The 61,673-nt window shown below is 37.0% G+C and overlaps 3 non-coding genes across 3 annotated transcripts; 1 reads left to right on the top strand and 2 right to left on the bottom strand.

Annotated features, from left to right (window-relative positions):
• Positions 1-32,601: 32,601 nt before the first annotated feature.
• Trnan-guu lies at positions 32,602-32,674 on the bottom strand. Its single transcript has one exon. It is a non-coding gene; the product is annotated as a tRNA-Asn (tRNA).
• A 262-nt stretch (positions 32,675-32,936) lies between these two features.
• Positions 32,937-33,009, bottom strand: Trnan-guu. The gene has a single exon. It is a non-coding gene; the product is annotated as a tRNA-Asn (tRNA).
• A 19,803-nt stretch (positions 33,010-52,812) lies between these two features.
• On the top strand, positions 52,813-52,885 carry Trnan-guu. The gene has a single exon. It is a non-coding gene; the product is annotated as a tRNA-Asn (tRNA).
• The last annotated feature ends 8,788 nt before the right edge of the window (positions 52,886-61,673 follow it).

Genomic DNA, 61,673 nt, shown 5'->3' with positions numbered 1-61,673 from the left:
TTTAGATTAAAAGATATCACGATTTTCCGACGCCAGGACGTGATATCTTTCAAAATCGATAAAAAGCGAAATTACTCTGAAATGGTTGAGAATCGGACCATGGACAATATGAACTTTTTTGTTCATTTTAGGGTGAAGAATCTACTGGAGAAGTTTGTAGCACGCGTAGCAATTCACCCTGTATATATCCCTTTAAGCAAAGTTATAGAACTAGCTTGTAATATGTTTATTCTGATAAATACAAAAATTACAAATAATTAAGACTAAATATACATAAAATATGATGAATTAATACCAAACTATAGCAGAATTTAATTGGATAATTTATTTGACCTCTTATTTCTACACAACGAAAAAATTTTCCATTGTGTAAATTGATTTATAATCCCTACCATCACACAATTCAGGCTAATTGGTGTACGCAACTTTTAAACAATTTTTAATATTTGTTTGAAGTTTATACATATTTGTACATGATGTCAATGTAATCACGTGCGGGTTTTTTGCACACGTTCACAGCACTAACACTAATGCCAGCGCCGCATCCGGTAGACATGCCATGAGAAGCAAGATGATGCTGGCACTGTTTCCAGGGGAAGGAATGTATAGACAAGGCTCGAGCCGTAGTGTTAGAACGGATCTAGGAGGTTGGTGTGAAATTTTTTGAATCGGGAAATGATCAGTTATTTGACAAAAGTTATGTTGAGGTCGTTGATAGTGAAGTTAGTGTCATAGCAAGTACCTTAGACGAATGTGGACTTTTGATTTGAAGGATTCTTAGTTAAATTGTATGAGCACAATCATGTAATCATGTAATAAATGGTTAGTTAAATTCAATTGTTTCAAATAAAGTTATTCCTGTGTTTTGATAAATTTTCTGCCTAATCATCATAATGAAATAATTTTTAAAAAAACGTATGAATTTTTGATCTCGTTTAATTTGCTTTATATTAAAATAAGCATCTGGTAATGAATACAACGAAAAACATACATATACATTGTTTGAAATTGAAAAAAAAAAAAAACCGCTTCTGATGCTACTCGACGAAAATGGTGTAATTTTATGAGCGAAACCATGAAATAAGTTGTTATTTAAATATTATGATAAACCCTTGCAATAAATTGTTAGTTAAAATTTATGAGCACAACCATGTAATAAATTGTTAGTTAAATTTAATTGTTTCAAATAAAGTTATTCGAGTGTTTTGATAAATTTTCTTCCTAACCATCATAATTAAATAATTTTTATAAAAACTTATTAATTTTGAATACCGTTTAATTTGGTTTACATTAAAATAAGCATGTTTGTAATGAATAATAACGACACTAAACGATAATTACATATACATAGTTCCAAATAAATTACAAAAATATGAGGTCCACTCCTGACGCTACTCGACGAAATTTTATGAGCAAAACCAGGTAATAAATCGTTAGTTAAATTTTATGAGCAATACCATGTAATAAATTGTTAGTTAAATTTTATGAACGAAACCATGTAATAAATTGTTAATTAAATTTTATGAACAAAATCATGTCATAAATTGTTAGTTAAATTTTATGAGCAAAACAATTTTATAAAGTGTTAGTTGAATTTTATGAGCAAAACCATATAATAAATTGTTAGTTAAATTTTATGAGCAATACCATGTAATAAATTGTTAATTGAATTTTATGAACAAAATCATGTCATAAATGGTTAGTTAAATTTTATGAGCAAAACAATTTTATAAAGTGTTAGTTGAATTTTATGAGCAAAACCATGTAATAAATTGTTAGTTAAATTTTATGAGCACAACCATGTAATAAGTTGTTTGTCAAACTTAATTATTTTAAAGAAAGTTATTCCGGTGTTTTGATAAAATTTCTTCCTATCACAATTAAATAATTTTGATCAAAACTTATGAATTTTTGATCTTGGTTAATTTTGTTTATATTAAAATAAGTATGATGTAATTAATATAACGACAATAATATATATAGTTTGATATAAAAATATGAGTGTCCGGTTCTTTTGTCTTTGACTGTACTCGACGCTACTCGACGAAATTCTGGACAGTGGGGATGGCAACGGAAGAGCAGGGTTGCGTTGCGTGGCATCGGGCAGATGTGCACGGGGTAATACACTCTTATGCAAAATTGTACTTTAGATTTGCGTCAGGTAGCATCGGGTAGCGTAGCATAGTGTTGCATCCGGATATGCGGCTGTCTGTCACTATCACGTTTTTGTTCACTTCCTCAACATCCTGCTGTGCGAGCCATTAAAGGGCCTTCAGGATTACAACAAGCAAATTGATTGCCAGCGTAGGCTGGTTTACTGTAACAAGTGGCCTCCAAATGCTGTGCGGGCCATGTCACTATTATATATTGATAAGTGCAAATTATCATTAAAAAAGAATATTACTGAAAAATGCGGTCTCGTGCTTGAAATCGATTGAAACTTTTCATGGAATTGACAGCTAGCTGAAGAGGAAGAAAAGGGGCATGAAAAATGCGCCGTCGAGTGAAGGGGAAAAGGACAAAAATAAATAGCTTTGCTTTGACTCCCTATTCAATGTAATTTCTAGACGGTGAAGTAAAATAAAGAAAAATAAGCTTTTAATATATTATCACTATAATATTTGTTACTTCTTCTAGACGTTAAATTAGACTATTATTTAATAAAATATTAAAAGGAACGACGGTTAAGACGAGAAAGAGGTAAATAGTCGATGAAAGCAATGTTATCGGTGTAAATCGTTCTGATGTTTCTTTCATTGAATGGTCGGAAAATCGAGGGCAGATATCGGGAGAAATGTACCGTTCTATTTTATGTATTCTTTTAACAGGCGGAGATACTGTTATAAATATCCCAGCTTATTTTCTGAGACATGCGATTCAATTTCCGGTATTAAAACTGTATTTTGGCCTGAACAATTTTAATAAAGATCATTCACTGTTTTATTATATTACGAGGTATAACAATTGCAATAAAAGAGATGGCGGAAGGAGGAATGCTATAGATATGAGATCCGATCTTAGGCGCCATGGTCTGATTTTGAGATAAATCAGGGGTCGTTTACAGTATGTAGTTGTTTTTTTTATAAATATTTTTTTTATAGATTGGCTTTCTGCCTTTCTCGTCCAATTAAAAATATTAAATTTATAATTTTAGATGTGAACAGTGAGAAGGCCGATGGAGGAATCGATCCAGCCCCATTTTGTTTAGCTTGTGTAAATCGAGAGCGGAATATGATCTCTATATAGTGTTGATGGTTGAACATAATTAAAACGTGTTATATTTTGGCTCCTTATAAAGAGCCAGTAAAAACGAAATCCATTGTAAGAACTTGAGTACATACAGCGAGTCTCAAAATTCCCCGTTCAGATTTTAGAGGAAACAACGTCAAAGGTATGTTTTTATATATAATAATCGCAAATATCTTTTCTGTTAAACGTATTGTGAGAATGTGTTTATTACGTTGAATCTGTAGTGTGAGAGGGAATAAGGAAGAATATTAAGTTCTCTTCATTATTTGTACCTTTATGTAAGGTATTGATTGAAATGAAAAAGTTAATGTCACGAGCGGGATTCGAACCCACGACCTTCGGCTCAATACGCCGCTGCTCTACCACTTGAACTATCGTGACTTCGACCCACTCGGACACCAACTCCCATCTCAACCTACCTTTTGAATTTTTCCTCCTTTTTGCCATTTTAAAATTAATTAATTGAAACAAGTTATTTGGTCAATCGGACCACGAAATATAATGGAAGTATATCTTCACTAAAGTTCTCCGTGGCCATTTCATTTGACGACGAGAATCGAATCCTGATTATATGAGATTTGAACCCGGCAAAAAGGAGGGAAAATTCGAGCGGTGTGTTGAGATGAGCATTCCGTTCCCGAGAATTCATCGTCAACAAGATAAGAGGATCTTTAGCGTCCGCACCTGGCCTTTTCGGCCTTATCGGACGTTTTGATTCTCAAGATGAGAGCTGACGCACCTCCGCATACGACAGGAATAGTGTTACCTTCGCAGCATTGGTGTAGAGGCGCCCCAGCCCCTAAGGGCTGAGACAACCTCGCTCTCCCCTTGTCCACTCCGAATGGTCGGGCCCGCATTGTGCATCGGGTCGTATGCGGCACGCAAAGGGCTAATGGGCCGAAATACATCAGCCCGTCCCCTCCCGCGTACTCCCTATGTAGAGAAGGCCACTATTTCTCTGAGTATAGAGGCTCCACTAGCGTAGAAACTCCCGGGAACGCCCCGGCAGCGGTTTAGTTTAAAGTGGAATTGCTAACCACACCCTAGATGAGTACCGCCTACGGTAAAGTCTCTTATCGAGCTCAGCCTACACCTGCCACGCGCAGTCGAGGGACGGCATAGGCTCAGTCTAGGTGGTCCGATCCTTCGCTTCCCCAAGGGTACCACGCCGGTCATACGCACAACAATGCAAAGCATACTCGAGTCAGAGACACCGATTCACTACCCGTTTCCGTTTGCTTACTCACGCATTCGAGGGACTATTCAGCATGGTCGTCTCGTCCTCAACGCTTACACGCTGTCGTCCGGTCGCAACGTCTCCCGTGAGGCCGGGGGGGGGGGTTACGTTGGCCATACGCAAGCTTCACGAAGGTCACAGATTGAAGACAGCCTGTGTCTAAGTTCCCACCAATGGCGTCACCACGCGCCCCCACGAAACCTTTCCCAATGTAACTTTGGGCTGATTTTGAAACATTTAAGTTACCCATCTATGCAGACAGGATCTGGTGCACTGGCCCTCGTGTGACTCTGCTAAGGTACCCGCCGCCCTAGCCGACCCTAGGCCGACACGAGTACAGCTTGTGCTTTAGAGAGGTTGCCACGCCCTCTGGGCTGCACCTTTATTTTGTGCCTGGATACCCCCCCTTGCAACCAAGGGTTGGGAGCGGTCACAGGATAGAATGAAGGAACTCGGATTGAGAAAAAGGGCCGTGGATGAGAACACGAGATGAGCCGTTTCGGGGTCTCGAGTCTCACACCATACTACACCATCCGTCGTTGAGATGGACAGCTGGTGTCCGAGTGGATCGAAGTCACGATGGCTCAAGTGCTAGATCAGCGGCGTATTGAGCTGAAGGTCGTGACATTAACTTTTTCATTTCAACCAATATCTTACTTAAAGATTCATTAATTGAAAAAAGTTATTTGGTCAATCGGACCACGAAATACAATGGAATATTTGTACCGTGCATATGTGGTGCCTGCATGAAGCTTACAGTTAGGATTTAATTTATAGGACAAAATTGCGGAATCATCCAAGAGGATGATGATACTAGGGTGTGCAGGTAAATCAACACTAGATATTATATAGAATCGGACTAAGAACGCTCCCTTGTGAGACGTCCGCCTGATATCCGAGAACTCGTTGCCGCATCTCACTCTGAAGCACCACAAAAAAATCTGAAAATAATTCTAGTAAAAGCTCCAGAGGGGTTTATAATGCAAAAACCGGAAACACATCTAACGGATCAAAATAACAAGAATATATAGACCAAAAAGCACTATGCTACACGTTTCTATCAAGTGGATGATGTCAAGAACAAATCTCACACCAAACTTAGAAAAAAAGTTAGGCCAGTAAGTGGTCTATTTTGAGTTTCTAGTTTACCCACCTTGACAGTGACAGTGGGACAGATAGTAGATATGCTGTCCCAATGGATTTGAAATGCTATAAGCATTCAGTGTTTTTTCTTATAGTCGACTTCACTCTCCCTGCTTACACTCTGACCAAACAAACTCACCACTGAGGTTGAAATGCACCGCATTCAAAACAGCTAGAGAACAATGTAAACATTATTTAACTATTAGCAAAATAGAATGGATGAACTCGAACGACTTTAACTTAATTGGCAGAAAAAATGGAAATTAATTATAGTATCGTAAAAAGTTGATAAAAATCAACAATTTCTAAAGGTTTTTTTAATTAACATGTGTGCTTTGCATGTTGATATAAAAACTCCACTTTATTTTTCAACTTTCCGACCAAACGAACGTTCCGTAAATTAAACTTCACCCAATTCAAGGATTTCAAATCTGTTGAGTCGTAAAACCAGTTTATTACTTCACTTGGCCGTGACCAAAAAGCCAAAAACAGCCTTAAACAAAAAGGGAAAGAATGTTAGAGAGGAAAAAGGCTAAATGAGATTGACTCAGGATTAGAAAGGAAATACTCGTTCTTTGGTGTTACTCTTCATTCTGGCCATGTTTACACAGCGATGTTGTTCTTTCCCGAAATATTTGATTAACAAAAGGTTTTCACGGGTATTCAAAGGCCTCAAATTGCTACATTATCAGATTAAGGTGCAACTGTCGAACAAAGAGTTCATTGAAAATGTTAGGCGATTGATGGATTGTTTTATAACCGGATTTAGTTAGGTTATGTAAAAACAGGATGTCTAAGGCAAAGTGGTTTGTTTGATCTACAATTCTACATTAACAATGATTGAGAATAGTCTAACTTAGCGGTTATACACAATACCCATTGTTTTCAAAGAAATAAAATCCCGATTAAAACACTAACACTACGGCCAGTATTGCACCCGGAGGACAAGTCTTATGACCAAGCCAGAATGCTGACACTTAGTTTGTTGTTATAGTTTGAGGCGATGTGGAGGGTTCTTGGGATGGGAGCTGACCAATTCTTTGAATGGAATGTTAACATCATAGCGGATAGTGAGATAGGAGAGAGAGTAAAGACTGGAATATTCTTTTGAGGACTATCGAAAGAAAAGTATCGAATAGTGCTCATATCGATCGGTATCGGACAACCCTAGCGTGGGAGTATTGTCTTGGTGCATTTCTTGACGTGACGCCAGCTTTAAAACGAGTCTTGAACCCAGTGCTTTTCTTCAACTTAAAGGCTCTTCTCCCCTCAACTTATTACCTGGTACTAAACCTGTCCGATAGGAATTATCAAGTCAGACCTCTTTCTTTCTAATCGGGGCTGGAGTACCAAATACTCGGTCGTCCTTAAAAGGACAAAGAGGATCTTTAACGACCGTACCTGGCTCATGGCCTTACCGGACATTTTGATTCTCAAGATGAGAGATGACGCACCTCCGCTCACGACTAAATGTGTGTTAGCCGCAAGCGTTGGTGTAGAAGCTGTCCCAACCCCGAGGGCCCAAGACGAACCTCACGCTTCGCTTGCCCGGAGTGTTCGGGTCTTAAACATCAGAACGTATGCCGCGAGTAAAGGCCAAGGCGGCTGAAATGCATCAATTTGATCTCCCACGCACTCCCTAGATGAGAAGGCAACTCCAGCTCTCAGAGTATTGGGGCTCCTACAGCGTAAAAACTTCCGGATCCGCTCCGGCCGCGGTTTTGTTTGAAGTCGGACTGCCCTCGGAAGGAAACCGCAAACGGTACCACTCAAGCAACAGGTTCACACTAAGTTCTCGCCAGGAGCATCGCCACCAAGCTTCTACGAGTCCATTCTCATGTAGCTGGGTTATCCTTGGAACATTTCTGCTACCCCGTAGTACTAATGGTTATGCACCCTCCCTTGTCTATCCAGACAGAATCTGGTAGCATAACCCTCGTGTTCCTCTGATATAGAACTCGCTGTCCGCTGCCGACCCGGAGGCTGACACGAATCCAGCATAATCTTTAGCGAGGTTGCCACGCTCCCAAGGCTACACCATTATGTTGTGCCTGGATAACTCCCTTGCATCCAATGGGGAGGTCTCATGGAAGAATGTCGACGGACTGGATTGAAAAAGGGAAGTGAACGAGGACACGAGGCTCGCCTTTTCAGGCTTCATCCCCCGTCTTGTCCAACTATACCACCCATTGTCACCGTAGTTCATTAAATGGCCTGGATGGATAGAAGAGATAAGATGGCCGTTCAAGCGGCGAACTGAAGACTGTGACGGCCCGACCCACATCTCCGATTAAAGCTCTTCATTCTCGGTTCCATTCTCCACATTGACGCATTCATGGGAGGGGCTGGAGTACCGCAAGGAAAAATCCTAGGTCCTCTACTATGTACAATATACACTGCCGATATCCATCTAAATCCTAACACATTCCTTGCTATTTGCAGAAGATACCCTTCTCTTTCCTCAAATCAAACCAAAGCCTGCCTCCAACATCCAAGCCCATCTAAATAATACCCATCAATGGACCAAAAGATTGAGAAAATAATTAATCAAAATAAATGCATCCACTCAACCTTTACTCTCCACCGTGCAACATTTGAGACGTCCTCCTAGCTCGAGCCACAAATCTCTGGAATTCTCTTTCTTTATAGAAATGATAAATGATGGAGTGAGTGTGGTGTTCAATACTTTTTAAAAGGATAGTTCCTACTCACAGTAAGTTGTTTTGCAACGATCCTCAAACTGTCCATAATAAACAACCTAATAGAAATAGACATATATAGAAAAACCCACATCTACAGACACTATGATACCAGCGGATTCTTCCCACCCATGGTCCCAAAAGGCTGCTGGTTTCATTTGGCTCATAGACCGGATGTTAAAACTAACACCTGATAACTATAAAAAAGAATTAAAAACTATTAAAACCTTAGCAAAAAACAACGGGTATCAAGAAATATTTATTGATAGGTTGCTAGTTAAAAGTATAAAAAAATTAACTTTGAACGAATCAACAATAGGACTCAGTCACCCCACCACAAATGAATCATTAGGTTTCCGCTGTTTGCCACACATTGGTGAATTATCGGAAAACGTTAGTAAAATTTTTAAACAAGAAGGTTTTAGAATAGCTTAGAAGTACGGGTTCACTTAAAAACATCCTCTCAAAACCTAAAGACAAAGTAGACAACTTGGCAAAAAGTGGGGTTTATCAACTCCATTGTAATGATTGTGATATTAAATGTATAGGACAAAGCGGTAGAGAAATAAAAACAAGAGTAAAAGAACACTTGCCTAAATCGAGCAAATTTTCGGAATTTAAGGACCATCTAAAAGAAACAAAACATAATTTCAATTCAAATTTAAATACAAGAGTGTTACATAGTTTCAACAAAGGGAAAGAACTAGATTGGTTTGAGAAATTTGAAATTAAAAAATGTAAAATTGAACATGGTGATAAATGCATTAATAATATAACAGTTTTTGATCTACCTCCCATTTTAAATATGTACATAAATAATATCAAACATCCAAATAATTAATCTAATCATTTAAATGTTATTATTTTTATAGTAATTTATAGTAATATTAAGTATTTATTATTCTAGTATTTATTTGTGCTATAATTTCCGCGTTTCGCACGTTCAAATTGAGCGCCATTAAAAAAATCAGCTGATAATTGGAACGTCGCGTTGGCGGAGGTATCAGCGGGTTCACTTTGGCAATTCATGTCGAGAGACGTGGTTGTAGAAGTCCTTCAACCTGATGATGAGCTAAAAGGCTCGAAATCGGATCGTTGCAAAAGAACTTACTGTGAGTAGGAACTATCCTTTTAAAAAGTATTCTCTTTCTTTGTCTATTCACAAAGCAGCCTCCGTTACCACTTTTAAATTCCGCCTGTACAAAACCTCATTTCCCTCCAAACAGAGACAACATAGTACACAATATTATTAGGTACTTTTGCTAAATTGAAAAACTTGTTACCTTCCTTTTTTCAATTTTTATCACAGTATGTGATTATGTTCGCAAAAGACAAAAAATTCTTTATTATTTCTGTTTCCTTTATTTCTATTTTTTATATTTTGTATTATATAATTCTGTGATTTTTTTAGATTTTTAGTTCAATTCAAAACAAAAGTAAATAGGAGGAGTCAAAAATTAACCTTACTATATATGAGCACAAGTGTTAAAGTAAATGTGGAATTAACCTATTAATCAAAACGCATAAAAATTCCAAAACCACGCTAAAGACAACAAACACACCTGGACTACTATTGAAACAAAATAATGATTAAAACTGCTACATAAAAAGAACCAAAATTGGGTATACTCTATAACCTAATGGTATAAAAAAAAACACATCGAAATAAAAAAAAAAATCATAAACTCCAACAACAGCCATAACAACCGTCGACTAATCGACTGGAACAAACCTCCCACGTAATAAATGAACATTATAAACAATTTTATTTCAATAATTTCAGACCCGGGACGGATAAGAAAACAGACCAGGTAAAACATAGCAAACAAACAAACGTATAAAGTGGCGGAAGTTTGTCTCCTAGGAAGTGGTTGTCGCATGAAAATATTTTGAAATGAGTGGTAACGGGCTTTGGTCGAACAGCGATAGACTAATGTAGCGAAGGAGGTTTGGATGAGAGCCAAAGTGGGATTTACTATTCGATTCGTGTCCAACTGTTTCCAGGCCGAGTAACCTCTGGGTTTTTCAATTAAAATATAATACCATCGAGGATTAAAACTTTGGCCGAGTTATTTGATCATAACAAATATGTTGTTGGATGTTTGAATTACGTAGTGACCAAATTTTAATTACAGTTCTGAAAATGTTTAAAGTTTTAATAAAATATTTCAGGTATAAGGAGGATTATTTTCAATTTTTTTATATAAACACGGTGATAAGTCTGTTACATACGAGTGGTCAGACGTATTTCTGCATTTCCCCATCTTCTGTACCCCCTCAACAAGCAAGGTTGAAGTAACCATTTAGTTTCACTCCACCATCAATTTGGCGTCCGTTTACATCATACCGACAGATCATCTCTTCCAGCCTTGAGCGTGGATAGGGTTGTCAGATATTGACAAAGTATTAATATCGAAATATCAATACCACACAAATGTCGGATCAAAAGTATCGATACTTCTGAGTACCCTATTACAGTATACGATCATGTATAGGTCATCAATAAATTTAAATAAAAAAAAAATCATTAAAGTAAACAATTTAAAATACTAATTAACTCACTGGACAAATTCGATCTGGAAAGAATGAAATTGAATAGATTTTCTTTATTTTTAAACTAAATAGTCTTAGAGGATTAGTAACACTCTATAAAGGTAAATAACATGTAATTAATGTGGTTTTAAGTCAACTATTATCATTATACCTATTTTTTCCTGACTTTCTGTCTTCTTATTGTATACAAAAACATAATAATGTCCAAGTTTTACTACAATAGTTTAGGAGTCATTTTATCAAGTAAAAGTAACAGAGCTGAAGTTAATAACTTGGTCTGTCAGACGAGCCTTCATGCATAATCGCAGAAGTATTCCTTCAGAACTTTGAGAAACAAATACTGCTTCAAAGTTTTGTCACATTTAACATCTTTATGTGTCTAAACAGACACGTTAGATTAACATCAGTGTTGGCATGAACAACATATTCAAGTAACTGCACAAAACTTAACAATAGATTAAGAAACCGAGCAGAAGAGAAGTATATACATAGTTAAATTAATTGTTACAAAAAGTGACATCAAATATATAAATTTTTATAAGATAATCTGCATCCATGAGGTAAAAATGAAAAGTCAAAAAACACAACTTTTCAGATTTGGGGTCATAAAGTTTAGACAACAGTACAAATTCAATGTTTTGTTTTCTTATTCCATCAAGTTCAATGTTGTTGTTCTAGTACATATGTTTATGAGTTATTCGAGTTTACAAATAGGCAAGAAAATATTAAATAAACTGACAGTTTTTTTTAATATATACATTTTTTTAGCTCGTTTAATTATCTATAATATAATTACTAGTTTTCGTGGTCCGCTTGACCAATCAATATCTTTCAGTTAATCAAGGTTTTTACTTGAGATAAAAATGACAAAAAGGAGGGAAAATTCAAAAGGTGGGGTGGAGATAGGAAGTTGGTGTACGTGTAGATCGAGGTCACGTTAGCTCAAGTGTTAGAGCAGCGGCGTATCTAGCCGGTCTTGGGTTCGAATCCCGCTCGTGACACGGACTTTTTTATCTCAACTAAAAACCTTGATTAATTGAAAGATTAAAATTAATTATATACAATATAATGTATGTTGCCTTGTATGTTCTGGATATTGCTTGTTGTATACGTTTACATTGTTTCAATTGGTTTAAAAATGATATGATCATAGGTGTGGGATGTTATTAATGGTTAAATTTTTCTATTTTTATTTTTTATTATGATTTATACAACTGCGATTTTTATTGGGAACAAGCAAATGAGATAACAGACGGTGTCAATTTACCAAGTTGCACATGATAGAAGTCACCCACCAGTGAGACTCCTTTGTATTGAGTCAATCAATCTCTCAAGAGATATCTCAGTCACAGCTTCAAATGTGCGCGATTTCAAGAAAGCTGTTTGAGAAGTGAAATGGGGTGAAAGTTTAAATTTTTCTGGTAATTTTTTTTTTTTTTTTTTTTAATCGGGATCTAATAATCTCATGATGAGATCTGGAGGTCAATGTACCGGTTAGCTTTCTGTCTTTTGAGTTATATACGGTGGCTTCTACGTGCTTTCATTTCCCATACTGAGCCCTCTTCACTAATTCCCACCCTGATAACCTGCCACGTCGCATCAACCGACGGTGACCTCCGTGACTCGATGATGTGTTCCACCGATGCAGTGCTGGCATTAGTGCTAGTGTGTGATACATTAATACATTACGTTACAACAGTGGGTTCGAGAAAGGGGATTCATTTTCCTTGAATTTAATTTATCCTAAGCTAATACATGACCTGGAAGTGGAATGCTGAAAGAAATGCTTTATGTGCCATGCGTGCACATCGAAACCGTAAAAGATGTCCATTTATGGGGTACAACTTCGTATTAATCAAGTCAGGATAATGCTCGATTGCAAATAGCTCGAGTTGTCACCATTACTTGGAGAATGTAGGGATTGCCAAAATGAATTGGCCAGCACGTTCTCCTGACATAAATCATAGGGAACCTTCATGGGATATGATAGAGGCAGGCTAGACATAGTTCTTCGCCATTATGTTCGATCAGAAGAAGTCGCCTCTTGCCTGATAGATTTATGGCAACGCCGCTGGGAAACCTCGCCCAAAGGAATCATCTGTTCGACAACATAGCTTGAGCATGTCTTTCATGAAATCGGACCATTACATGTCCCAGTTGTTGTCGGGGCATGCGGACTTCTCAGCCAAGCTCCTTGGATTTGAACTGAAAGACAGTCCATTGTGCGAGTGCGGCATGCTGGAAACGGTCGAATATGTGGCCTTAATATGAGAAAAGTACACAGTGATCCGAGATGGATGTATGATTCCCATGTTGATGAGGCTAGCACGAACTCCTTATGCGGGAAACACACCCGACGCTATGCTAGGTAGGCCAGGCTTTGGTGGGGTACATCTATACGACTTCAAGCGCACGCCACGTAGTTACACAGCGTCACAAATCAGTATCGCAATCGCAACGCCTCATTTGTTCTTAATGCATGATTTTGAGCAAAACCATGTAATAAATTGTTAGTTAAATTTTATGAGTACAACCATGTAATAAATTGTTTGTCAAACTTAATTATTTTAAAGAAAGTTATTCCGGTGTTTTGATAAATTTTCATCCTAACTATCATAATTAAATACTTTTTATCAAAACTTATGAATTTTTGATCTCGTTTAATTTGGTTTACATTAAAATAGGAATGTTGTAATTAGTATAAAGACAATATTACATAGTTTGAAATAAACTACAAAAAATATGAGAGCCCTATTCTTCGCTCCTCGACGAAAATGGTATAATTGTATGAGCAAAACCCTATAATAAATTGTTTGTTAAATTCATTATATCAAAAATGGTATTCCGGTGTTTTGATCAATTCTCTACCAAACCATTAAAATTTATATTTTTGAAATAAAACTCATGAACTTTTGATCAAAGTTAATTTGGTTTATATTAAAATAAGTTTGTTGTAATTAGTATAACGACAATAATACATGTAGTTTGAATAAAAATATGAGTGTCCGGTTCTTTTGTCTTCGACTGTACTCAATGCTACCAGACGAAAATCTGGAAAGTGGAGACCGCGTAGCGAAGAGTAGGGTAGCGTTGCGTGGCATCGGGCAGATGTGCACGGGGGGTAATACACTCTTATGGAAAATTGTACTTTAGATTTGCGTCAGGTAGCATCGGGTAGCGTAGCATAGTGTTGCATCGGGTAAGTTTGTTCCCGGCTTTAATGGAGCCTAAAGTAATCCACGGTATTTTTATAAGGGTGCAATTAATCTTAGGTGACAACGGATTCGCATTAGGTAGTTAAAGAAAATTAATGCTTTACGCCGTGTCATATCCAGCCGTGCTGGGTACTTGGCTACCGTAAAAATGTGAAAAGCCATCATGAAGCAAAAAGGATGGCCAGCCTAAAGCCAGGAACACACTTACCCGATGCTACCCGACGCAAACCCAAACTCCGATTTTCCATAAGGTTGCATTACCCCCGTGCACATCTGCCCGATGCTATGCCACGCTAACCTACCCGACGCTCTGCGATCCCCACTGTACAGATTTTCGTCGGGTCGCATCGAGTACAGTCGAAGACAAAAGAACCGGACACTCATATTTTTATTCAAACTAATGTATTATTGTCGTTATATTAATTACAACATACTTATTTTAATATAAACCAAATTAACTGTGATTAAAAATTAATTAGTTTTTATTTTTTTAAAAATTAATAATTTGGTAGAAAATTAATCAAAACACCGAAATACGATTTTTTGATATAATGAATTTTACTAACAATTTATTGTACTTGCTCCGGCGGTACATATACTAAAATTGGAACAATTTATTACACGGTTTTGCTCATAAAATTTAATTAACAATTTATTTTATTGTTTTGCTCGTAAAATTACACCATTTTTGTCGGGTACCATCAGAACAGAACACTCACATTTTTTGTAGTTTATTTCAAACTAAGTACATGTAATTTTGTCGTTATATTAATTACATCATGTTATTTTAATGTAAACCAAATTCATAAGTATTTATAAACATTGTTTAATTATGATGGTTAGGAGTAACTTTATTTAAAACAATTAAGTTTAACAAACAATTTATTTTAGATGGTTGTGCTTATAAAATTTAACTAACAATTTATTACAAAGTTTTGCTCAAAATAGTGCATTAAGAATAAAAGATGCGTTGCGATTGTGATAGTGATTCTTGTGATAAACGCTGTGGACTGTACGCGACGTGTGCTTGCGTCGGATAGATGTGCACACCCCACCAAAACGTGGCAGGGCGTCGGGTAGCATCGCATGGAGTAGCATCGTGTAAGTTTGTTCCCGGCTTTACGTAAGCCATCATAGGCCCAATCCTGGACACAGTGACATATTGTGACTAAGAACTCACCAGGAGGAGTGAGATGTTACATGAAACAACATAGCTTTCGTCTATAAAACAAAAAGCTTTATAGAAATGCAAGCCAAGAAGCTATGGCTTAGCTGCGGCAAAAAACAAAAGCGCAGACGGTCCTCAGCCATCAACAAGAGTTGAACACCTTTAAAAAACCGTTCTTTTTAAAGTATGGGATTCTGTTTCACAAGACGAAATCTGATCGCTTATTTACTCGATACTTAGGATTCTTAAGGCCATCTTCGAGGCCAGAGGAGGTAATGTGCGTTAATTGAGGCAAAACTAGGTAATAATAGTTAAATATTAATCTATCACTAAATAATTCTCAGGTATTTCGCTTGATTTTTATTCAAAGCTCATGAATTTCTGATCTCGTTTCATTTGGTTTACATTAAAGTAAGTAGGCTGTAATTAATAGGCCACTCTCAACATGACATACAAGAATGACACAATTACGCGGAAAACAAACATTTTGAGCCCTGAAGATGATCTCAATAAAGATCGAAACGTTGCTACGATAAAGAAAGTGTTTTTCTAAAACCTACGTCACACCGGACCGCATCTCACGACCTGCGAATAATCGTTAAGATTTCTGTTTGTTTCTCGTTAGTTCTGAACTTGTCCTACAAGTCAGCTTTGTTTAAGCTTTTTGAAACTGATATCAGACACACGATCGGGTTTGTTAGCGAAACGAGCCGGATTTCACTGGAGCGTGATGCAATTATTATCTGCGGTTCGTAATAAGTTGTCCTGCGGCTTATAACACATGTCTGAGCCCGTTTGCAAAGGAGTTTGCAAACTCTCAGAAGCAAACTTCGACATGGTACAACATCAGTTAAGCGTTATCGACATCCGCCTTCCCGCTTACCCTGTGCCCATTGCTATCTTTAGAAAAGCACTTTTTTACAGCATTTTTTTTCCATTTATTTAATTTAACTTTCCGGCCTTATCTGCTATTATTTGAAAACTTTTTCGAAGAGATATTACCATTTATATAGCTTATTAAAGGCACGTATTAAATTTAGATCGCCAAAAATGGGTCAATCTATTTTATTTATAACGCTTCCTAGCCTCGAAATATTTAAATCTTGCTGAACATTTTTATGGATCGTTTTAATATTGGGTTGTTTCACATTAAATGTCCGTTTCCATACTAAACGTTTTTTAGTAAATTTACTATATAAAAAAATCATTTTATTCGATATATTTACTTTCATTTTCTTCACATTTTTCCCAAGCGTGATCAACTTTTTTATGCCGGAACTGAAGAATGAAATGAAACAAATCTTAAAACGCTTTTTTTCCTAAAGCATATACTGCAATGCATTTTGCAATAGGAGGAAAACCCTTGGAATCGCTTGGAATTAGTTGAACTTGAAAATTATACTCCACCAAATTTAAATGAAAACCCATTTTCCCACTTACTTATAATCAGATTTTTTTTTGGGGGGGGGAACCCCAATAACTTCCACAAAAATAATTTCCAGAAGAAATATTAAAACAATAATTCCGGCGATGTTAGGGCTCAAATGGATTGGGTTAACACTCTGAAACGGCATCAAATACAAAGGAAATTTTAACTAAAAACATTGACATTCCTGATATTTATGACAAAAAGCAAAAAGCAAAACAACTACCATGACAGCTCATCGCTCCAACGTAAAGATCCCGGGTTCGAATCCACCGGCTCTCCAGTCCATACTTACATTCCGACATACTTACAAATTACAATTAATTAAGGTTTTTAGTTGAGATAAAAAAGTCAATGGCACGAGCGGGATTCGAACCCACGATCTTCGGATAGATACGCCGCTGCTCTACCACCTGAGCTGTCGTGACCTTGAAAAATGGCAAAAAGGAGGGAAACTTCAAAAGGTGGAGTTGAGATGGGAAGTTGGTGTCCGAGTGGATCGAGGTCACGATAGATCAAGTGGTAGAGCGCCGCTGCGATCCACTCGGACACCAACTTCCCATCTCAACTCCACCTTTTGAAGTTTCCCTCCTTTTTGCCATTTTTCAAGGTCACGACAGCTCAGGTGGTAGAGCAGCGGCGTATCTAGCCGAAGGTCGTGGGTTCGAATCCCGCTCGTGCCATTGACTTTTTTATCTCAAATAAAAACCTTAATTAATTGTAATATATTATTTACTCAAGCGGACCACTCAATTAGTGAATTTAATACTTACAATTTTTTTTGGGCTATTGCCGGCACCTCGCATTTCTTCCACCTCCCGTTTTAAAAATTTATTTATTAATTGTTCGGAAATCGTGAGATGCGGTCTGGTGTGATGTAGGTTCATAAATTCAGAATTATTTTTATTTATTTATACATTTTATTTATTTTTTAACTTAGCTTTTCTGTAGGAAGTCTGGCGATCTTTTTAGTTGTGTTCTGGGACGTTATTTCTATATTTTTAGCTCTCCCACACGTGGTGAAAAGGTTTTTTTTTATTTTTTTATTTATTTTTATTTTATTATTATTTTTTTTTAAAGAGTTCTTCTAGGACTTATTTTCCAGCGATAATAAACAAATGTTGCATTTAGCTTGTATGTTTTCGAGCATTTTGGTCTGTCTCTCCTTGCTGTTTTTGGACATTCAAACGCGTATCGGCTTCTCGCCATCTTCTCTGGTTAAATTATGAAATATCATTTCTATTAGGTTGTTTCCTATGAAATGTCCGTTTCCAAGGTAAAGGTTTTTTAGTGAAATTACTATGTAAAAACAAATTCATTTTATTCGAAGTATTTACCGTCATTTTCTACACATTTTCCCCAACGCCTGACCAACTTTTTTATGACGGAATTCTGAGCTTCGAAATGAAACAAAATGTAAAAACGCTTTTTGGACTTGAACATCATTTTTCCCTTTGACGTAGCGAGCTTTTTCCATTTGTTTACAGTATGTTTTGAAACATTAGGTCTGGCGTTTTTTTTTTTTTTTTTTTTTTTAATGCATTTCGTCAATTTCCTTGCAGTACGACTGCTTGCTTTTTGACTTTTCCTATGTTCATATTGTCTTGACACGGTAGCTGCACTTGGATTTAGTTGTGCGAGTCCTCTGATTGTTTCATAATGGTTTGCTTCCACCTGAAGCTTAACGCCATCGTTGTCAATTAAAGTTGGAGATCTTCCGAATGACAGAGTTTAAACTCGTAAAGAAATATTACACGAAAATCGCATGTTTCCATGTTCATATTTGAAGTTATACTAAAAAGTGTGTAATGGATTGGGGAGCTCATCATTTTAAACAAAAATAGAGAATTAATAATTGCTTAATTATAAAATGTAAACAATTGGAATAAACATCAGAAAACTGTTTTGTCCTCTCTGAATTTCTGAAATTATAAAAGCGGACATATCATGTGAAACAACCCAATAATTTAAATTTTATGTCAATAAAACATAGCAGAGTTTTATGACACAAATTTTATATTAGAATTAATTAAGGTTTTTAGTTGAGATAAAAACTCAATGACACGAGCGAGATTCGAACTCACGATCTTCGGCTTGATACGCCGCTGCTCTACCACTTGAGCTATGGAGCGACCTCGATCCACTCGGACACCAACTTCCCATCTCAACCGCACCTTTTGAATTTTCCCTCCTTTTTGCCATTTTTCAAATGTCATGTAATCGGATTGGATTCTCGGCTACAAATGAAATGGCCACGGAGAGCTTTAGTGAAGTATACTTAATTAATTAAATTTATTAATTAAATTTAAATTAAAATTACATTAATTTAAATTAATTAAATTCACTAACTTCGTGGTCCGCTTGACCAATTAATATATTACAATTAATTAAGGTTTTTAGTTGAGATAAAAAACTCAATGGCACGAGCGGGATTCGAACCCACGATCTTCGGCTTGATACGCTTTACCACTTGAGCCATCGTGTCCTCGATCCACTCGGACACCAACTTCCCATCACAAGTGGTAGAGCAGCGGCGTATCAAGCCGAAGATCGTGGGTTCGAATCCCCCTCGTGCCATTGACTTTTTTATCTCAACTAAAAACCTTAATTAATTGTAATATATTAATTGGTCAAGCGGACCACGAAATCAGTGAATTTTATATTAGATTCGTTTTACATCGGTTAGCATACATCTAACCAAAATGATTATTATCATTTAACGAGGAGTGACAACCGCAGATCATATATATCTCGATGTGCGGGCTTTATTGAAAAACAATCATCTGTAGAAAGCGCATGGCTGATTAACAAAATTAACAAAACTAGTGTTTAAAAACATAAAGACAAAGTTGAATAGTTCATTCACCAACATATATGAAGTGATACAGAAACATAATAAAATATTAATCTTTTTATGTAAGGTTTTGGTTGACATAAAAAGGTAGTGTCAAGAGCGGGATTCGAACCCACGACCTTCGGCTCACAATCGTCACGATTGGTCAAGGGGTTAGAGGAGCGGCGTATTGAGCATTTTCATTGCAACCAATGCCTTACATAAAAAGATTAATTAATTGAAAGAAGCAATTTAGTCAATCAAATCACTAAATATAATGGATTTAATAATAAAATATGTTAAGGAAAGTTTAAAAAATGAAATATGGCATTGATCTGAATTTTGAGTGTATTAATATAATTGAAATGATACAGGTATTTATTTTATCACTGTTAAATGGAGAAGAAAAATTGGTTGGATATTTCATTTATAACGGACTGAATCGTTGAAATATTTACAACTTGCTGAACATTTTTATAAAGTATTTCAATAATTTAACCTTTATAACTCTAAAACATGGCACAGTTGTATGACAAATTTTTTATTAGATTTTTTCGCCTAGTGTACATCTGACGGATATTATTATTATTTAACGAGGGTTCGCTACAGCAAAGGTCGTATCAACAATCGGGTTGTCGTTGTTTTGGAGGAAAGTATGTCGTTTGAATACAGAGCCGCTAGATTCGATCCCGGGACCTTGACCTCACAGTGTATTCGCCTGATCTGTGTTTCTTAGATTTTTATACCAATCTGTGATCAATGTGCCACCTGGTTGTTTCATTACGAGAGTGTCTTATCACTTGTTTAACAGATTCATAATTTTATCTGCAACTAATACTTTGAGTGAGTACAAATACTTTGATTGAGCCTAAATTTCTAGCATTGTATAAATTTATTTTTTCACATTTTACATGTATTTGTATAAATTAAACAATGTTTATAAATCCCAGGCTCTGAAGATGTTTTCAATAAAGATCGAAACGTTGGCACGATAAAGAAAATGTTTTTCTAAACCTAACTCATACCAGACTGCATCTCACGATCTCCAAGTAATCATTTATGGAGTAATGTAAAAATTGAAGTGTTACAAGGGATAAAGCAGAAATTTGTTACAAAGCATTATCCATGGACTACTAAAATCGAATTGTCCAAGCGTGTCGTGAATAATTAATAAGTGGCCGAGGGTGGGACTGAACTCAGGTAAAAACAATTTCATCCCTTGAAATGGTTCCGAATCAAAAATAGATGAACCTAACGTTAGCAAGTAAAGGACAATGGCCTAAATATCTTGAGGAATATTATAATTACCAAGGCAACATCTTTCAGAAGTGAAATCTTTTTGGAATCATGTTTACTGGTCCATGGTCTTTGCCAGTTTATAAAAACCAATGAAGCTCGAATAAAGGTCGTTAGTTTTTACAAAGATCATTTTATCGTTAATATTTCCTTTGAGAGATTTGTACAAAATGTCAGAAATAAATTTTTTTGCCGAGCTTTATGGAGGTTTGATGCTTATATCTTGTCCGGCAGGCAATGACCTGGAGAAGAAAAATCGTTGAAAGGTCTGAAAAGTCAAAATGATGATCAGTCTTTTTTAATCATTTCTAGCGCAGTTATTTTGATAAACAGTGGTCAGGCAATTTTAATATTTCCAGACAGTATTTTATATGAGAATAAGGCTGCCATTTCAGTTTCTCAAGGTGTGTATGTTGGCGGAGAGAAATGACAAAGAAAACAGTTTTTTGAGGAAATATCTTTGAAATTTTTCCAAAACCTGGTGTTTCTATCCACTTTTTGAATATTCCCTCCTTTTTGCTATTTTGCAATTAATTAATTGAAACAAGTTATTTGGTCAATCGGACCACGAAATATAATGGATTGAATAAGTAAAACGAAGTATATCTTCACTTAAGCTCTCCGTGGCTTTTTTTGTCATTTGTCGCCGAGAATCGAATTCTGATTTACGACATTTGAAAAATGGCAAAAGCAGTGCAAATTCGAGCGGTGGGTTGAGAGGGGGAGTTGGTGTCCGAGTGGATCGAAGCCACGATAGCTGAAGTGGTAGAGCAGCGGCGTATTGAGCCGAAGGTCGTGGGTTCGAATCCCGCGCGTGACACTCACTTTTCCATTTCAACCCATCTCTTATATAAAGATTAATTAATTGAAAGAAGTTATTTGTTCAATCGGCCCACGAAATATAATGGATTCTTGTACCGTTTATGTATGGTGAGATGGTGATATGGTGCCTGCCTGAGGCTTATTAACGTTTCTACCAGTGATTGCAATTAGTTAGGATTCAATTTATAGGACAAAATTGCCGGATCATCCGCGATGGTACCAGGGTATGCAGGTTAATCAGCACTCTAGATATAAAGTCACAAGTCTCCAGGCACCTTGAACAGTCCCATCATCTCAACCCCCTCCAATCTGGCTTCCGCCAAGGTTATTCCACCCAATCAGCACTAATAAAAATTACCAATGGACCAACGGACAGTTACTATGCTTGTTCTTCTTGATTTTTCTAAAGCCTTCGATTCTGTCCCTTACCCTTCTCTCCTCTCTAAACTAGAATCTTTTTCCTTCTCCGCCAGCACCATCCGTTGGTTCCCCTCATACCTTACCAATCGCCAACAAGCTGTCTCCCTTCCCAATGGCCTCACCTCCTCCTTCCTCCCTATAAAATCTGGGGTGCTCCAAGGCACTACCATCTCACCTATCCTTTTTTCCATTTATATCAATGATCTGTCCGATACCAGTCCAGTAACTATCACCTATATGCCGATGACTCCCAAATATACATATCCTTCCACCCTTCCGATCTTCACTCGGCCATTCTCAAGATCCAAAAAGACCTAAACTCCATCAACCCCATAAAAATTCCCTAGTCCTCAATCCGTCCAAAACCACCGCCATAATTATCGTGACCAGTCAACTCCTCAATTCCCTTCCCAGCATCCCACCTCTCATGCTAAATAACCATCCCATTCCCTTCTGCTCTTCGGTTAAAAACCTAGGAGAAGTCTTTGACCAAAACCTTTCCTGGCATTCTCACATTTCCCAAATTTCCCGCCATTCAATTGTTTCCCTCAGTCTGTTTCGTCGGTCCTGGCTGCTGTTACCTTTCTCCACCCGCAAACTCCTTGTATCTTCTCTTGCACTTCCCTTCTTCGATTATAGCTGTTTCGCATACGATGGTCTCTCGGAGGGGGAGAACGCGCGACTGAAACGTATTATGAATTGTTGCGTAAGATTTGTGTACGGCACCCCACGAGGATCCCGGGTGTCGGGCTATTCCCCTCCTTCCGTGCACAGTATTTCCTAGGCTGCTTTCTTTTCCAGTCCATCCACACTCGTCGTCCTCCTTTCATCATCCAATCTCTCCTCAGATCTCACTCGTAACACCCGCTCATCTCCAATCGACCTTATCCTTCCGCAACATACAACCCATACCTTCGAAAGATCCTTTCTTATCCGAGCCCCCAAATTCTGGAACTCCCTTCCCCTTTCTATTCGTCACGCTGCCTCCTTTTTCTCCTTTAAATCCCACCTGTATAATCACCTCCTCTCCTTCCAAGCAGAGACCTCACGTTAAAATTTGTTATTTTTGTTTAATATTCTCGTAACTTTTTCTTCTGTCCTGCCTTATTGGTATACATTGTGCCAAGATTTCTATCTTTTTTTTTACTTTTAACTTCATAGAAGGAACTTCTTTTATTTATTTCATGTAAATTATTTTTAGGGGACACCAGTCCCAGAATAAAGTTATTTTTCTTCTTCTTCTTCTTAAAGAATGGGTCCAAGAATGCTCACTTTTGAGACGCCGGCTTGTATCGGCCTGATATCCGAGAACCGCTGCTCTACCACTTGAGCTATCGATCGGGTTCGAATCTCGCTCGTGATACTGACTTTTTATCTCAGCCAATTCCTTACATAAAATTTAATTAATTGAATGTTTTATTTTAGAGTCGAATAAATAAATTGTCTTGTATAAATTTGGGACACACCAGGTTAAGTCAAAATTTGACATGAGATATTTAGAATATCTAAATTGGATGTAAATGAAATACGAAGGGCTAGTAAAATTCCTATTTAACTATATTAATTTACAACCATAAACATTTCTCCCTTAGAGAAGGATTTGTCAGAACAAGCTAATTTAACTTCCACTTTTAAATTCCATTGCTGACTTATACCAGCATACCTCTGCTGAAAATATAACCAGATGGTTATTTTATTGAGCTTTGAAATGCACTTGAGTTTTCTTTTTGGTGTTCGCAGTCGGGGCGATTTTTTGTTGTTTCCTGTTTTCCTTTCGTTCCTTTTTTTTCCGTGACTCCTTACCTTTTCGTTGTTTGTGTTACTATTGCTTTCTGTGATGACATTCTTACTCGGTTTCTTTTAAGAAGACTTGCTCTGTTGTGGGTATTTCTTTCTGAAGTCTTTTTTTTTATTGCATAACCTTTTTTCCTACCTATTTTTTCTTTAAAGCCAACATTCGTCAATTTTTATCAAAGATGCTAGGACGAAAGAATCTGCCTCCAGTGTATGTTCTATTTAGCATCTGATCATCAAAAAATATTCTTTCTTTTCGATTTTTATTTGATATTGGAAAGGTTCTGTCAAAATATTCATTTATTTTCATTTTGTCAGAATTTTATATCGTATTTTCTTCAATTCATTGGGATTATTCAGAGTTTTTTAATTATAAGCTAATCTGCAATTGATGCCTTTTTCTGTTCCTATGTTTGTTCTATAGTTTTGTGACTAAATTGGCTTATTGATGTCTCATTATAATAGAAAAAGAAAACATTTAATCACAAATGTCAATGGTAGGTCATGAAAGTTATTATTGATAATATTCCCTTCTCCCCTCGGCCTAAGTCGATAACCAATTCCGGCCATAGTTTCCTGAATGTGTGCCTTCATCACAAGAGCGGAGGCCATCACAGAAGTCGACCCCAACCCCCGGACACTGCGTTCCTTGAAGGAGGCCCAATTTATGTCTGAGAGTTTCGACAGACTATTAGTTTGAGCTGCAGGTGGTGGCTGTTAACTTAAGTATTAGCTCGGTAATTTTCGACCTGCTTAGCTTAACCCCGCGCAGGTATTTCATTAACTAATTATCAAGATTTAATAGAACCGGAACGTAGTTTAATTACGCGGTGAAGTTATAATATATGGTCATAAAATATTTCAGGGCGAATATTAACAATATGACTTTATTAATTTTAAAACGTCAAAATTGAGATGATAAATACTAAATGATTGCCACGCCTGCAGATTTACTTTTCAATACGGCAACTCCACTCGGAATTTTGAGATTAATTCGAAAAAAAGTACTGTGAATTGGTCTTACATTTGGTCCACTAACACCTAACGGATAATTGGAAGTTAAGCCCTTCAGTACTTATATTTAATACTGCACTAATTAATTAGACGATCCAGGTAGATTTTGATACAAACAAAACAACCTGAGGCCTAAAAGTTAAGCCTATTTTCAACGTCACAGGAGATAATTAATTTTAAGACATATTGAATTCTATAATTGTAACTTGAAAGTCGGAAGGTGGGAAGGCATTAATGTAATAAAAAATGTCTTAAGGCCAGCTTGTAATTGAGGAAATTTCAGAATTCACCATGATAATCGTTAATGGGGCTGAAGAATTTTACTATGGTTATCTTGAAACCCGTGTCTTCGACGAAATCATGTAATAAGAGCTTAACCAAGACCTCAACTTAGAAGAAAGTTGGAACCTGTTCAAGGGTGTATTTCACCATTTTACCCCACACCTCCTTATTTCATGCTTGATCCATCCGTCTACTATATTAAGTCCCCATCCTGAATCTTCGGTTTCTAATTTGATCTCAGTTAACCACTTGAAAAGTTCTGATAAAATTGAGTTTTCCAGGTATATAAGATTCTTACTTTAAAATACTTATCAGAAATAAGTGAATGGGGTTCAATAGAAGGAAAACAGACTTGCTTTTAGCGCTCGAGCGCTGATTCTCTCTTTTTAATTTTTAATTTATTATTCGTACAATTAATTAAGGTTTTTAGTAGAGATAAAAAAGTCAATGGCACGAGCGGGATTCGAACCCACAATCTTCGGCTTGATACGCCGCTGCTCTACCACTTGAGCTATCGTGACCTCGATCCACTCGGACACCAACCTCCCATGTCAACCACACCTTTTTGCCATTTTTCAAATGTCGTGTAATCAATTTGTTTCTCGGCGACAAATGAAATGGTTAAAAAAGAAGGGAAAATTCAAAAGGTGTGGTTGAGATGGGAGGTTGGTGTCCGAGTGTATCGAGGTCACGATAGCTCAAGTGGTAGAGTAGCGGCGTATCAAGCCGAAGATTGTGGGTTCGAATCCCGCTCGTGCCATTGACTTTTTTATCTCAACTAAAAACCTTAATTAATTGTAATATATTAATTGGTCAAGCGGACCACGAAATTAGTGAATTTAATAAATTTATATGAAGTATACTTCACTAAAGCTCTCCGTGGCTATTTCATTTTTTTGACCGGATCATGAAACTAGTGAATTTATTATTAGTTTTCTTTTGTTTTACGAGGGTTCGCAACTGCAGAGGTCATATCAACGCACTCAGAAGTCTCAAAACAATAAAACGCATGCATTTCATTTTTATTCACTTATTTCTTCGTTTTTGTGTATTTCTAAGATAATCAACTATTCCTTTTCTTATAATTTATCCCATAATAAGGGGGCAGTAAACGTGATTTTTTAGTTATCGTCCAGATAGTTGAAATTAATATTTTGAAAGCAATATATTATGATTTGGGTTAAACATCAATCTTATGTTCTAATCAAAAGATTTAGCCAGGTGCTAATCAATATTTTGGAATCTTGTTGATTAATGACGAACGGCGAACCCTTTTTCGACCTTAGTGAAGCAACCCTTGTAATTATACACAGATAAACCCTCATAAATCTAATGTCAAACGGTCAATCGAAAAAAAAAGGTTTGTTCAAGGGGTAACATTCATTAGTTTAAAAAATCGAATCAATGGTCGGTGGATAATATACCATATTTACTTTTAGACGTATTACACAAAATTCAACCTTAATAATTTAATCTTAATAATTAACTTTTTAGGTAACCATGGATTTTCATGATTATTAACTCAAATAAGCCCCAATCTGGGCTAGAATTCTACCAATTTTTTCCCGAAATTTTGGATCTTCTAGTCCATTCTTACTCCTTTCTCAAACTACCTTATAAATCCGTTTGGGATTTCAAAATCTACATTCTTGTTCTTATCAATTAAATAAAAAAATATAAAAATTTGTCGCCTTTTGTCTTTTGTTATATAGGCAATATATGTACTACATAATCGAGGAACAAATACAAATTGCCCAAAAATTATGCACTGCTAGACTTCTACCAATTTTTTCCCGAAATTCTGGATCTTCTACTCCTTTCTTACACCTTTTCCTAATTATCAATCCGTTTTGGATTTCAAATGTACATTCTTGTTCTTACAATTAAATAGAAAAAGAAAAAATATGTCGCCTTTTGAAAACAAACTAAAACATCTACGAAAGACTAGCACAATTTAATAGAACAGGGGCATTGCATACATAATCAACCGTTCTTACACAGTACACAAAGAGTGGCATTCTGCCTCCTGAGGTACAAGAAAACAAAACCGGATCTAAGGAGAATACATGGCAGATTTGTAGAGAGAATTAACATAAATGATATTGATTATAGGGAAATCGTGAGATGCCGTCTGTGTGATGTAGGTTTCAGAAAAACATTTTCCTTATCGTGCCAACGTTTCGGTCTTTATTGAAATCATCTTCAGGGCCTGGGATTTACAAACATTGTTTAAATTTTACAAATACATGTAGGATGTGGAAAAATGTGAATTTATACAATGGAAATAATATTTTTTGTATTCAATCAAAGTATTTCTACTCGCCCAAAGTGTTGTTTTTTTCTGTGCGTTCGTTTGGTTGAATATAAAAAATATTTTTTGCTTGTATAAATTCACTTTTTTCCACATCCTACATGTATTTGTAAAATTTTTTTTTGTTTATAACCGGTTTTTTTTTATAAAACAGGCCTTGAAGATGATCTCAATAAAGATCGAAACGATGGCACGGTAAAAAAAATGTGTTTCTGAAACCTACATCACACCAGACCGCATCTCACGATTTCCGAATAATCATCGACTAACGGTCACTAATCACCACACATAAATGATATTGCTTTATACCTGGAAAACTCAATTTTATCAGAACTTTTCAAGTGGTTATAACTGAGATCAAATTAGAAACCGAAGATTCAGGAAGAGGACTTAATATTGTAGACGGATGGATCAAGCATGAAATTAGGAGGTGCAGGGGTTAAATGGTGAAATACACCCTTGAACTTGATCGAACTATCTTCTAAGTTGAGGTCTTGGTTAAGCTCTGATTACATGACCTCGTGGAAGACATTAGTTTTAGGTTAACCATAGTAAAACATATATATATAGACAGCATCCTCGGTCCCATTCTCTTCTTTGAATATTATTCACTACTGAAATTCCTTTTTGAAGTTCTAAACTATCTTGGGGTTATCAGGAAAAAAATATGCAATTCTCTTCAGTTAAATAAACTATTTTATTTTGATGAAAATAGATTATCGACCTGCTGGATACAAGTTCTTTTCAGAGGATCTTCGGAAGAGGTCAAAACAGAGAAAACTTCCTTACGGTTTTCGCCGAGCTTTCGACAGTTTTATACTGTCATCTTCAGGGCCTGCTTTATTATCATATAAACAAATAATTATAACATGAAAAAACAATAATTACAATAATAATTGAATATCTTACTTTAAAACCTTAATAGGAATTTAAACAACATGGTGTTTTGGGCACAGAAGTACAATGATTTTTGTGGCTCAGCATCTAAATATTAATTTAAATTGAGAAACATAAATAATTAAAAATTATAGGTAAAATTACAATAAAAAACGTGGTCAAGAAAGGTAACCTCATATAAGTCTAAAAACAGGTACAAGTGATCACAGAAAACGTTTTTTAACTATATATATACAATCAAATTATTTTAAAAATTTAAACAACAATAAAGTAGGATCACAGATCAAATCAATAAAGACCGATAAAAATAAACTCTATTAACGAGGGGAAACAAAGGCTACGGGAAAACAAACGTTTTTTTCCTCTCCTAGTTAACAATAACCGTCACCAGGGCGATGTTCTCCTTTCCCTCCTTTGTTTAGAAATCCTGTATTCATTAAGGAGGCCTGCAAAGACCGAAATGGATCCCAATCTTAATGTTAGTAAGTAATGGCAATGTCGAAATGACAAATAACTCTATAAATGTTGAAAATGTTTTTCCAAACCAAAGTGCGATGGTACAACAAATCGAGATGGTAAATAACGGGTTGGCAAAACCCATTTTTTTNAGTTTTCTCTGTTTTGACCTCTTCCGAAGATCCTCTGAAAAGAACTTCTTATTTTATTTTATTTTATCATTAATATTTTAACCCAATGGCTGTCAGAAGTAACTGACCAAGTAGTCGGATCGACACCGGTGCATTATTTTTCCCTGTTTTTTTGTAAGTTTTACATCAATCTCGCGCCAGTGACTAGAAACCATCGCTTTAATGGAGTTTTCAAACCTAACGGTCAAGTATCAAAGGCTGATACGTCAAACCGACCAGAGTGTAAATTTCCACCCTCTTCCGCAAGAGAAACCTTTTGATAGAATGAATTTCCTTATACCGGGTCTTTCCTTCTGACCACAACAAAACCGGTCACACGCCCGATATAACATAGAAAATTTGATATTGAAGTTCGATAAAAGCAAACATTCAAAATTATTTTCGTTAAAATTGTATCGAAGGAACAAGGATGATAACTAATAAATTGTAATAGCTTCTAGATAGGCTTTAAATTTACTTTAGCGATGATCGCTCTGTTATTTGATCCGTTAAAGCTTATTGCCTTACATTCTTATCCAAACTTCCCGACATCCTCAATATTTTTATATTACTTTGAAAACCCTTCTACTTCGACAAAACCACCCTTCGTGATCTTTCACCCTCCTCACCTTTCCCTTTATTTCCTATACTAAACCATTTCTCATTGGGGTCGCTGGAGTCTAAAAACCTCGAACAAATTGACATTTTCCATTGATAAAAAACAAAATATCATACATAAAAAATTTAAAAACATGAAGTCCACTTAAAAATACTCAAGACCAAACGACTCCAATTAAGTTTTACCCAACTTAATAAACACGGTCCTAAATAAAGAAGAAAACAATTTATTAACTAAAGGCATGAAATTTACCCCAAAAACAACTTGATAATATGAAACTTAAATCCCTTGGTTCATCGGTTGATTGTACGGTTAAAAAGCAACGACAAAGTTATTTTAAAAGCTGATAAAGAAAATAGTATAATTATCATTGAAATCCAAAAATACGTTTCTAAACTTGAAAAACTCTAAAAATAATGTTGATGTGTAAAATTACAACCAAGATTGAAAAAAAAATATAAAGAAAAGTGAACATTTTGAATAAAAGTTTGTCTTCTTATTGGGCAGCAAAACATGTCTATCTAGGTCGAAGTCTCGAGTGCGAATGATATTACATGTTGAGAAAGATTAATAGATTGTGATAGAAAATATTTCGACTAAATTTGCTTTATTTTATAAAATTGAAAAATAATTTTGACTGCCTTTTCAAAACTTACATAATTTATGCACCAGCCCAATAAAAGAAGTAAAACCTACGCCAGTTGCAACCTTCATTCCGTGTTAACAATTTTTTAGAATTGATATAACAGTTAAAAAAATTACCTAACAATTGGGGTTTAGTGAAATTTTATGGTAATAATTTATTTACAAATATCCATAAAAGCTGGCGTTCCATAAGGAAGTATCTTAGGTCCAATCCTCTACTCCATCTACGCTGCTGAAACCACACATCCAAACTCACAACTCACAACCTACGCGAACGAATGTTAATAGTTTATTTACAAATATCCATAAAAGCTGGCGTTCCACAAGGAAGAATTTTAGGTCCAATCCTCTACACCATCTACACTGCTGAAACCACACATCTAAACTCACAACTCACAACCTACGCGAACGAATGTTAATAGTTTATTTACAAATATCCATAAAAGCTGGCGTTCCACAAGGAAGAATTTTAGGTCCAATCCTCTACACCATCTACACTGCTGAAACCACACATCTAAACTCACAACTCACAACCTACGCGAACGAATGTTAATAGTTTATTTACAAATATCCATAAAAGCTGGCGTTCCACAAGGAAGAATCCTAGGTCTAATCTTCTGCACCATCTACACTGCTGACACCACACATCCAAACTCACAACTCACAACCTACGCGGACGAATCTTAATAATTTATTTACAAAGATCCATAAAAGCTGGCGTCTCACATGGAAGCATCCTAGGTCAAATCTTCTATACCATGTACACTGCTGACACCACACATCCAAACTCACAACTCACAACCTACGCGGACGAATGCTAATAATTAATTACAAATATCCATAAAAGCTGGCGTTCCACAAGGAAGTATCCTAGGTCCAATCTTCTGCACCATCTACACTGCTGACCCACCCATCCAAACACATAACTCACAACCTACGCGGACGAATCTTAATAATTTATTTACAAATATCCATAAAAGTTGGCGTTCCACAAAGAAGTATCCTAGGTCAAATCTTCTACACCATCTACCTGCTGACACCACATATCCAAACACACAACTCACAACCTACGCGGACGAATGTTAATAATTAATTACGAATATCCATAAAAGCTGGCGTTCCACAAGGAAGTATCCTAGGTCCAATCTTCTACACCGTCTACACTGCTGACACCACACATTCAAACACATAACTCACAACCTGGACGACACCGCAATCAACACACTCCATTCCTATCCTAGCAACAGAATCAATCCAACAACGCCTGAACCTCATTACCGAATAGTGCAATCTGGCGGATCGGGTTAAACTTTCAAAACAAGTTTCGTTTACGCTCAAACGTCCAACCTGTCCACCAGTGCACATTTACAGCACGATAGTACCACCATCGTACCAAGTCCACTATCTTGGGCTTTACTTAGATAGTAGACTTACATGGATTAAAACGACAAGAACTTAACAAAAGATAAGGACTACTCAGACACCTACTTGGAGCAAAATCAACACAAACATAACAAACTTACCGCTAAGAAAACACTTATCAGACCTATTTAGATCTACGGAGTCGAGCTGTGGTTTTCGACCAAATCATCCAATATCCAAGGAATTCAATCTTTTCAATCTAAAGTCGCCATGTACTCAATGCTTCCTGCCTTCTATGTCAACAATTAAACGTTCCATAAAGATCTTAAAATCCCTTTTGTGAAAGACCTTCCGTACACGCTTCTTCACATTCCACCCTAACCTACTAGCCCTAAATCTTTCCTCAACGCCTCACCCTTACACTCTTCCGCGCAGTTTAAACCGACGATGGTCTTGTGACCTTCTATCTAACCCACCCGATTAAATTTAACCACCCAATTAAATAAAAGAGAGTTCCAGCACTGGTTGGTTCTCTCCCCGCTGCCACCAGGTCTGACAGGTCTGTCAGATTTTTTTATAACTAAACTATTTGCTCATTATATATTTTGTACAGATAACAATAAATAAAATAAAATTAGCTTACAAAATATACATGGTAAAGTGATTGAACGAAAAAAATCGTAAACTAAAAAATTTTCTTTTTTGACAAGTATGTCTTTTTCTATTGATGATTTGGCGTATATAAAAAGGCTGGAAATGTAATCATGGTTGTGGAACATTGATCGAGGCATTGATGGCGTCTGTAATTGAAGGGCGAATAATATAATTAGTTAATATGGATGGTTTAATTAGTTCAGAAGTGTTAAAGACGAGAGATATGTATTATTTGAGAAATGCAAAATATTCTTAAGAATTATCTCAACCTGAGGCAGTAAACTTTAAATTATTTATTCTTTTTATGTAAGGTCTTGGTTGAGATAAAAAAGACAGTGTCACGAGCGGGATTCGAACCCACGACCTTCGGCTCAACACGCCACTGCTCTACCACTTGAGCTATCGTGACTTCGATCCTCTCGGACACCAACTCCCCATCTCAACCTACGACCTTTCAAGTTTTCCCTCTTTTTGCCATTTTCAAATGTCGTATAATCAGGTTTGGATTCTGAGCGACTTATGAAGTGGCCAAGAGGAGCTGTTAGTGAAGTGATATTTCTTTTACATATTAAATATTAATCCAGTTATGTTTTAGTGGTTAATTGATCATGTTACTTCATTCAATTAATTATCCTTTTTATGTAAGGTCTTTGTTGAGATAAAAAAGTCAGTGTCACGAGCGGGATTCGAACCCACGACCTTCGGCTCAACACGCCGCTGCTCTACCACTTGAGCTATCATGACTTCTATAATCAAGGACACGAACTGTCCATCTTAACCTACAAACGTTCGAATTTTCCCTCTTTTTGCCATTTTTATCTGAACCAAGATCTTCATAAAAAGAATAATTAATTGAGAGAAATAACTTGGTAAATTGACCACTAAATCATAAATGTAAATTTTAATTTTACCCAAGTTCAATTTTATTTAGCCATACATTTTTATTTTACATACAAAATAACAAATAAAGAAAATTAAATTAATGCCCGTCCTACATAATCGGCGAGCCATGAAACCCGGCCGGAACATAAAGCAAGAGAAAACTTTATTTTTATTTATTTATTTTTTTTTAATATGGCTTCTGAACTTGTCAAGCCCGTGGTCGAATATGCTAACGAAGTTTTTCCGAGAAAAACTTTTCCCTCTCCCCCCTTCACCGCCGACAAAACGAGCCTCTCTGTAGTTCTTAATTACTTATTCCGCCCAGAATTTAGTGGATATTAAAATCTCCCTTCAGTAAATTAGGAAAACCAAGACCGCGTCCGAACCCTCCCGCTTTAATATTGTTAATTGCCCCGGTGAAGGGCGATTGGAGTTGTACGAGGGGGATTTGGCTGTTCCGTTAAATTATAATTTAATAACTCTAATAATCTTTACATATTAAAACATTTACGTTTAATTAGTACATTTTTTCTCCACCATTAAGGTAAATGTAGTATAAGATAATTTGGTTCACTTAATATTTACTTTACTAGATAATTTATTTTATTTTTCAGATAACCTGTTAACTGCTAATACTAACAAAAGAGTGACTACGGTATTCACTAGGTCTGGGCACTGTGTTGGCAAAAAAAATTTGTATGCGGAAGTGATTCTACAGTATTTCTAAAAATTCTTAATTACTTGGGTGTTCCTTTTTCATCTTCAGCTAAATTCTCACAAGCCAGTAAATATTTCTTGGGGAAAAGTTCTATATCGACTCAATCATGGGCTGTAACAGTGCTAATTCGGATTGAAAGTGCATCATGTTCGATTCCATCTCGGAAAATGTGCTATTTATGTCGGATCATGGGCACCTAAGTACAATAACGAAAATGAAATAGAACAGCGGAATTTTTTTTTAATATGTAAAAAAAATGTTGACCAAAAAAAACTCATGTTATAACATGAAAGAGTCGTTCCAAAATGTAAAGTATTTAAAGGAATTCTTGGTTGGTGGAAGTCAGTGTTGAGGATGCCAGACAACTTGACCAAACAACTTTATCTAAATTTGTTTAAATTAATATATAATTCACTAGTTTTCGTGGCTCGCATGACCAATCTTGTCGTCATTTAATAAATTAAAATGAAGTATATCTTCACCAAAGCTTTCCGTGGCCATTTCATTTGTCGTCGAGAATCCAACCCTATTACACGAAATTTGAAAAATGGCGCAAATGAGGGAAAATTCAAAAGGTGGGGTTGAGATGGGAAGTTAGTGTCCGAGTGGTCAAGTCACGATAGCTCAAGTGGTAGACCAGCGGCGTATCTAGCCGAAGGTTGTGCGTTCGAATCCTACTCGTGACACTTACTTTTTATCTCAACTAAAAACCTTAATTATTTGTAATAACTAAATGTGAAGAGATTAGTGACCGTTAATCGATAATTATTCAGAAATCGTGAGATGCGGTCTGATGTGATGTAGGTTTCAGAAAGTAGGTTCCAATCCCGCTAGTGACACTTACTTTTTATCTCAACTAAAAATCTTAATTAATTGTAATAACTAAATGTGTGGTGATTAGTGATCGTTAATCGATAATTATTCAGAAATCGAGCGATGCCGTCTGGTGTGATGTAGGTTTCAGAAAGTAGGTTCAAATCCCGCTAATGACACTGACTTTTTTACCTCAACTAAAAAAACCTTAATTAATTGATTAATATATTATAATAAAATCCCCTTCGACTGGGTGAGAGAACTCGGAGATTTTCTTCGTTTATTAAGCATGGACATATGTTTTCGGCTCAAGAGTTGAAATTAGTTGAAAAAAAATTATAAAAATTTGATCGATTCGTTTCTAAATTTTTTTATCTGTTTAGACCTCTTGAACCGTTCGTACAATGCATTATATTTCGTGGCCTATTGACAAAATTACTTCTTTCAATTAATTAATCTTTCTACGTAAGATTTTGGTTGAAATAAAAAAGTTATTGTCACGAGCGGGATTCGAACCCACGACCGGCTGGAGTGGATCGAAGTCAGGTAGCTCAAGTGGTTAAAGCAGCCGCGTAGGGAGCCGAAGGTCGTGGGTTCGAATCCCGCTCGTGACACTTTTTCATTTCAACCAAAGCCTTACATAAAAATTGAACGCGCCACCACGCTGTACACTTAGAGACCTCTGTGAGAGCTGGTTGAATCTTGGCCGTAGCTTCTTCATCAACCAGTATCCAAGATGGCGGTATCATCCGCAAACGTAGCCACTTTCGTCGAATCTTCTTTAGGCATGTCACTCATGAAGGTTTGGGAGTGGGCCAAGGACACTGCCCTTTGGCACTCCCGCTTATATATCTCTTAACGTGGACTACCCGTCATCATGTATAATTCTGACCTGTCAGCCAGGTATGATCGCAGAATCAAAAACTGATATGGAATTTCCCGTTGCAACTTGAACAGCAACCCTCGTGCCACACTTTACTAAAGGCTTGAGCGACATCCATGAAGACGCTCCAGCATACTTTCTGTTCTTGCAATGCTTTTTCTATTAAATACACGGTGAACCTGGTCTACAGTTGAGTGTTCCTCGCGAAATCCAAATTGATGGCCAGGTATGAGCGTTCTATCTTCAATAATAGGCCTCACTCTTCTTAATAGAAGCTTTTCGAACACCTTTGATACAACCGGAAGCAGTAAAATAGTCCTGTATGATTTTTTATCAGTGGGATCATTTCCTGGTTTAAGAATCTTATAGCTTCATCGACTTTCCAGGAGCGGGGTACTTACTGCAACCTGAAGGCAGCATTAAGATAAACAAACTGAATGACATTTTTATGTTGTGTATATAAAATCATGTATACATTTTTATGTATATGAAAGTTGAGATTAAAGGGTCTCCTCACAAACTGAATGTCATTTGACTTATTATATTTTTTCTTTTGTTATTTTAATATATTCATATATACAGGGTGGCCAATATATTCAGCCAAACTTCCAGATCTTATAGGAAATAGAACGCTGAGTAAAAAAGGTCTTATGAACCTGCGTTCGCAAACCCTTCAGTTCCGAGCTATAGGCAAAAAACCATGAAAAACCATGTTTTTTGACCTTATTCGTGAAATTGTTAGTAAACCGTTAGCCTGACCGTAAAACAGCTCGAAACAATATCTGTAGAGGATTACTGTCTGCATCAACTGAGATTAAAACTAGCCTGATCGGCCGAAAATTTCATTTTTGGCGATTTTTGAAGTTAGGAGGTGAAGGTGTACACAAAATTCACCATTTCTGACATTTTTATCGAAAATTCACAACTTGAACTGTTTTCTCACGGGTACCCCCTACTGAATAAAATAATGTACGAAAAATTTGAACGGCTAACCGAAGTTGTGAATTTTCGATAAAAATGTCAGAAATGGTGAATTTTGTTTACCCCTTCACCTCCTAATTTCGAAAAATCGCCAAAACTAAAATTTTCGACCGATCAGGCTGGTTTTAATCTTATTCGACGCAGAAATTAATCCTCTACAGATGATGTTTCTAGCTGTTTTACGGTCAGGCTAACGGTTTACTAATAATTTCACGAATAAGGTAAAAAAACGTGGTTTTTCATGGTTTTTTGCCTGTAGCTCGGAAATGAAGGGTTTGCGGACACAGGTTCATAAGACCTTTTTTACTCAGCGATCAATTTCCTATAAGATCTGGAAGTTTGGCTGAATCGATTGGGGCCACCTTGTATATTTAATATAATTTCAATGGAATGTTCTTCCTCTTCTTATTTCTGTCTTATTTTTATATTTGCTTTATATACATACCATGTTTTATTTAATGAACTTCCTCTGTATGCCTTACTTGGCTATAAAAGAGTATTTATCAAAAAATTAAAAATTAAATAATTTATTTCAAAGATTATTACGATATATTTTTTACGTAAAAAAAACTTGATATTTAGCTTCTTATAAAAGCTGTTTATCCTGGTCAAATGGGCAGGAATAGATAAAAGCATTAGGTTGGGTGTTATTTGAAGATAGCGCCCACTTTCTTCACTTGGAAAATCGTTAAATGTTCCAGTTTGAGCGAGATGTATTATTCAACATAACGTTAAACATTCTTTTATTTACATATTTAAAATTTATTTCTACCCGATCGTTTAAAATATTTCTCTTAGTGAAAGTTTAAATTTTTCTCGGACAATTATGGAATTCCTTGTTTCTAGATTTAGGGCAATCCCTCCTCTCGGCTGGGCAAATGGGGTAATGTAGTTTCCCAGAACGGCACTAAGTTATCATCAGGTGTGAATAAGGATGCTATTAGGAAGCATTAGAGTCCAGGGGATTTTAACTCACCCTCCGAGAATCCGCCATGCGACCCGAGGCCGAAATTATCACCTTTTAATTGTGCTGCGGTTCGGTCGTTTATTTTATTTAAAACTGCGCTTCAACAATTTATTGGAACACGTTCTTGTAAACAGGGATTTAAATTTTTAGTCCGGAAACATAATGCGTCTTAGTTTCAGTTCCAGGTGTTTGTAACTGAGGTAGCAAAGTAACTGCTTAAGTTAATATAACAACGGTAAAGCAATCACGTTAGGCACTAATTTATAACTACTACTCAAAATTACTTTACTCAATCCAGTGTGCAACTTTACTTTGCTCGACGACATGCACAAAATACAGACTTGGGTTCCACCAGTCCTTCTCATATCCAACCCATCCAAACTTACGAATCAAACGTCGTTAGATGAATTGATAAAGGTTTTTAATACCTCACTAACCTGTATTTCAACAACGATATCAATATCTTGTTTAAAGATCAGTTTCCGGTTCGAAAAATTCTTCAACAACTTTTAAACTTATCCTAACCCTAATACATATGGGATTCCGCTCGCAAGCTGATCAAAAACGATTACTCACTTTACTGCAGCAAAAAAAAACGATAGTTCTGATATCTCCTCCACTTCGATACAAACTGTTCAGTGATGTACGATTATTTTTGAATTATATCTTGAACTTGGTCATACAGCCCTCTTCTATCCTATACATCTTCGTTCCTACTGATCTCACCTCTTAAAGTTGTTCCAACCTACAGCTCTTCGTTCCTACAGATCTCCCTCGTACAGTTCTTCGCACATACAGCTTTTCGTTTCTACAGCTCTTCGTTCACACAGATCTTCCCTCCAAAAGTTTCCCCACCTACAGCTCTTCGTTCCAAAAGATCTCCTCTCCTACAGCTCTTCGTTCCAACAGATCTCCTCACCTACAGCTCTTCGTTCCAACAGATCTCCTCTCCTACAACTCTTGGTTCCAACAGATCTCCTCTCCTACAACTCTTCGTTCCAACAGATCTCCTCTCCTACAACTCTTCGTTCCAACAGATCTCCTCTTCTACAGCTCTTCGTTCCAACAGATCTCCTCTCCTACAGTTCTTCCTTCCAAAAGATCTCCTCTCCTACAGCTCTTCGTTCCAACAGATCCCTACAGCTCTTCGTTCCAACAGATCTCCTCTCCAACAGCTCTTCGTTCCATCAGATCTCCTCTCCTACAGCTCTTCGTTCCAACAGATCTCCTCCCCTACAGTTCTTCGTTCCAACAGATCTACTGTCCTAGAGTTTTTCGTTCCAACAGATCTCCTCTCCTACAGTTCTTCGTTCCAACAGATCTCCTCTCCTACAGCTCTTCGTTCCAACAGATCTCCTCTCCTACAGTTCTTTGTTCTTACAGCTTTTCGTTTCTACAGCTCTTCGTTCACACAGATCTTCCCTCCAAAAGTTTCCCCACCTACAGCGTTTTGTTTCTATAGATCTCCTCTCCTACAGTTCTTCGTTCCAACAGATCTCCTCTCCTACAGTTATTGTTCCTACAGCTTTTCGTTTCTAAGCTCTTAGCACCTGCAGATTTTCGTTTCTACAGCTCTTCGTTCCTACAGAACTCTTCTCCAAGAGCTCTTCGTTCCTACAGATCCCCCCTCCTACAGTCCTTCGCACCTACAGCTTTTCGTTTCTACAGCTCTTCGTTCCAACAGATCTCCCATCCTACAGTTGTTTCCACCTACAGCTTTTCGTTTCTACAGCTCTTTGTACTTGGCATAAGTTACAAAACTTACTTGCTTTGATGACCGCATACCTCATCTCGAACATACTAGTGATATCCTGATGGTCGATTCATCCTTCCTTCGGTACAGCTTTACGTTTCAACAGCTCTCCGTTCCTACAGAACTCTTCTCCAAGAGCTCTTCGTTCCTACAGATCCCCCCTCCTACAGTCCTTCGCACCTACAGCTTTTCGTTTCTATAGCTCTTCGTTCCTACAGTTCTTCCCTCTATACTTCTTTGCTCCTACCGCTCAACGCTCATCACTCTCCTGATTTCCAACTCGAGGTACGCCTTTTGGCGTTCTCGCACGTTCAAGTTTCAACATGGCATTTTCCATTATTGAGCATTACTCTAGCTCTTATTATTTATTTATTTACAGGTCGCGCTCTGTTGGAAGAAACCACAATGTTGACATATGAGCTCTGCTAGTTCCGAAAAGGTAACAACATTATTAGGGTTTTTTAATGGTTAACGAAAATACGAACTTTTCAAGCTCAAAAACTGAATAAGCTACGAAAAGGAGTGGATTCGTTCCTCTGTGTGAGAGATGTTGATCAGATCCTTAAAGGGTCAATTTTCCCATGTCTATCTACTACATTTCTACACTTTCTAATCTAAGAACCCATCAAGTCACTTTAAAAGAGGATTGTCTTAAGACCTCCTAGCCCCTTTAATGTTTAATTATATTGAAAAACAGCCATAAAATATATATTATTTACAAATGTGTAACATTTATTTTTTTTAAACGTACAATAGATATAGGTCTTTATGTAGGAAGAAAGAAGAAAGAAATTTTCCTATTTTGGAAAATAAGTTCGAAACCGAATTTAAATCAACGTCGAATGTGTTATTGGGTTATGTTCTATTAATGTTCATTTAGCACCATTTCAGATCAACTAACCGATTCAATCTCGATTAGAGTACGTTCTCACAACACACCCATGCATACTAAGCAAGCCTAGTTTGCATATAGCAATTTCCAAGGAAGAACCGATTACGTTATCTTAAAGATCGCCTATTCGGAATATCTCAAGACATTTATTTGCATGAAAAGGTAAAAAAGCGGCTCGTTTCTTTTTTGTACAATTCGCCAGAAAAACGGAACATTTCCTCTCACATCTTGTTTTCCAATCTGGTCTATGTGATTTACCCTAATCCAAAATAAATAGAAAATTTCATGTTTTATAAATTCAAATAATAAAAGTTACAAGAAAGAGCGGAGTTGGATAAAGATCGGTTTATTTAGAGCAAGGATTCCCAAGCTGTGATACTCCGAGCCTAACTGGGGAGTCGGCGGCTAACTTCGTGAGAATTAACAATTACAAAAATAAACGTAGAATGAATAATTAAAATTACCAACAATGAGTATTAAAAAAACAACAAAGTTTTTTGTTTTGGAGCAGCAGTTTTCCTCAGACGTGTATTAGATACGAAATAAATGCCAGCCACTTTTAAGAAAGTTTTAGATGAATCTGTGCAATTAATGATTTCAATAATTTATACTTTTTATCTAAAGTCTTGGTTGAGCTGAAAAAGGTAATGTCACGAGCGGTATTCGAACCCACGACCTTGGGCTCAATAAGCCGCTTCGCTAACTCTCAAGCTGATAGAGTAGCGGCGCATTGAGCCGAAGGTCAAGGGTTCGAATCCCGCTCCTGACACTAAATTTTTCATCTCAGCCAAAATTTTAGATAAAAATAATAATTAATTGAAATGATTAAATAGGTCAATTATGATCGCTAAACTTTTCACAATTCTTCACACCTTCATCATTCCTACTTCGCCATACAGACGTGAGGTGGCTGTCTCCTGGGAAAGCACTTTCATGATTGCAGAAATTACGTTCTGAAGTCTCATCTCTGTTGATGGGGCACAATGTCAAATTGCCCAAGTTTTCAATGATGAGAAATGGCAATATATGTTTATCAGATATTTTCGAGAAAATGAATGAAATGAGTCATTCTTTGCAAGGGAAGAGTATCACAACTTTCGACGCTAATGACAAATAATTAAGGTTTTTAGTTGAGATGAAAAAAAGCTAATGGCACGAGAGGGATTCGAACCCACGACCTTTGGCTAGATACGCCGCTGCTCTACCACCTGAGCTATCGTGACCTCGATCCACTAGGACAACTCCCCATCTCAACCCCACTTTATGAGTTTTCCCTCCTTTTGCCATTTTTCTCCATCGCCATTTCAATTGTCATCGAGAATCAAAACCGATTACACGACATTTGAAAAATGGCAAAAGGAGGGAAAACTCATAAGGTGGGGTTGAGATGGGGAGTTGATGTCCGAGTGGATCGAGGTCATGATGGCTCAGGTGGTAGAGCAGCGGCGTATCTAGCCAAAGATCGTGGGTTCGAATCCCTCTCGTGTCATTAGCTTTTTTTCATCTCAACTAAAAACCTTAATTAATTGTAATATATTAATTGGTCAAGCGGACCACGAAAGTAGTGAATTGCTAATGACAAAGTTAAAAGTAAAATCCAGTTTCGGGTTGAATCTGTTGAGAAAGAAGTGTTTTCCTGCGTTAAGTGATTTTTTAAAAAGAAAGCAAACGGGAGCTTGCGAACTGTTGTGGATTGATGAAATATGTCAACACCTTCCAATTTCCTAGATGTCTTTGAACCCCACTTCCCAATAGCTAGAGAGATAATGCTGCAAGACGATGAAAGGTCAAACCGTTTTCAATTTCGACAAATCCCACCAATCTATTTTCAAGTGAATAGCTCGATAGGCATTAAGTCAGACTCCATCTTGAAATTTATTTTCGAGCCTGGAAACTCGGTCTGGAAAACAAAAAATTTTAACCGTTCAGCTGGATTTTCTGTCTATACAGCCACCATAACTAAATACCTAAGCTGTCCAGATGCAAAACCGGTTATCCATCTCCGGATTTGCTATCAAACATTAAACCCCAACATATCCAAATAGTGCAGGCTCAGTAAAAGCTCACCCTTTCCATTAATTCATTAATCATTAATTTTCAAATTATTACTTTTGAATTTGGCTCTAGTTTTACATCTGTATTGATTTCGTAAATACAGTTAAGTATATCAATGTTTCTGTTTTCATAGTGATATCCCTCACCATCACCATCTAATGGATTGGTCAATTTATCAAAGGTGAAAGGGTCAGGTTTGTGGTCTTGAATGAAGCTACAAATTTATGCCAACAATTCGCCGAGCTTTCGCGACATATAGTCGCATCATCAGGGCCAGTATTGATCAAAAACGTCGATACATTAAACTTTAGAATTTCTTTCAATTAATTAATCTGTATTTAATGTATGTTGAGCGGGATTCGATCCACTCGGACACCAACGACCCATCTCAACCTCACCTTTTGAATTTTTGAAATGTCGTGCAATCAGGATTCGATTCTGATCACAAATGAAATTGCCAAGGAGAGCATTAGTAAGAATATACTTCATTTAACTTATTGAATTCACTAGTTTTCGTGGTCCGCTTGACCAAATAATTTATTTCAATTAATTAATCTGTATTTAAGATATTGAAGAAGTTAGTGTCCAAGTGGATCGAAGTCACGATAGCTCAAGTGGTTAAAGCAGCGGCGTATTTAGCCGAAGGTCGTGGGTTCGAATCCCGCTTGTGACACTGACTTTTTATCTCAACCAATACGTTAAATACAGATTAATTAATTGAAAGATACTATTTGGTCAAGCGTACCGCGAAATATTGTGAATTTAATAACTTTAGAATTACATTTTTTTAATAAATTTATAAAACTTTTGGGAAACAATTAAACTATATTAAATTATTTTTATAAAAACAGATAACAATTTTTATTCAAGTTTACTTACACTGCTGTTGAATTATATGTTACATATTTGAGAAAGACCACTATTTTTATCCATTTCACAGAACATTTGAACCATTGTGTGCACTTTTTTAACTAGTTTCTACGAAAACCTAAAGAACAAGAGAACATGAGGTAAATTAATCTCTTATGTGACGAACAAAGGAAAAAACCCGTGAGGGTCATGTTTTAAGGTTTTTTTTTACCTTCGATCGTAGTTGTGGTTTTTTTTTTCGGTTTTGTCACTAGGGTAATTATTTGAAAGAAAAAACACTTTAAATCATGACCCTCACGGGTTTTTCCTTTCTTCGTCATAAAAGAGATTTATTTACCTCATGTTCTCTTTTTCTTTAGGTTTTTGTAGAATCTAGTTAGAAAAGCACACAATGGTCCAAATGTTCTGTGAAATGGATAAAAATAGCCGAATTTCTCAAATACATATAATTCAGCAGCAGTGTAAGTAAACTTGAATAAAAATTATCTGTTTTTATAAAAATAATTTAATATAGTGTTATTTTTTTCCTAAAAGTTTTATAAATTTGTTAAAAATTGTCATTCCAAAGTTTAATGTATCGAGGTTTTTAATCGATACAGGCCCTCATGATGCGACTATATGTCGCGAAAGCTCGGCGAATTGTTGGCATAAATTTGAAGGTTCATTCAAGAACATAAACCTGATCCTCTTCAACATTGAAAAAACTGGTCGATCCTCTCTATAACATTCTAATTTATCAAACTTTACTTTACTATATATACTAAAAGTATTTAATTTTAAGTACTTGAAAGCAAGGGGTTCGCAAAGGATTTTGTTCTGTGGAAGGGGTCCCCTGGCTAAAAAGTTTGGGAAGCCCTGATTTAGAGCAAATTACCAAACGGGTCTGAACGAAATGAATAGATCGGACAATGGTGTCTTCTCTTCCATGAAAATCGATAGGAAAAGATTAAATCATAAAAACAAACTAGTATGATAAGATACGTCATACTTTTCTCTAAGGATGCAATTCATTATTGGACATGGTAAAACAATTGTTTCATAAATACGATAAATTTATTCAGGAATGGAATGACCTATTTTTCTCCAGGGCACATGCTACAGTTCAATTTCGCTTTTTATAAGAAAAAAAAAGTTTAACTTTTACAATTATTTTTCTACGGGTTCACTATTGTTTCACAGGGACAACGGCAATAAAATTAGGTCTAAGGCGATATCAAAAGCAATTATTTACCCTCCAGTTATTAAGCTCACCATGCAAATCAACAGATGACAGAATTTTCATTATACGTTCTTCCAAGCGTAAGCTTTTCCCAGGGCCATTTTTTAATTAAAAGTTATCTATAGTTATTTGCATATTGATTTCATTACAAAGCCGGCGCTTCCATTATGAGCTTTTACTCTCGCTAATGAAAAAAAAAAAATTATTAAACCAATTAAAAATACCAACCTAACATGTTATTTAAATCGTCAGTGGCTACAGAGTAGGAGGCGAAAAATCAATAGAATTGGCTTAACGTCCAAATGCAAGTTGGACAACATACTTTTTTCATAATAGATCTCAAATTAAAAACCTTCAGTCCTTATGTTAAGCAATTAAACAAATCGCATGCACTTTCATAGAAATACCAATTTACCAAGATTTTTTCTTCGTTTTGAAGTGAAAGCTAGTTACGGAAGAGAAAAGTGATGTTTGCTTTCCGCAATGCGAGGGCATGACGTGAAGGGTCGGCTTTAACCACTAACATGACAAGCGTACAGCTCTGGTTTGGTTAATCCCACATAAATTGTCCGTTTTTGTTAATGTAACAGTTTAATGAGGATTAAAGGGTTACCTGTTGATTCGCCAACAGATTATTTACTATGTGTAATAATCATTTGTTACATTCTCTACTAATTAACCGTGTTTACTGTCTTTTCAATTAGATATTTTAAATGAATTAATCTTTATGTAAGGTATTGGTTGAAATAAAAAAGTGAGTGTCACGAGTGGGATTCGAACCCACGAACTTCGGCTAAATACACCGTTGCTCCCACTTGAGCTATCGTGACTTCGATCCAATCGGACACCAACTTCCCATCTCAACCCACCTTTCGAATTTTCCCTCCTTTTTGCCATTTTTTAAATGTCGTGTAATCAGAATTCGATTCTCGGCGACAAATGAAATGGCGACGAGGATCGAGAGCGTTTTAGTGAAATATTCTTAATTTCAATAATTTCGTGGTCTGCTTGACTAATTAATATATTACAATTAATTAAGGTTTTTAGTTAAGATAAAAAATTCAATGGCACGAGCGGGATTCGAACCCATGATCTTCGGCTTGATACGCTCTTCCACTTGAGCTATGGGGTCACCTCGATCCACTCGGACATCAACTTCCTATCTCAACCCCACCTTTTGAGTTTTCCCTCCTTTTTACCATTTTTCAAATGTCGTGTAATCTATTTGATTCTTGACGACAAATGAAATGACCGGAGAGCTTTAGTTAAGTATACTTCATTTTAGTTCATTAAATTCACTAATTTCGTGGTCCGCATGACCAATTAAGGAGGGAAAATTCAAAGGGTGCGGTTGAGACGGGAAGTTGGTGTCCGAGTGGATCGAGGTCACGATAGCTCAAGTGGTAGAGCAGCGGCGTATCAAGCTGAAGATCGTGGGTTCCAATCCCGCTCGTGCCATTGTCTTTTTTATCTCAACTAAAAACCTTAATTAATTGTGATATTCTTAATTTTTACATATTAAATCCATTAGAGTTCGTGGTCCGATTGACCAAATAACTTTTTCTAATTAATTAAACTTTATTTAAGGTAATGGTTGAGATAAAAAAGTCAGCGTCACGAGCGGGATTCGAACCCACGACCTTCGGCTTAATACGCCGCTGCTCTACCACTTGGACTTAGATCCACTTAATTTTTGATCTCAACCAATACTTTACATAAAGAGTAATTAATTGAAAAAAGTTATTTGGCCAATCGGACCACGAACTCTAATGGACTAGATATTTTAATTTAATTTCAAAAAGGACAATTAAAACTCGGATTTTTTGTAAAATTCAAATTTGTTCTGGTACCCAAAAAAGAACGTTGTTTTAAAATTTTTCCTCATTGGAAGAACCATACGTTCTCAGATTGAAAAATCTTTCCGAAAACACTCAATATCGATTACTGAACATTCTGAACAAAGTCCGCACTGAACTTGCGAGGGGCTAGAAGAATTTTGGGCCATATACAAGCAGAAAAACTGGTCAAAGGAGGATCACAGGGCTTAGCGAGGGCAAACTTAAACTCTTCCACCTCACAACCTGTCTACAAAACAAATGAAGTGTACTTCAGAGAAGCTAAACGCAATAAACGTATGATTGATGAAACCTCACCAGAACTGGCAGACGCATTCCTACAGTCGGAAAGGATAAAACTCAATGAAGGGGAAGTCGTGTTTTATGCTAGCCCAAAGCTAATTAGGGAAATTGACTTCGGTCATTCAAACTGAATTACACGCTAAATAACTCTCGTAATATCAGACAGTAAATGTATTAGCATCCTCTAAAGCCTGAGAAAAAAAAAAAAAAACAGGGATGTCAGGTTACAAAAGAATAATAGGACAAGTTTGTCTATTGTTTCTTTGTAGCCTTTAATCGTCATATAATGCTTAATATGGTTGTTTTCCGTTATCCAATACTTTAATTTTGTCCATTAACACAATATTTTGCCATCCTTTTATCAAATAGCCTAAATCTTAACTACACTGCTGGACCACTCTGGACCATAATATCTCCTCAGTGGAAAGAATCTTATTGGAACAGTTTTTTTAATGAGCAAACCGATCATGTTTTTCTCCACATAGGTAGTAGTGGAATCTTCAGGGCGGTAGTCGGTGTGGTGCTCTCGCTACCGTCTCAGCATGTCATCCTTTTTTAACAATTCACTAATTTCGTGGTCCACTTGACCACCATTAATATTACAATTAATTAAGGTTTTTAGTTGAGATAAAAAAGTCAATGGCACGAGCGGGATTCGAACCCACGATCTTCAGCTAGATACGCCGCTGCTCTCCCACTTGAGCTATCGTGACCTCGATCCACTCGGGCATCAACTTCTTATCTCAACCTTTTGAGTTCCCCCTCCTTTTTGCCATTTTTCATCTCAACTAAAAACCTTAATTAATTGTAATATATTAATTAGTCAAGCAGACCACGAAAGTAGTGAATTTAATGAACTAAAATGAAGTATACTTCACTAAAGCTCTCCGTGGCCATTTCAATTTGTCGCCGAGAATCCAATCCGATTGCACGACATTTGAAAAATGGCAAAAAGGAGGGAAAACTCAAAAGGTGGGGTTGAGATAGGAAGTTGATGTCCGAGTGGATCGAGGTGACCCCATAGCTCAAGTGGTAGAGCGTATCAAGCCGAAGATCGTGGGTTCGAATCCCGCACGTCTCATTGACTTTTTTATCTCAACTGAAAACCTTAATTAATTGTAAGATATTAATTGGTCAAGCGGACCACGAAACTAGTGAATTTAATATGTAAACAATATTTGTAAATCCCAGGCTCTGAAGATGATCTCAATAAAGATCGAAACGTTGGCACGATAAAGAAAATGTTTTTCTGAAACCTACATCACACCAGACCGCATCTCACGATTTCTAAATAAATGTCGATTAACGGTCACTAATCACCACACATTTAAATGGTAGCATTTTCCAAAAAAGCTTTTTTTGGGTTGGGTAAGGTTACTAACAAATTTTCCAAGATAAATTGACATCTTCAGCCTTCGTTTTCCTCCCATAAAAGCAAACCAATTTCGCTGTTGGGCTTGCAATTATATGAGAAGTATCTTGTATAACATTTGCGTGTTCCATACTACAGTTTTTTTCAATCTATAGAAAAATCAGTTAGTAATAAAAATTTAAATTATAATTAAATATTAGTTAATATTAGGTTAATATATATATATTGTAGTAATATTTTTTTTTTACGAACTATTCGATATTTGGAGTAAAATAAGCGATACCCTGCGTCAACATGAATAATGATCCACTTGATTTTACATATTGTAATAATATCAATTAACAATTAATTCTGAACCAGCTGCTACCGCCAATTAAAACTAATTCAATCCAGGATGGAAAAGAGATTAGGCGGATTAATATCGACGAGGAGGTAAGCTGGGAGTTAACCTTCAGATAAAAGGCAAAACCGTCGGTGTATCCGAAGTCTTGTCCATGTGTCCATGAACAAGGAGTAAAACTGAACGGGAGGTAAATTACACGTTTTACCATGCCATTGGGCTTTTACTCATGGGAAATTGGCGGTTGCTTCCTGCCCTATCGCGGAGGGTGTTAGGCCCTTTCAACCCCCTCCGTTCCTAGAATTGTATCTTTTAATTAGTGCCTAGATGAAATTTTTTCCCCAGCATATGACTTCTTAACGTTTTCCGTTGAGAAAAGCCTAGACATTTATATTAGTGAGTAATGGCATCTGAAGTAGAAAGTGAAGAATTATTCCTTGTCTCCTTTACAGAACTGCACAATCCAAAAGGAAAATTCAAATGTTTTATTATTCTCTGCTTGTTGGCTGAAAAACAGCTTCATCAATGAAGAACGAGAGTCCGTAGCCTCATGCCATATCCAATGCTATCAAGTTCATCTAGCCCCACTGTAGCTAACTGCCCGTACAGATCAGCGCATTAAAGGAGTCGTGGTGCAAACCACGGCCTCAATTGTATAAGTTACTAGCATCGGCTCTATATTCAGAAATTATATGTTCAACCATTAGAAAATTACACCTTAATATATAGCTGAAGGGATGTTATCAACGCTTGGAATAGAAAAATGTAGATGTTAAACTGACAAGAAAATTCTCATAAGATGAGACAACCAAGCAGCCCTAAAACACTAGAACGGTGCCTTAAAAAGGTCATATCTAAAGTAGTCCTGTAACCAAAACGTCCAAAATCAGAAAAACAACAAGCTGACAATATCTTGGATCAGGGGTGGTAGGACACAAAGTTCTGGCTAATAAACGGGGAAGATCAATAAGGTCCAGAAATTAAAATCAGGATAAAAAGTTTAAGCATAGTCTCGATCGTCTCAGCTATGCCAACGGACTCCAGACACAGTAAAATTAGGATAGAACCCTCGCCAAAAGTGGTAAACGCATTGGTACAGGTGCTAGCTTGAAAGTATGATTAATATGGGATGGCTATATTGCAGGATATACCGGTCATTCAATGATGACTCCATTTATAGGTTGTGTTATGAGGAGGAACAAGGTACCACTTTTAAACAGAGCAATAACCGTCAATAAGACAGTTCGGTTCCCGATTACTCATCGTCAACAAGACAAGAGGATCTTTAACGTCCGCACCTGGTTCATGGCCTTATCTGATGTTTTGATTCTCAAGATGAGAGCTGACGCACCTCCACATACGACGGAATAGTGTTACCGCCGCAGCATTGGTGTAGTGGTGTCCCGGCCCCAAGGGGTCTGTAACCACGCTCTCCGCTTGTCCACTCCGAATGGTCGGGCCCGCATTGTGCGTCGGGTCGTACGCCGCACGCGAGGAGCTAACGGGCCGAAATACATCAGCCCGTCCTCCCCCCTCGCGTACTCCCTAGATAGAGAAGGCCACTCTATCTCTCTGAGTGTAGAGGCTCCTCCAGCGTAGAAACTTCCGGGAACGCCCCGACAACGGTTTCGGATTATAGTGGGATTGCTACCCACCCCCTAGATGAGCACTGTCTACGGTAAAAGTCTCTTATCGAGCTCAGCCTTCACCTGCTGCACGCATTCGAGGGACGCCATAGGTCTAGCCTAGGTGGTCCGATCCTTCGCTTCCCCACGGGTACCACGCCGGTCAAACGCACAACAATGCAAAGCATACTCGAGTCAAAGTCGCCGACTTTTCCAATCGCTTACTTACGCATTCGAGGGACTGTAGCATGATCATGACGTCCTCAACGCTTACATGCTGTCGTCCGGTCGCAACGTCTCCCGTGAGGACCGGGGGGTACTACATTGGCCATACGCAAGCTTCACGAAAGGTCCCAGATAGAAGACAGCCTCTGTCTAAGTTCCCGCCAGAGGCGTCACCACAAGCCACCACGAGTCCATCCCAACGTGACTCGGGCTGGTTTTTGAAACATTTTCAGTCACCTCGTGGTACAAATGGCCATACAACCCTCCCCCGTCTTTGCAGACAGGATCTGGTGCACTGGCCCTCGTGTGACTCTGCTAAGGCCCCCGCCGCCCCTGCCGACCCTGAGGCCGACATAAGACAGCTTGTGCTTTAGAGAGGTTGCCACGCCCTCTGGGCTGCACCATTATTTTGTGCCCGGATACCCCCCTTGTCCAAGGATTAGGAGGGGGTCACAGGATAGAATGAAGGAGTTCGGATTGAGAAAAAAGGGGCCGTGGAAGAGAACACGAGGTGAGCCGTTTCGGGGTCTCGAGTCTCAACCACATTATACCACCCGTTGTCGCCGTGGTTCCACATAGAGTGGGCCATGACTCCCAGGATGGGTCCGTCAATAAGACAGCAGGACGGTGGCCATGGAAGTCGGAATCCGCTAAGGAGTGTATAACAACTCACCTGCCGAAGCAACTATCCCTGAAAATGGATGGCGCTGTAGCGTCGTGCCTATACTCTGCCGTCAGAGGCAAAGCGGGAAGAAGGACGTAAATAATTGAACTAACTAAGGAACAAGGAAAAATACAATAAGCCTGAAGGCAGCAACGTTTGGGGATTACAATTCAATGGTTCTATATCACTCTCATCATCATAGTATGAAGAATATATTCGTGATGGCTAACTTTCTCCCAAGTCAACTACTGTACAGTGCGAGAAGCATTTAACGCTCCAAGCTCTCTTGGTTGGGGCTCTGGTTGGGCTGGTTTCATAGTAGCTTTGTTGAAAAAAACTGTAATTCCCTAATACTGAAAACGCTAGACGGTACGCTAGTCTGATGCGTCTGACTTGCTGGTTGTGTCGGGCCTCATGTGGTTTTGCGCAGGTAATGATATTGTAATGATATTGCTTGGCATACCGAAGCGAAGGGTGCTGGAGTAGACTAGGCGCAGAGCAAAGATGTACACAAGCGTTTTCGATTGATCTTCGGTCTTAAAAAAATCCTTAAGTTCTTCTCATGACAACAAGAACCACAGGAATTCTTCACTATTTAGCCATCAAACCGCGTACCATGGCTATAGATCACAATGTAATTTCAAAAACGACCGTTTTCAGAGTTGTCCTCTTTATTTTTGTTGCTTTGCTGTGTGGTGACTAGGACGGCATAGCGAATTTGGTCATCCCTTAGCTTCGTATTGAAGGATGTAGTTTAGTTGGCTGCCAAAATGTTTCTACAGTACAAGCAGTTCATTCTTTTCTCCTTGAAATTGAATGTTCAAGCTAAATCGATGTATACAGTTAAAAACACAGACTTTTGCTCAAATGACGCACAATTTTTTCATGAATATAATGGAGATGTTTTCAATTTTATGTTCACAAATATAAGATAACCTGATCGTTGAGTACTAGTATGGACTAACGACCTACCGGCTAGTCATAAACTTGCATTCTTGCTAAAAATCATTATCTTCATGTGTGGTAAAAAGGATTGCAAGTTAGTGTACGAGTCTGAATAAAACGTTACGGGGCTTTAGTGGGTTAATAAGAGGGCCGTTGGTGAACCAGTCATTCCTTATTTACTGCTGGTGCCGGTGACACTGTTATAAGAAAGCAAGAGACAGCCGTAAAACATGGCGGTTGTAAAAACCAAGTGTACCTTCTTACCCCCTTCCCGAGCGACCCTTATAAATTTAAGATAAGGTGACGGGGCGAAATAAAATCAACGACTTATGATCATCAGTTTGGAGGGAATCATTTTCTAAGTTTGTACCAGACGTATAGACATAAAGATAGACATCTTCGGATATGTACTAATTCAAATAGTCGTTATACAAAGTAGACTTGTTATTTCCTCCAAAAAGGAAAAGTTTTGAAACTTAAACCCATAATCACTTCATAGAATGGGAACCGTACATCAGGTTTTATTGGCCCTTTTGCCGCTTTACAAAGCGGTCTGTCGGGGATAATATTCACCTCGGAACGATCAGTTAACTGTTAACTGCGGTGATAACAGTTAGAACAGGGCAGGCCCTTTTCTCACCCTTTTGACCTCGGATCTTTTACATAGCCGATGTTGTACTAATAGGTTTCATTAGAAGACCGGGGGAAAGTTCACTTTTCCGGCCAACATTCATTCAAAATGTTTTTCCTCTTTCAGATTTGTTCAATACATAAGTGAATAAACGTAAAGTACAATTAATTATTCTTTTTATGTAAGGTCTCGGTTGAAATAAAAAGTCAGTATCGCAAGCGGGATTCTAGAGGATCGAAGTCACTACAGCTCAAGTGATAGAGCAGCGGCGTGTTGAGCCGAAGGTCTTTGGTTCGAACCCCCCTCGTGAGACCTACTTTTTCATCTTAACTAAGACCTTACATAAAAAGAAAAATTAATTGAAAGAAGTAACATGGGCAATTGACCATCAAGACATAAACGGATTAATATTTAATATGTAAAAGAAATATCCCTTCACTAACAGTTCCTTTTGGCCACTTCATCAGTCGCTGAGAATCGAATCCTAATTACACGACATTTGAAAATGGCAAAAAGAGGGAAAACTTGAAAGGTCGTAGGTTGAGATGGGAAGTTGGTATCCGAGAGGATCGAAGTCACGATAGCTCAAGTGATAGAGCAGTGGCGTGTTGAGCCGAAGGTCGTGGGTTCGAATCCCGCTCGTGACACGTACTTTTTCATCTTAACTAAGGCCTTACATAAAAAGAATAATTAATTGAAAGAAGTAACATGGTCAATTGGGGGACTGCGGTAGCCGAGTGGTTAGCATGAGATACTCTCACGCCGCGGTCGTGGGTTCGATTCCCACTGTCGCCTCTGGCCCTTTTTTCACAATAACCCCCCCAAATTTTAACACACATATATGAATTGTCTCATATGCTTGGCTAATATGCATAGTTCATAACGCAAAAAAAAAGCACACAGTTAGTTAAATTTAATTGTTTTAAAATAAGTTATTTTTGTGTTTTGATAAATTTTCTGCCTGACCATCATAACTAAATAATTTTTATAAAAACTCATGAATTTTTGATCTCGTTTAATTTGATTCATATAAAAATAAGAATGTTGTAATTAATATCACGACAAAATTACATGTACTTAGGTTGAAATAAACTACAAAAAATATGTGTGTCCGGTTTTGACGCTACTCGACGAAAATGGTGTAATTTTATGAGCAAAGCCATGAAATAAATTGTTAATTAAATTTTATGGGCAAAACCGTGTAATAAAATGTTAGCTAAATTTTGTGAGCACAAGCATTTAATAAATTGTTTGTTAAATTTAATTGTTTTAAATAATGTTATCCCGGTGTTTTGATAAATTTTCTGCCAACCGTCATAATCAAATAATTTTTATAAATCTCATTAATTTTTGAATTCGTTTAATTTGGTTTATATTAAAATAAGAATGTTATAATTAATATAACGACAAAATTACCTACAGATATTTTGAAATAAACTACAAAAAATATGAGTGTCCGGTTTTGACGCTACTCGACGAAAATGGTGTAATTTTATGAGCAAAGCCATGTAATAAATTGTTAGTTAAATTTTATGGGCAAAACCGTGTAATAAATTGTTAGTTAAATTCATTATACCTATAAATGGTATTCCGTTGTTTTGATCAATTCTCTACTAAACCATTAAAATTTATATTTTTGAAATAAAATCATGAACTTTTGATCAAAGTTAATTTGGTTTATATTAAAATAAGTTTGTTGTAATTAATATAACGACAGAATTACATATACATAGTTTGAAATAAACTACAAAAATATGAGTGTCCTGTTCTGACGCTACTCGACGAAAATGGTGTAATTTTATGAGCAAAGCCATGAAATAAATTGTTAGTTAAATTTTATGTGCACAACTATGTAATAAATTGTTAGTAAAATTTAATTGTTTCAAATAAAGTTATTCGAGTGTTTTGATAAATTTTCTGCCTAGCCATCATAATTAAACAATGTTTATAAAAACTTATGCATTTTTGATCTCGTTTAATTTGGTTTACGTTAAAATAACATGTAATTAATATAACGACAAAATTACATGTACTTAGTTTGAAATAAACTACAAAAAATATGAGTGTCCTGTTCTGATGCTACCCGACATTAGAAAATGGTGTAATTTTACGAGCAAAACTATGAAATAAATTGTTAATTAAATTTTATGAGCAAAACCGTGTAATAAATTGTTCCAATTTTAGTATATGTACCGCCGAAGCGAGTACAATAAATTGTTAGTTAAATTCATTATATCAAAAAATCGTATTCCGGTGTTTTGATTAATTTTCTACCAAACCATTAAAATTAATTTTTTAAATAAAAACTAATTAATTTTTAATCACAGTTAATTTGGTTTATATTAAAATAAGTATGTTGTAATTAATATAACGACAATAATACATGTAGTTTGAATAAAAATATGAGTGTCCGGTTCTTTTGTCTTCGACTGTACTCGATGCGACCCGACGAAAATCTGGACAGTGGGGATCGCAGGGGGTCGGGTAGGTTAGCGTGGCATAGCATCGGGTAGACGTGCACGGGGATAATGCAACCTCATGGAAAATCGGAGTTTGGATTTGCGTCGGGTAGCATCCGGTAAGTGTGTTTCTGGCTTAAGTCGCTGAGAATCCAATCCTGATTTTACGACATTTGAAAATGGCAAAAAAAGGGAACACTTGAAAGGTCGTAGGTTGAGATGGGGAGTTGGTGTCCGAGAGGTTCGAAGTCACGATACCTCAAGTGGTAGAGCAGAGGTGTATTTAGCCGAAGGCCCTGGGTTCGAATCCCGCTCGTAACACTGACTTTTTATCTTAACCAATACCTTTCATTAAGATTAATTAATTGAATAGAAGTTATTTGGGCAATCGGACCACGAACTCTAATGAATTTAATAAGGATGTAAAAAAAAAATCGATCAGGCTGCAGGGCCTCTGGTTATACCAAGCCCAGTTTCCTAGTATCCATGGAAAAGTTTCAGTATTTTTTTAAAAATTGCAGTCATTTGGTGAAGATGACGTCAAGAATAGGCAGTCATTACTGTATAACCTCAATAAACCTACGCAAATAATGGATATTGCGACATATTGCGCAACAAGAGCCATCATGAGTAATTAGTGAAACACAACCCCTGTATTTCATCCACTATGCCTTAAATATTGTAAAGAAGAAGAACGACAATACACTTTAAATTTATTAATATTAACCCTCTTGCCGGGAAACATTTGTTTGTCAAAAAGACAATACATGGAGGGAAGTCGGGTGATTCAGTGAAACCCATTGGGAAATTGAACGTGTGGTGCAGGACGTTTCCCCGTAGAACCACTCAGTCGATTCCACCCGTCGCTAACTGCTCGACAATGCCTCTTCCATCTCAGTCCGCAAATTTAATCCTCTCGATTTTGCACTGGAAAGCACTTAGCCGGGCTTAACACCACAACCTTAAAGAGCCCAGCGCTCACTTTGTTTAACGATTCGAAACATTTTGATATTGTCCTACAAATATACAGTACAAGATAGTATTAGCTCTTTGTATTTATATCAAGATTTAGGTATAATATTATTAAAGTCAGTTAATAATTTGATTATGAAGGCATTTGTGTCTAGTATTGCGGCTTAATAGATGGTGTAAAACATTGTGCTAGTAATGGTGAATTGAAGAAAATATAAAAAGAGGAGGCAGTGGATGTGGTTGTGCGACGTATCGGCCGAGAGGGAAATGGGCAGCCTGCGGTTTTAACCCCGGTCCTATTTCAAACCTTCCCGCCTTCCTATAATTTAAACTGGCTTTTATCTTACGATAAAAACACGATTCATTCTGTCAGCGGACTTCTGAAATTAAACCGGCTTTCAGTTTTTTCCTTTTTCTGCGGACAGACCTGGTAAAAATTCAAATTGAATCTCGGACTGTAGGATTGAAAAAAAAAAAGACAAAACAACAAAAGGGGTTCATAACAAATACCAGATTCAATTATTCAGAATTTTTAACAATTTTATATTTTTAGTCTCAAAGTCCCAACTGTCAACTATATTCAACATTCATTAAGTAATATGTCTTCAAAGGAGTGAGACAGCTAGGCTAAAATATCGATTGTGAACTGTCCATGGAAAGGGTTCCCTCTAATACAGTGACATGACACTTTACAAATCTATGCACTTTATCTGAGGGAGAACCTGTCTCGTACCTCTCGCAATAGGATTGAAGGCTTTCTCCTGAATTACGGTACTTTGCAGGTCAAGGGCTCACACGAGCAGTGACTATAAGTGTTAAGTTACGTTTCGTCCTGATTGTAATCTCAATTTTCTTCAGATTTGTCGGGCTTTTTTCCAAAAAAGAGCAGGAAGTTTTCTCTCGTTCAGCCGTTTTTAATTGCTTTTTTCGGCTGTCAGACACACACTTTTCTCAGCATCTTCACTGGTAAAAAATCGCTTTGTTTCTTTCCACCTTTGAGATTTAACATTTAATTTGCTTAAACATTTTTTTAAATTTAGTAGATATGTGTCTCACAACGGGGCATAAGTCTTGGCATAGATATTATTGGAGGTGCTTAATACGATGCCAAAACGCGCACTATGCGTTAAATATGTCAGAATTGTAAAACGATTAACAATTAAATTGGAAAAAATAGTTTATGGTAGAAAATTGGTTGGAAAACACAATAGAGCTTATGCTTAGGAGATAAGAGGCGAATTCAACATAATTTCGTTGTTAACTATGTTTATTGTCTCTATTTTATGTGTTTTGTTCAATTTTTCAGTTGAATTTTTCTTTTTTATACTTTTTTATTAGATTCACTAATTTCGTGGTCCGCTTGACCAATTAAATCATTACAATTAATTAAGGTTTTTAGTTGAGATGAAAAAAGCTAATGGCACGAGCGGGATTCGAACCCCCGATCTTCGGCTAGATACGCCGCTGCTCTACCACTTGAGCTACCTCGATCCACTCGGACATCAACTTCCTATCTCAACCCCACCTTATGAGTTTCCTCCTTTTTGACATTTTTCAAATGTCGTGTAATCGGATTGGATTCTCGACGACAATTGAAATGGCCACGGGGAGCTTTAGTGAAGCGTACTTCATATTAATTCTTTAAATTCACTAAGTTCGTGGTCCGCTTGACCAATTAAATCATTACAATTAATTAAGGTTTTTAGTTGAGATGAAAAAAGCTAATGGCACGAGCGGGATTCGAATCCACGATTTGAAAAATGGCAAAAAGGAGGGAAAACTCATAAGGCGGGGTTGAGATAGGAAGTTGATGTCCGAGTGGATCGAGGTAGCTCAAGTGGTAGAGCAGCGGCGTATCTAGCCGAAGATCGGGGGTTCGAATCCCGCTCGTGCCATTAGCTTTTTTCATCTCAACTAAAAACCTTAATTAATTGTCTTGGATTAATTGGTCAAGCGGACCACGAAAGTAGTGAATTAATGATTTAAAAATAAAGTACACTTCACTAAAGCTCTCCGTCGCCATTTCAATTGTCGTCGAGAATCCAAACCGATTACACGACATTAGAAAAATGGCAAAAAGGAGGGAAAACTCATAAGGTGGGGTTGAGATGGGGAGTTGATGTCCGAGTGGATCGAGGTCACGATAGCTCAAGTGGTAGAGCAGCGGCGCATCTAGCCGAAGATCGTGGGTTCGAATCCCGCTCGTGCCATTAGCTTTTTTTCATCTCAACTAAAAACCTTAATTAATTGTAACTTTTTTATTAGGTTAGGACTGGGTTTTAAAATTTATGTATTGTTTTTATTTTTTTGTATTTAGTGTAGATATTTCGTCATTTTCTGCTTTGGCTATTCACTATGTTTATTGTATCTTATTTATGTAGTTTGTTTCTTTTTTCTTTATTTTCTACGTTTTTTTTATTAAGTTAAAGAAATACATTTTACTCAGGAAAAAGGTTGAATTACGAGATTAACCCCAGTCCCCTTTTTCACACCGTTACATCTTTTCTCCCACTTAGCATACAATTTTGACATTTTAGTTCGTTGCAATTAAAGAAAAAGCTATAACGTTAGAAAGCCTATTAAACGAAGAAGTTTTTATGTAATTTGCCATATTCTACCGTGAATTTTCCCAATGAGATTGCCATTTTAGTTTTTTTTCCAATTTTAAATTTAGCAATTTTTGAAAGATTTAATTCTTGGTTTTTTTTTGCCAAAATTTATATAGACAGTTCTAGAAAGTGTCTTCTCAAGAATAATTTAAAAGTCTTTTCAATCCATTACAGTTGAGATACAAAATATCTCAACCAATACCTTTCATAAATATTAATTGGTCAATCGGACCGTGAACTGTAATGGATTTAATAATTAAACTGAATCTTCACGAAAACTCTCCATGGCCATTTCATTTGTCGCCGAGAATCAAATAGATTACACGACATTTGAAAAATGGCAAAAAGGAAGGAAAATTCAAAAGGTGGGGTTGAGAAAGGAAGTTGATGTCCGAGTGGATCGAGGTCACGATAGCTCAAGTGGTAGAGCAGCGGCGTATCTAGCCGAAGATCGTGGGTTCGAATCCCGCTCGTGACACCTGACTTTTTTATCTCAACCAATACCTTTCATAAATAGGTCTTTTCAATGTTGTTGTCCAAAAATGAATAGTTCAGGAGCTACGAGTCGAATTTTTAACAAAAACGTAAATAATTTTAAAAAACACATAAAATGATTTGTATCTGCGAAAGAGCTGAGAATCGGACCATGCTTCATAAGAACCATTTTTGTCACTTTGGAGTTGTGAAATTCCCTGGCGACTGTGACGCGAGTAGCCTGGCACCATGTATGTTTGGTGAACTTGACAACCTGAGGTACACACGAGAAGCCAAGAAAAAGAAGAAAATAAATTTTATTCTAGAGCTTTAAGTTTTATTGAATATCAAAAAATAACAAAAATTGCCACAATTCGTATCAAAATGAATGAATAAATAAATATTTAAATGTAATAGCAAACAACAATAAACGAGACATACTAAATTAAATAAAAAGGAAGTAAATTAACAGATAATTCATCATTCTCGGTGTTAAATTGTAATAACAGTAGTCAAAAAGACGGGATTTAAAGTTGGAAAGGGAGGCACAGGGAATCGAGTTAGGTAGGGAATTCCAGAAATTGTACGCACCAAAGGACCAAAAGCAGTAGATTTGTAAGAGAATGGGTAGAGATCAAAATGGCGGGAATGAGTGTTGTGAGTATGTACAGAAGGCTTAAATATTAACAGATTATTATTAGGAAGGGGACTTGGAAGAAATTGTTTGATAGAGCAAGGAACCAAGAAAGTTTTTTTTTTAATTTGTTTGTTACCTATACAGAATTTTATACTATACAAATATGTACACATGAATGATAATTCGCACAGCACAACACTAGCACTAATGCCAGCACTGGATCGGTAGAACACATGCTTTGAAGAGCCAGCCATTGCTGGCACTTATTGTGTATGACTAGGTATCAAGGAGGTCTCGAGGCCATTGTCGATTGAGGCGACGTGGTGGGTTGTCAGGATGGGAATGAGTGGATAGGGGTCGAGCAGTATGGTTAGGGTGGTTCGAAAGGTTGGTATGGAAGGTTTAGAATCTGGACTGGATTAGTTCGTTGGCCAAAGGAATGTTGAGGTCTTTGTGGATAGTGAGGTTAGTGACATAATAAGGTGCTTTGAGAATTTGTCTAAGGACTTTCGATTAGAAGGACTGGATGTGCTGGTTATTGGAAGGCTTGGCAGTGCCCCACAGTTCTACTCCGCATGTCCATTTTGGTCTTAGTAAATTCTTGTATAGAGTTAGTTTTGTCTTAATTGTCAAAGTCGATTTCGGTCTTAAAAGTCTTCGTAGTAGTCCAAGTTGTATTAAGTCTTGTATTAAGTTGATGGTTTTAAGTCTTGTGTGGGGATTCCACGTCAGCCTGCTGTCGAGATATAGTCCCAGGTATTTGACTTGAGTGAAAACTGGTATCTCTTTGTTGTTGATGTACAATGGAGGGCAAGACTGCTTTTTCAGCGTAAAAGTACACTGAGTGCATTTTTTTTCGCTCAGTCTTGACCTCCATTTTTTACACCAGTCTTCGATAAGCTCAAGGTGTTCTTGGATGTTGGAGGTAGCTTGGATAGGATTCGAGTTACAGGATTGCGGTGTCGTCCGCGTAGGTATACTAGTATCAGGATGTGTTGGTAGGTCAGCAGTATAAATGATATATAGGACAGAACTAAGGATACTACCTTGCGGTATACCGGCCTGTGTCTGTTTGACTTCTGAGAATTCATTGCAGCACCTCACTCTGAAACAGCGATCAGTTAGGTAGGATTTCATTAAAGGGTAATAATGGGAGGTTAGGAAGCGCTTAAGTTTAGAAAGTATGCCTGGATGCCAGACCCTGTCGAAAGCCTGTGCTATGTCTAAGAACGCACCCAGGCAATACTCCTTTTTTTCTAGGGCCAAGGCAGTATAGCCTTCGATAGGAGGGTTGCAGCTATTTCAATTCGCGATACATATTAGACACAGTATTATAATCAGTAACAGTTCAAGACGCTCATATGGCTTCAGGTTAAAAAATCAAAGACCAGAAAAATTAGTAGAAATACGCAGAGGGCCGCCGATGACCTAAGCTGTGTCGGCCCCTAACATTCCTTTATTATTATTATCATCTCAATTAATTCTTCTTTTTATGTAAGATCTTAGTTGAGATGAAAAAGTTTGTGTCACGAGCGGGATTCGAACCCACGACCGCTCAATACGCCGCTGCTCTAACCATTTGAGCTGTTTTGACTTCGACTCACTCGGACATCAACTCCCCACCTCAGCCCACAACCTTTCGCATTTTACCTCTTTTTGCCATTTTTCATCTCAATCAAGACCTTACATAAAAAGAATAATTAATTGAAATAAGTAATATGGCCGATTATGACCACTAAGAATAAAAGGATTATTATTATCATTACAACAAGATGAGAAAGAGAACTGTTTTCTCAATTAAATCCATAAAATAATTAATTTTCCAACAAGGTTTAAAATGAAATAAAATTGATCTCCTTGGCTGACGAAGACGGATTGATCCAAAACAAATCGTAGTTGAGTCGGAGGTTGCAGCTAAGATCGACGTTGAAGACAATAATCTGATGACGAATGGCGCTCATTGCGTTTTGGCGACGAAGCAGAATCGATGTTCAAAGTTTATACATAAAATCTGTATTAAGATTGATAAGTTGATCCAGGTAGGCGGTACGTGATGAACCAAGCAAGCGAAATACTAGCTAGTATCGATATATACAGGGTGAATTGCTACTCGTGCTACAAACTTCTCCAGTAGATTCTTCACCCTAAAATGAACAAAAAAGTTCATATTGTCCATGGTCCGATTCTCAACCATTTCAGAGTAATTTCGCTTTTTATCGATTTTGAAAGATATCACGTCCTGGCGTCGGAAAATCGTGATATCTTTTAATCTAAACATTTCTCT

The sequence above is a fragment of the Cimex lectularius genome, unplaced genomic scaffold (assembly GCF_000648675.2).
Source record: "Cimex lectularius strain Harlan isolate CLEC.00 unplaced genomic scaffold, Clec_2.1 scaffold42, whole genome shotgun sequence".
Lineage (NCBI taxonomy): Eukaryota > Metazoa > Arthropoda > Insecta > Hemiptera > Cimicidae > Cimex > Cimex lectularius.
The sequence above is the reverse complement of the archived record's forward strand: the minus strand, read 5'-3'. Positions and strand labels throughout refer to the sequence as shown.